General features: G+C 45.5%; 1 protein-coding gene across 1 annotated transcript; it reads right to left on the minus strand.

Annotated features, from left to right (window-relative positions):
* Positions 1-209: 209 nt before the first annotated feature.
* Positions 210-19318, minus strand: ACP6 (acid phosphatase 6, lysophosphatidic). Its single transcript, XM_042953695.1, has 10 exons — positions 19010-19318; positions 11274-11402; positions 11028-11158; positions 10617-10696; positions 7565-7652; positions 6568-6700; positions 5357-5457; positions 3098-3193; positions 1275-1440; positions 210-401 (listed from the first exon to the last, which is right to left on the minus strand). Exons 1-10 carry the CDS (start codon positions 19223-19225, stop codon positions 258-260), a joined length of 1284 nt encoding a protein of 427 aa, XP_042809629.1. The 5' UTR covers positions 19226-19318; the 3' UTR covers positions 210-257.
* Positions 19319-58699: the final 39381 nt, after the last annotated feature.

Consider the following 58699-nt stretch of genomic DNA (forward strand, 5'->3'; position numbering starts at 1 on the left):
TGACCCTAGCCTGTGTCACGGCAGATGCTTCTGGCCATGGAAATCAAGCCACAAAATAGGAAATACCCCTTTGGTCTCAACATTACACCTCTCTTCCTTTCAAGAAGTGACCTCAGTATATCATATCTGCAGGAAGGAAATACCCTTAGGTTAAAATACATTAACCCTTGTTTCCTGCCTTCCCCAAACACGACAACCAGAGGCAGTGTGTTAAGGCATTTTATTGAAAAACCAACGCATCCTTTTATATACATCGGTCACTCTCCATCTCCAAGTTCAATCACATGTGCTTGAGAGCAGAGTGTGTGGTATTTTTCTGGGCTCAAGGTGTAAGCTGACAGGGTGTTTAAGAACTTGTCCAGTGGACAGAGCTGGTCAGGGCATCCTTCTGGCACCTGCTCCTGGGGAAGAGACAAAACTCAGCGGGGCCACTGAGGACCCTGGCCTGCTGTTTTCAGCTGTGCCCAGAGGTCCGAGGAACTTGACCCAATGGTGTGTGCATGCACACACGTAACAGCCAGGAAGGCCCCACTAGCCGGTCAGCTTCTGGAATAGGCGCACCATGCCCTGCTTGAGACGGTCACTCAAGAACTGCTTCTTTTTTTTTAAATTTTTTCTTTAACGTTTATTTATTTTTGAGACAGAGAGAGACACAGCATGAACGGGGGAGGGGCAGAGAGAGAGGGAACCACAGAATCGGAAGCAGGCTCCAGGCTCTGAGCCATCAGCCCAGAGCCCGACGCGGGGCTCGAACTCGGGGACCGCGAGATCGTGACCTGAGCCGAAGTCAGACGCTTAACTGACTGAGCCACCCAGGCGCCCCAAGAACTGCTTCTTGAATTGACCAGGGAGACACGGTCACATCATACCCCTGAGCTGGGAGGCGAAAGTCTGCCCTGGGCGGGGGTGGGGTGCTCCAGCGCCTGACCTGGACAGCAGCTGAGGCACCGCAGTGCGGACAGCACACTGCCTCCCAAGGACACCAGCATTAATTTTCAACACAGCCTCCCAGTCAGGATGCCACATCCTGGCAGAGACACTCAGGAGGAGGGGGTCCTGTTCCTAGAAGGAGTCTGTAGCAGGCTCACGATAAGGCCCAAATCCCAGCCTGCCACCATATTTCCAGTTCTGCCCTGTCTCTGGGCCATGGCTGTGTCACTCTATTGGGTCCAGAGAGCTGATTGTACCAAGGAGACTCCACTGGGCCCAAGGAGGGAGCCTTGGCGGTAAAACCAGGTGAGCGGGGTTGGAGGAAGGGTGCCTCACCACCTTACCTCCCCACGGTAATAGAGCTTCACAAACCACTCCTTAGATTCCCGGTGCTGGTAGAGTTCCATGGTTAGATCAACAGCAAACGGGGGCCATTTGTGGTCAAAAATCCCCAGGATGATTAAGAGAGGCATGAGGGTCACATCGTGAGCCGCATAGAGGTACAGCTTTCTGCAAGGAGGAAACAGTTCTCTATAGGCCTTTCCCTCAGGATTCAGAAGACCAGGATGATGTCTGCCTCCTTTGACACTTATCAGTGAGCCTGATGGAAAACTGCTTTGAAGTAGATGCTGGGGGAACCCTGATGCCACTCTCATATTTTCATGAGGAGGGATCCCCACTGGGATAGCTGGCCTTTCCCTTCCTGCCCACCTGCTTGCCCACCCACCCACTCACTCCTCCCCTGGTGAAGTTTTGAAGTAGAAACCGAGCATGGGTCGCTTGGTCCTACCTCTCTTCTCCCCTTGGGACCTGCCTGCCTGTGGCAAATGTCCCTCCTGCTCTCAGCTGTGTGATGAGTGTAGTACAGCATGCTCCTCCTTGTTGGGGAGGCTTGCAGTTCGGGGGAATTAAGTTCATTTCAAAGGAATATTAATAAGCCTGTTTGGCCTTCAATATATTCTCCAAAGGGCTTTAATCAGTAAGAAAGGTGCCATTTTTATCTTTATCTGCCCATCCCCTGTATCTATCTCTTTAAAAAGATCAAGGATTTCATGTGTTGACTTTTTTTTTTTTTAGTTTATTTTGAGAGAGAGCGCACACACATGTGTGAGCAGGGGAGGGGCAGAGAAGGAGAGAGAATCCTAGACAGGCTCTGCTCTGTCAGCATGGAGCCCGTCGTGGGGCTCAAACTCAGGAACTGTGAGATCATGACCTGAGCCAAAACCAAGAGTCAGATGCTCAACAGACTGAGCCACCCAGGCGCCCCTATGTGTTGACTCTTAAACTAGAAGACTAACACTGGACCCTGTAGTATTCTACAGATACAAAGTCAAGGGGGGCAAGGTGGCCAGGGCCAGTGAGAAATGTACTGTCACTGCAGGTGCTGTGAAGGACAGGGAAGGGCACTGGTATGATCTGCTATTATAAATCTGGCCCAAAGTTCCTGAATGTTCCTATGTCACCTCACTGTCCCCTACTGTTCCCATGTTCGTGAGTTTCTAGCTATGTACAATCTCTCTAAAGAAGGCCACCTACAACAGCGCTTCAACAGCAGTGTGTGCATAAACCCCTGGGGATCTTGTTAAAATGCAGATCCTGATTCAATAGGTCAGTCCAAATCTAGAAGCTCCCCCAGTAGCGGTGAAGCTGTTCACCTGTAGATCACACTCTGCTCAGCAAATGCCCAGGACACGTCACATTCCCAATCTGTGCCCCCAGCCAGGTTCCAGGCACTACAAAGTGGCAACAGAGGTTTAGGCGCTACTTCCGACATTTAAAAACGCCTCGCGGATATCATACCCTTCTATACACTCGGTGAACGTGTTCGAACTAAACAGTCTATTCAGCAATTGTATCAGCATGATATCATAATTAGCTACTCTTTCACACGTGTTCCATTAGTAAAAAAAAGGAAAAATAAATTTAGGGTTCTTTCTCACTAACATAAAATTTTCAAACCATGGCAGGACTGCTGCAGCAGGAAGAATGGTAACAATGTTGTGAACGTCTTTGGGACTCCTGGCCTCTTACACAACTGCCTACTGTCACTGACAGCCTGGTTCTTGCCCCCCTAGAACCTGCCCCCCAGCCCCCCAGCCCCCGGCCCTTGCAGCCAGAGGCCTCTCCTGCCCTTGGCCGCACAAAAGCCAGTTGCTGTGGCAGGTACCTGGTCTTGCCTGGTGCAGTGGCAGGGTCCATGACTTTCCGCAGGTTGCTCTCCAGGATGTGGAGGAATGGGCCAACTGCCATCTGAAGGCTCTCCCTGCGGCAAGTAAACAACACTGAAGCAGCCGGCACACAGGGCTGCGGGTGGGTCTGCCACCAGGACCTCATGAGCCCAATCAGACGGCGGAGGAGAGAGTAACCTGCGGGATGGTGGGGGTGGGAGGGGGGCGTGTGGAGCCACCTCTGGCGTGAGGGTTCTCTGTGCACAGAGACTTCCAACAACAAAAGCGCCAGAATGTGGATCTGGTAAGAACACAACGGGAACAGGAGTGGTAACCAGGGTAAGTCAGGAAGAACCAGGCCCTCAGGGAAAAAAGAACAAGCTGGGAAGGGCAGGGCATAGTGATTTCCAGGAATTCCAGAAGGCCCTTAGAAAAGGGATAGGAAGGAACAGCATCCCAAGCTAGGCTTCCCAGATGCCAGTCCTCCTCCTTTGGAGTGTAGACCACAAGGACGTGTCAGATGTATCTGATACAACACAAAGTTCAGCGGTGGTGCCCGCAGGGTTGGCACGGTGGCCACGCCACGTTCCCCCTCGGGCTTGTGCCTTATGATCACAGGGTGGCTGCTGCGGCTCAAAGCCTGTCTCCCAGTGGTAAACGAAGCAGGAAGCTGAGCAGGAAGCTGTGCAGGAAACGGCACAAAGGCTTGGTCGTGGTGCCTCTCACTTTTTATCAAAGAGGACAAAACCTCTTCCAGAAATTCCCAGAGCCCAATCTGGACAAAAGGGAACGAGGTCATCATGATTGGCTCGGAGCAATCCTTTCATGGTGACTGGGTAAATACATGACCACCCTTACGATGTGTATAATGTGTAAATAAACGGGAATGTTGAAGTAATGGATGGGGAGTAGGCAACCAATACCGTATGCAACATCTACTTTCCAGAAGAAGGTACACAGGCCAAGCCAAGTTGGCTGGCACTGTGAGGCCATCCAATTTGTCCTTGAAGAAACATTAGCTTTATGAAACCAGGGCTAACTGAAACGCAAAGAAGAATCAAGGCTTATTTAAAATGCTTTACACTGGGAGAAAACAAACTATGGCCATTGGCCAAATCCGCTCCACCTGCCTGTTCTATAAATAAAGTTTAACTTGGAATATAGCCATACCCACTTGTTTGCGTATCATCTATGGCTGTGTTCATGCTACATGGGCAGAAATGAGTGGCTGCAACAGATAATGCATGGGCCATAAAGTCTAAAATATTTACTAAGTATGTGGGGGGGGGCAGGAGGGACAGTGAGTGATAAGTTAGGTCTGGTGGGGCCACTTCAGGAACAGATGAGGGAAGGCGGCAAGTCACAGTGAGTGGAGGCAAGCTGGCTGGCACAGCTGGAGTCTTCTGGAGGCCCCTAGCAAGTACACAAGCGGACATACTGAATCTGAGCGGGAGAAAAGCAGCCAGGGGTCCTTACCCTTATGCAACAGACCCTGCAAATTCCTGAAACATTAGCTGGATTTTGCTCACACTTATCTTCCCCAGGACTGATCCTCTCTTTCCCATCTCCTTCTCTACCAAGTTACCTATTCTGAGTGCAAGCTGGATATTCTTAACCAACCAGAAAAAGGTGTTTTGTTTTGTTTTGTTTTATTTTTTAATTTGGTTAAGAGAGAAGCTCTCCATTCTGGTAGGCAAGAAACAGGCCTTCTAAAACAGAGCCCTAAGTATAAGCAACACAGAAAACACAGGACTGATAATCAGAAGAGCCGGCCTAAGTCCTGGCAGCTAGCTGAGCCTAGGTTAGGCTCGCACCTACTTCACCTATTAAGCCAGGACTTGGACCCTGACAGGGAAATGACACCTACCTCATAGCGAGAACAGGAAAATGGCTTGTAAGTTGTAAACTGATGAACAAAGTCAACAATCATTATTCTTCCGTCAGCTCTCCCCACCCAAACCCTTTGAAACTTAAAGTAAACGGGGAAAAAGTCAGTGATTAAGAGAAACTCAGTCGAGAGGTGACTCCTGGTTCTGCCTAACAGTGAACAGAAGCACCAGCTCACCAGTCCCAGCTCCAGAAGTATAAGCACGCAGGGCCGAACCCACTCAACAGGCCAGCAGAACAGGGTGATTCCCACCTCAGCACATGTAGAGACATGCGCTGGCAGGTGTGAACAGGCCTGGCGAACCCTTTTCCCCACATACAGGGAGGCCTGACCGAGCGTGACTTAGTGACGGTGGCTGAAGGCTTCTCACCTGTCTTCCCTCTGCATAACGTACAAGGCCGTGTCCACAGCTCTCTGCTCAATCATCTGTGCAAATCTCCTCAGTGTGGGGCAGCTTGGGAGGCTGTGCACCTGGAAGGACCACAGGGACAGTTTCACAAAGAAATGCTTCTCGTTCGCTGAGCTTGGCAACTGACCAGCTTCCACAAAGCCTTCAGGGGCCTGTCTTCTCCAGGGGACGGCCTCAACAGCCCCCAAAGCTACACCCCCAAGGCCCTTCTAAAGCAATTCCTACAGATCTGGAGGCCTGGGGGGGGAGGGGGTTCGGGGGGGGAAGCTGTTTTTCCTCCCTTTCTGATGGTTTCCCATCTACTCCAAAATGAAAAACATTTGTATTTTTTTTTAAACTATAAAAATAAATAAATAAAACACAGAGCAAGGAATTCATAAATTTCCACATGGCTTTTATTTTCCCAAAATGGATTTCTAAAAAGTATGCCACGTAAACACTTTTATATAAACTCTCACCTTATAACCTGACATCTATATTACCCATAAGCACAGGGCATTTCTGCCTTCAGGGCACACTGTCGTCCGGACAAGAGAAGGAAGGGGGACCCAGGCTACACTGCACCGTTGGGTGTCTGCCTTTTGAATCTAGAGAAGGCTTTCTCATTGGCTGGTCTTCAGTATCCATTAGATAAAGAAAGAATCTATGGCTCGATACATTTGGGAAAAATAGATTTAAAGACTGATCAGCTTTCTTTACTTCTCAGATTCTTTAATATGCTGCTGTGTGTAGAGACTCTCCACAAGGTGATATAACAGAGATTCCAAAACAGTTAGACAGCAATCCCTCCGTACCCATCACCCACCCTGCCCCTGCTGGCCCGGGATGTACACATTCACATCACAGGTATTCTGGGGAATGTGCCTCGAGAAATGCTGATCTAGAATTAAATGACCATGTGCCTAACCAAGTGAGGAGTCCTCCCTACGTGGGCCCTACCCCTCCGCTCCCACATCCACCCCACCTGCACGTCCTCCCACAGCTGCCTCCATAAAAGGAGACCTCTGCCTCCACCTTCACCTCCACCCCACACCCCTCCACCCACACCCCTCCCCTCCACCCACACCCCTAGGCCACACCCCTCCACCCAGTTCTAACTCAGGAGCCAGTAGGTCCAGCTGCCTATCCCCAGCCCCCCAACCCCCAGGGCCAGAGAAGGACAGTCACCCAACCTGCTCAGCAGCCGCATTGTCAAAGAGGCTGAGGAAGTCTACTCCGTCATTACTGGCAATGCCCATCCCTTCCTTCACCTTTTGCAAATCCTCGGAGATTCCTGGCTGTAAACAGGCAGCCTGCCTCCGGCCTCTGCCAAAAAATAAAAAGGAAACCCTTATATTGTATAGTAATTAACAGTTTACAAAGTGTATCTCATTCATCATTTGGGATCTCATTTAATCTTCAATAATAAGACGTTGGGGTTAGCTGGTTTTAGTCCCATCTTACACATGAGTCAACTAAGGTTCTATGAATTCAAATGACTTATAAAATAAGTTAACAGGTACCAGAGCTAGAATAATAGCCTGGATTTCCAAATTCCACTCTAGCATTTTCTTCTATTATACCCAAAATGATACAACCATGGCCCTGCGGTCTGCTTGAATACAATATTCTCTGTCTTCTGTGGAACACATACTACATAGTCTTTGTGCAGCCCAGAAATATCTGAATGCTGAAAAGCTCCCTGAGCCCAAACCGAGCCATTCTACAGGGCAGCAAGCTGGTAAGAGTAGGGAAATCTGGGTCTTCTGCTTGCCCATGTGGATTTGCAGTTTTATGACCTGTTTCATCGCCTTCTACCTAACCTGACAGTTTCGTCAGCCTCCTCGGAGAGTCCACGATGGCCGAGAGGACAATAGTTTGTAAAGGCAAACCCAGCTCAGGCTGTTGGTACTGGCTCTCTGGCCCAGCAGGTGGCCTCCTGCAGGCTTGCTGTACCTTCCCTAGAGGCCTCCCACTGTGAGCAAGACCTTCATTTCCCGGACAGCGATGGCAGGCCTGAGTGCAAAGCAATCCTTCCCACCACTCACCCAACACAGTAAGCCTGGGCAGGCCCTCAGGTCAGGCAGAGTCCTGTGAGCAGAAGTGCCACGAGGCTGGCTGTCCACCCACCCCCCCCCACCTCTCCCTACCCCCCCCCCCCCGCATTGAGCAAGAAGCCAGGGCGGTTACCTGGTTCTCTCCTGCAGGCTCCAGCAGTTCTGGTAGTTGGGGTACAAGACTTCAGAGCTTGCTTCATCAGTGTGGATGACGATGGGTCCTGGAAGGAAGGTGAGAGCACAGCCAGGAAGAGGCTTCAGCTTGTCCCTCCCAGCATCCCCACCCCCTCCTTCTCTTGTCTGCTTTAGGAGACAGATCATCAAGGTCACTGTTTTAGGACAGTAACTGCCTTGAACATGCCCTGGCCTTGCCAACAGCAGCTCTTCTATGGGCTGAGAAATGGAGAAAGCAAGGAGCAGCCTTGTTCTGTCTGGCACAACCCCTCCTATTGGGCCACATATGACTAGAGCAGGTACAGACCTGGATCAGACTTGGGCATTCTTTTTTTTTTTTTTTAATTTTTTTTTTTCAACGTTTTTTATTTATTTTTGGGACAGAGAGAGACAGAGCATGAACGGGGGAGGGGCAGAGAGAGAGGGAGACACAGAATCAGAAACAGGCTCCAGGCTCCGAGCCATCAGCCCAGCGCCTGACGCGGGGCTCGAACTCACGGACCGCGAGATCGTGACCTGGCTGAAGTCGGACGCTTAACCGACTGCGCCACCCAGGCGCCCCAGACTTGGGCATTCTAACAAAGAATGAGCTGTCCCGGACTCCATCAGAACTAGGTGACTTTCTTGCCTCTTAAAGTCCAATCCTATAGACCAATATAGTGACTCAGCACATGACAATCTAAGGAAAGCCACCACAAGGCCACAAATCCTGTCAGACCCCACAGCCTTGCCTAAAAGGAAAGCCAGGTTTCCAGATGAACTGCCAAGAACCACACGTTAGACCACAAATAATGTTTCTTATTATACAGTTGACCCTTGAACAACCCGGAGGTTAAAGTCACCAATCCCCCCATGCAGTCAAAGATCCATGTATAATTTTTGATTCCCCTAAAACTTAACGACTGATAGCCTACTGTTGACTGGAAGCCTTACCAGTAACATAAATAGTTGACTAACCCATCTTTTATATGTTATATGTATTACATACTGTATTCTTACAACCAAGTAAGATAGAGAAAAGAAAATGTTATTAAGAATAAGAGAAAACATACTTTTATAGTTCTGTACTGTACTTACCAAAAAAAAAATTTATGTGTAAGTGGACCCATGTGTAAGTGGACCCATGCAGTTCAAACCCAGGTTCAAAGGTCAACTGTATACCTCGCAGGAGCTCGCTACTACTCAGAGCTCACAAGTACCTTTATCCCCTCCCATCAATACCCAGAGAAGGTGCTCTAACACCTTCCAAGGCTTTGCTCTGTGCCAGAGATGGCAAGGGCCTGTGGCAGTTTCCTTTGCTACACAACTCAAGACCGACCTTCTCTAAATGGCAAAGAGACAGCTGCTGTCAGCAGCTCTCCGGAATTCACTCCGATCAATACAGGGTGATTAGGTGAATCTAAGCCCCAAAGAGCTATTATTCCCAAACAAAAATTTGACAGTCAAAATTCCAGTAGCATATGGTAACTTTACAAGAATATCAAAATTCAGACACACTTTGTCAGGCAAATGATCAAAGGCCCTCCCCAGACAGATGTGTCCTCTGAGCTGCAGAGTGTAAAGATGAAGAGTATTGGATTCTGAAGCCAGACTGCCATACTTTGAATCCCTGTTCCACCATTTACCAGCTGTGTGTTCCTGGGAAAGTCATTTAGCCTCTCTGTGCCCGAATTCTCTTATCTGTAAATTGGGGATACTATTGCCTATGGCCCCGGATTATTATAAGAACTAAACAAGTTAGTAGATACAAAGCTACTAAAAAAGCTTTGGGACATGGTCAAATTGGAGTCCCAGGGCGTGCGGGTCCAGTGGCTCGTGGTGACACCACTTCCCTCCCTGTTGGGAATATGGGGCAGTCTCAGTCCGAGACCTGCCTGTAGGTCAGCCTGCCTTCAAGAAACAGCTTTCCTACTTTTGGTGTTTCAGAGGAAAGGGTATTTATTTGCCTCTTAGAAGCTGGGCAAGTGAAGAGCTCTCAGAAGGCCAGGCACTGTGGACTCTTCCAAAGCTCAGGGGCTCCTAAGGGGCAGCCCCTCTGTTTGCTCTATGTTACTCAGACACACCCTGCTTGTGCTCAGCAGGCAATTTCAGCCGGAATTAGCAGCTGTATCCAACCCCGACTAGGGTAAGGCTGGCCTCCTCTGGCCTGGAGGTTTCTATTCTTTTACATAGTTGTTGTTTGTTTGTTTGTTTGTTTTTTAATAAGCCTGATGGCAATTTTATGTCTATTTGAGATACTACAAAAGAAGCTAAGCAAGAACCTTTGCTTTATAGCACCATTTTAGTATTTCAATATTGGTGAGGTCGTGAGGATATGAAACTCAGACTGGCAATTACATGTAAATTTCAGTCAAGTATAAATGACAAAATGAAGGCCCCTCTGACAGTCAAAGGCCCTCAATACATAAGATCCATGAGGCAAAATAACACATGTGGTCCTTGGTGGTGAAAAGGCTGGGCACCACTAGCTGCAATCACTCACCGGTTGAACATGTTAAAACCCAAACTCAATAGACTTCCTCAGTGAGGAAAGGCTGAACAGAATACTGTTAATACCATCTGAGTCACGCTGTGGGTTAACACCAAGACCAAGCCAATGGCAGCAGGCTTGGGTCTCGGCTAAGTGTTCCTCCTGTCCTCCCTCCTTTTCAGCAGTGTCTTACCTAAGCAAAAAGCCCCAGTATTATTCACAAAAAGCCCCAGTATTATTCACAAGACCTGGCTGGGGATGCCTTAAGCGGCCTGGGTAGACGCTTAAGAGGAGAAGTCAGGGGCCAGAGGCACATCAGAGTGGCTGACACATCACCGTGGAGGCGGAGGTCAGGCCGGCAAGGCCAGCAGGAGGCCAGACAAGCAAGGGCCCATCAGAGTAGGCACGCCATGGAAACCACGTGTGCAGGAGAAGAGAAACCGAAGGAACAGGCACTAAGAAAGAGAGGTGGGAGGGCTTTGGAAGGAAGAAGAAAAAGCTCCTCAGGGACAGGGCAGACTTCTAGACTCCAAACTCAAACCTTCTTTCTGACTTTGGAAAAGCCCAGCCAGCAAACATCGGGTAGACTCCAGATTCCGATATATATTAGTGGAACGAACACTGGAAAAAAACAAAAAGGTAGAGACACTCAAAAAAGGAAGATTCTATACACTGTCTCATCCTACAGAGCAACTGGGAGGCTTTAAGATCACATGAGGGGGGCTATGGGACTGGGAGGAATCCTTTCTCTGCGGGATGGGTGCCCCAAGGGACCCAAAAGCCAATGAACGTGATCTCCACTGACCACATGTTCACAGGATGCTGTTATATAAGGGGAACTGCCCCAAACTACCTTGGGTGAGAATGGGCACCATCCTGGGGGGGTCAGTACAGGTTTCCTCAGGTGTAAGATCTTAAAATGGAAGCCACGTCCCTTTTACGAGTGACTCACAAGACCTCCAGTGGATTGAAGGTTGGTGAAAGAAAGGGGATGTCCTCCACATAGCTCTTCCTCAGCCTCTGTCCTAGGGCAAACATTTGCTGCATGCCCACATTAGTCAGCTGTCCAGCAAACATGCCTCCCTGGTGCGGGGCAGAAAGAGAAGCATGAAAATACCTCCCCGTCTGCTAAACTCAGCCCAGAGAAAACCATGGAAACTTTACAGGGGGCTTCCCAGGGCAGGGAGGCAATGCTCACCTTGAGTACGGTTTTACGGTACTGAGAGTCGAAAGGAGAATGTGGTTTCAGGCCACCAGCTAGATTGGTGACAGTGTAATCAAACTGAGTTTGGGGTGGGACCTCTAATAGCTGGAGATTCCACTCTGCCTGTTATGACCACAAAAAAACACAACACATTGTTTAGAAGGTTCTTGAAACTTACAGCATTAATATCCAGCAGCACCTGAAGACATACCTGGGATCACAGACACTAGACTCACAACCTTCCCATGGGAAGGAAAGAAAGAAGCTTTAACTCTAGCTCCAATTAAAGGAAGAAAAGACAGTAATTTATTATTCCGGGTACCCTCAGCCCAAGCCCTGTTACTGCTCCACTAGCACTGACTATTAAGACGCTGCTCTGGCACTAAGCCCAGACTGCAGTAAAGGGGAGAAGTCACCAGAAGGCCTGGCATGCAAATACTTGGTGAATGAATGAATGAACAAATGAATGAATGAAAATAATATGACCTCAGTGAGCAGACACTTGTAAGATTTTTCCAGGAATCAACCTCCAGGTTTCTATGCCTCCCCTGCCCTTAAGGACTTTAACTAATGTCCCTTTGCCTTCCTTTCATCCAGTTTCTCAAACAAGGGGCTGCCCCTTCCTCACTTCTTCACCATCTTCCTTTTCTCCTTGCAGTCTGGCTCCTGCTCCACTCTACTGTCACGGTTTCAAAACATCCCCAGTAGCCACAGGTCTCAGAGCTCCAACTGCCCATGAAACTCTTACACTCGCTGAGTCAGATGTGATGACTCCAATTTTAAAAACAAAAATCTTTTCTTCTTCCCATATGCCAGCTCCTCTCCCGAACACATTACGTCGCTCGTAATGATGCCACAGGTCTCCTAGGCCCCAAAACTCAAACCTCTGACTCTCCCCCACTACTCCACCAGCCGCACTAAACTCTATGGATCACTGGCTAGGAAAAAAGTCATTCCCAAAGGTCCTCCTTTTATCTGGTAAGAGTGTAAAACCTTACTACCTCAGGCAAAAGCGTGTGACTGACTCCCTTCCCTCCACCCCCACAATCCATACATAGATACAATTCCCTGCCCCCCATTAATCTTGCTAAGTCACTTTCATCATGTCAATAGTTGTTTCCTAATGTTTCAAGAGATAGGCACCTGGCATTCCAGGACTCCTACACCTCGGCCGAGCCCCTGTCCCCTGCTATAGTGTCACTGTGCCTCTCTCCTCCCGTCCCCAGATCAGACCACGCCCACTGCTTCCTCTGCATCTTCTTTCAACTTGCTTCCTGTGCTCGGAGGGACTCCTGCCCATTCAGCTTCTCTTCAAGGTCCAATGATAGCTCAAGTCTTACTTCCCTTCAGTGACTAGCTTTTAGTGCTTGTCTTCTTAAAAGTACGAGGACGGTGTTGTAGAAAACGTTGTGTGGCTAGAGAGTAAGTGTGGAGGGCTGGGAAGAAATGATGAAGAGAGAGCGGGAGACCTGCAGCACTTAAAATCACAAGATCATTTAACTCAATTTCCCACTATGCGATTTCCTATTCCTTTTAAAACTAACATTTGAAAACTTACTATGTCTTGTAGCACTGTATCGATCTTGGCCCCTCCCAGAAATAGCCCAGGGGAGCACCACTGGTGGGGGGACCCCAGGTTCCATTCACACAAAGGAAACCCTCCATCTTTCAAAGGACATTGTCTCAGTCCCACCTGCAGCCAGTCCTCCAGACCTGGGCCTCTTCCCCCCCTGGAGCTGCAGCAACTGACATCAGAAGACTAGGTGTTCAGAGCACAGACCTTCTTCTTACCGTCCTGTAACTATGGCTCCTTCTTCCAAAGTTTTGATCCTGTAACTTGCCTGCATAAAACCCTTCCGGGGCTCACAGCTGCATGATGGCCCCCGCCTCTCCTTCTCTCTCTTCACCATTTCTTCCCTGCCCTCCACACTTACTCTCTAGCCACACAACGTTGTTTTCTACAGCACCGTCCTCGAACTTCCTAGCTTTTCAACCTCATGTTCCTTCTACCTGGAATTTTCTTTTCCCTTTTCATCTGAAAAGATTTCTGCTTATTCCGCAAGATAGCTTAAACGTTCCCAGGAGCTGTGACAATGGCCCCATGATCTCAAAGTAGCCTCGGTGGCTCTTTTTGGTGGCCTTTACCAAACCGTATTAGAAGAGCTCCCTTACTAGTCTGTCCTGCTCAGCAGTCCTGCTCGGAGAAGAGAGACTGGATCGTCGGTTTACCCTTGCATTTTGGAAGCCCAGCAAAGGGCCCGTACACAGATGATCTGCCATACCTTGTGGAAGAAATCAAGACTGAGATAGCATGATCCTGCCTTTTCTAGGTTTTCGGGTTAGCAGAGACAGCAAGCTAGAATGGAAATGATGGCAGCACGAAAAACAGAAATTGTGTGCCATAAGAAACCAGATGAGGGCCACAGTGGTTCAAAGGAGAGACAGACCTCTTCTGGCTGGGCATTCAGGAAAAGTTTCATGAAGGGATGGCCTTTGAAGTGAAGACGATTTAGAAAAGCAAAGACCTGGACTTGAGAGTAAAAGGTGGGTAAGGAGAGACTGGTATTGAGAATTCCAAGAATAGGAAGAAGCTTGAGCGAAGCAGAGATGGCCAAGAATGCCATGCAGGAAAGAAGTGGTTTGATTTGCTTCAACCTGGGACCAGTTTTGAAACTTTTTTTTTTTTTAAATAACAGCCCAGTTTGTTGTTGTTAAGTTTATTTATTTATTTTGAGACAGAAAGAGAGAGAGTGAGGGAAGGGCAGAGAGAGAGAGAGAGAGAGAGAGAGAGAGAGATGGACAGAGAATCCCAAGCAGGCTCCACACTGTCTGTGCAGGGCCCGATGCAGAACTCAAACTCCCAAAATGCGAGATCATGACCTGAGTCGAAATCAAGAGTCAGATTGTCAGCCCACTGGGCCACCCAGGTGCCCCACAAAATTTTTAATTAGCAAATACCAAGTAGAGTTTAACTTTAGATTTCCACATACAAAGGCAAAAACTGGAGTTCCTCTAGTTGAAGCAGGAGTGGGAACACAGAGCCTTAGCCCCTCAGACCCTCCGAGGCCACAGGCTCCAGGGAATAGCTTGACAACCAGCAGCATAGATCATAACTAGAATGGGAAGTCTAGATGCGGAAGCCAACTCTCTGATGTCTGCAGAGGAGGGCCTAAGGCCCCATCTAAGGCAGTAGGAATAGAAGGGGTGGATGCAAGAGATTTGAGTCAAACCTGGCAAGTGAGTGGATAAAAGCTTTATGTGGGGGCTATGTTGGTAGGTAAATAAGGAAGGTTGAAGAAAGAAATTACGTTGGTTTTGAGCCTGGGTGCCTAAGGCGACAAGGGTAATAGAGGTCCTCCTCGACTAAAACTAAGGCCAACGCAGAAGAACAGACAAACTGCGTTCGGTTTTAGACATTTTAAGTTTGAGGTACCTTCTTTGCGTTCCCAGGGCTCCCAGCATAGGAATCTCTTTTCTCCTTTAGCACATCTTAAAATTCTTTTATAGCCGAGACTGAATTATCCATCCTGGTAAGGCCATTGTCTAGCACAGGCTCTGATACCAAGTCCACAGGGTCTATTCAGCCTCACTTAAGAAATCTCCTCTTATTAGCGACATTCACCAACAGAGGATCTTTGGTGTTTCCCAAGAGATGACTCCTGGCAGTTCAGTTCATGACAAATCTACAATGCACGTTTTCAAATTTTTAAGACTACACGATACACTAGTTCCGTACATGGTGTCTAACCGCGACCCCCCCCCCCCCATTCTTGTTCCTGCTCTTCAGCTTCCGAGTTCATGGCAAAGACTAACTTTAAAATCTCACTTATTTATGCCCCATTTTTAAGAACTAACTTAAAGGAGAGGATAACAAGACCTAAAACAGAGTAAGACAACCCATTCAAAGTAGGCAAGAAAGACAAAAGCAAACAAGTATGGGGACAAAAACTGGATAAGGAAATAAAGTTTCTCAAAAAGGTACACTCTAAAGACCCACAGATTTCACTGTAGGTGGGCCAAAGATTCAGTGCTAAGCTTTCTGGCTTTTATGAAGGGAGAAACTCGATCAGCTAGACAAGCTTAAAGATAAAAGCAAGCCAACTGTTCAGGAGAAACACACCACTTCTAATGCGAACAGACAAATTCCTCCCAAGGGTCCTCATAAAGAGGATAGAGTAATATAATGAACATCTTTTCACTAGTCACAGCAACGAGTTCTGTGGGATTGTTTCTCATAGTTTTCTCAACACAGAATGATGGCATCTCACCAAAGCACATTTCTGTGAAGACAGTACTATACCGGGATTGATATGCTACGTTCCAGAGGTAAAAGACAAAATCTACATAAAAGTAAACAAAACCCTTCCAGGTGTAGATTTTAGAATAAAGCGGTGGTTTGAAACCTTGGCTGCACACTGGCATCACAAAAAAACAAAACAAAACAAAACAAAACAGCCCCATCCTGAGCTCATCACATCTGGATCTCCTGGGATGGGGCCTCAACTTTGTTAATGCTATCCAGTCCAGATAATTCTAAAGCTCCACCAGAGAAAATGTTGCCATGTCTGGATGCTCTGGGCCAGTTAAATCAGACTCTCCAGAAGGGACACCCAGGCATCAAGATTTTTGAAAGCTCCCCATTGGAGTCCAAAGTCTTTCCAAGAACAAGCAGTCATGAACACTGCTCCAGAGGAATGAATGGGGCTATTGGCACATCCTTCATGCCACGCTTCCTGAATAGTGAGTGCTTCTCTTAGCTGAGCTCTGGGTAAGTATTGAGTAACAATTAGACTAACAGTAGCCTTCCAGTTGGCCTAAATTACCAAATAAATAGGAACCCAAATGCCTTAATCAATAGTGGAACTGAGATAAGCTAGACTTGACTTTATAAAAACTGGAGGAACCTGCCTGAGTTGGAGTCCATCTTGCCTAGAGGTGAACTAAGGGAAATCTGAAAGCAGGGCCACATTTATCTTGTGAATATGTACTTGAGTCGAATCTCATGATCAGAAAAAAATAGCCAACCAAGTTCCAGAGCTTATATTCCCAAGCACAGCTAAAGGAAGACAAATTAAGTCAACAGCCATTCAAGCCAAATGAAAACAACTCAATAACACACCTCGTTTTAAACAATGCTGCTCTCTGAAGATTTCTGAGATAACTGAATGAAGTGACTTGTCACTTGTATTCATCCATTAACCAGTCACAAGCCTGGAAACATCTACCAAAGGCAATTTTCGTTTTAGAATTGCTACCAGGTGGTCCCTTCTGACTACAGTTAGTAACAGAACCAGGAAGATTAGAAAATCCCAATAACAACCGTTATCAAACTGGACCTTGGAAAGAAAACCTGAGAGAAATCATCCAGAAACAAGTTACAGGGAGCCAAAGACACAGGCTCACAGCCTAAATGGAAAGGGGTTTGGTCCCACCCCTGGCATTTGTGCTAATCGAAGATGTTTAATGCATTGGCCTGATGTCTGGAGAATGCGAGCAGGCAGGAGGTGACGTGCCTTCCCTAACTGCAAAGGGAGGCCATGGACTCAGATGCTTCTTACTTTGTGGCTACACAGACAGAAGAGAATGAAGCTGGCATTCTACCTGAGCTACAAACTGCGCCTTCCAACAGAATGGCAGAAGGTAGCCATCACACCCCCGCTAGCTCAGGAAGAAGTCCTAAAAGAATCTAAATCTTTCTCAGGCCTTAAGGGAGTATATATCCTGTATATATTAGGTCCAAGCCTAGACACTCAGACTTTAATTCTCTGCTACCACTGATAGCTTTGTCTTTAACGTGAGGAGTCTTCTATCCCTGTTACTTTCCAGCCTTTCTGTAACAAGAATAAACGAAGAAGGGGGGAGTGCACATGAGATGGGCGATGTGCAAAAGTCACAAGGAAGATTTAGTAAAAATACAAAAAGGGAGAGTAAGGGATTGAAAAAGCATCAAAAAGAAAGGAAGGAACGTTGGGGGGGTGGGGCGGGGGAGGAGGGAAGATGAGAAAAAAGAAATTCCAATACCAGATGGAAAGTGGTACAGCCATTCAGAAAGGCTAACTAGAAATCTGGTAGCAGAATTAAGTGCCTGCCAAAATTTGTTTATTCATGTGGGAGGTGCTTTAAAGGTTTGAGTTCATGTGTGGCCAGCTTTAAAAACCAGATTTTCAGTTGGACACTGTGAGGACACAACCCTAAGGGTTTCTGGAAAGCAACGATGATCATGAAGAGAATGCCAAATAATGAGGTTTAGACATCTATTGAACTTGCTCCAACATCAGCCTGGAGGACCAATTAATGCAAACGCACTCCACAGGTAAGTGTGATGGCTGGGGGCCTGAGGATTTCAGGCTGCCTCTTTATCTTCGCTGGGAAGCCAGTTCTTCAATTACAGGCCTGCTTGCACCAAAGGCCAGAGACCTCAACTGCCTCTCTCCAAAAATCAAATCCAGGAAGGTTAATTATTAAAAAACAAAAAAACAAAAAACACCTATGGGCTCCTGGGTGGGTCAGACAATTGAGCTCAGGCTCTTGATATTGGCTCAGGTCATGGTCTCCCAATTTGTGAGTTGCAGCCTCCCGTGGGGCTGTGCGGCTGACAGTGTGGAGCCTGCTTGGGATTCTCTCTCCCTTTCTCCCTCTCCTGCTTTCTCTCTCTCTTTCAAAATAAAAAAACAAACATTTTTAAAAAATAAATAAATAAATAAATAGAAACTATTTGTGCTTTAGTCATAATTACCCTGGCCAAACCTGGTAGATTTTAAGACATTAGAAACACAGGAGTAGCCAATTAAAAATGTTTTCCTACCTCAAATCCCTTCCACAATGGTTTTAGAAACCCAAAATAGAAAATAAGACCCAAGATACAGCACTTATTTAAAAAAAAAAAAAAAAAAAAAAAAGCCTGCAAGGATCTCAAATGATCTCCAGCAAACTGAAAGCCGCTGTGATACCTGTTTCCAAAGATGTTGACCTCTGCTACCCGCTGTAATCCCAGTTATGGGGGTTCCTGCAACTCTTGACAACCTTCAAACAGTCACACAGAAATGCACTACACTTTCATTCTCAAGTTCACCCAAGTATCTGTTAGAAATGCAGCATCTCTGGCTCAGTCGGTTAAGCGTCCGACTTCAGCTCGGGTCACGATCTCGCGGTCCGTGAGTTCGAGCCCCGCGTCGGGTTCTGGGCTGATGGCTCGGAGCCTGGAGCCTGCTTTCGATTCTGTGTCTCCCTCTCTCTCTGCCCCCCCCCCCCCCCCCCCCCCCCCCCCCGTTCATGCTCTGTCTCTGTCTCAAAAATAAATAAATGTTAAAAATTTAAAAAAAAAAAGAAAGAAAGAAATGCAGCATCTCAGGCTCTACCCCACACACCTGCTGGATTCGAATCTTCATTTGAACAAGATCCCTAGGCGATTTCTAAGCCCTCCAAGCAGCGCAGTGCTACCAACTGTGCTACCAACTGTGCTACACCACTGCCATCAATCAGGGGTTACAACTAGAAGTCCCCGGGGTGCCCAACATCCGGAGGGTAAGAGGAGGATGGGCGGCTAGCAGTGCCAGGCCAGCCCCTCTGCTCAAGGTACTGCAGTTTTCCTCTGGTCTGGATCCAGCCGGAATCCCGCTCGATGAGGGTAAAACTCCCAAGGTGTGTGTTTCGGGGCCAGGCGCCCGGTCCGCCTGCGGTCGACCGCCCGGTCCTTGCCCCACCAGTCCCGGCCCCGGCCGACCTCTCACCTGCTCCCGCGGGAGCGGCTTGAGAGGACTCCGCGCCCCGTGTCGGAACACGACCTGCACCATTTTCAACTCCAGCAGACTCCGGTCGACGGGACGCTGGCCAGGCAGCCCCGGGGTCTCGGCCCGGGCCACCCGCCGCTGGTGGACGCAGTACGCCAGCGAAGTCAAGACGCCCACCGGGGCCCACACGCGCACGCTGAAGACACGGGTGATCATGGTGGACGCCCCTGGTCGGCCCTGCGGGGTGAGGCTGCACGGGGCGAATACAAACTTTCCGCCCGCGCCGCAGCTCAGCGGCCGCTCCCAGATTCCCGGGAACCCGCGGGGGCGCACATCCAGCCCCCAGCCAAGCTGCGGCGACCGCGGCGACTCGCGGCCCTGGTGGGGGGGACCCCAAGTGGGAGCGTGGCGGGAAAAGCGGAGGTGGGAGCAGCGAAGACTCCCCGGGAGTTTTAACTCGGGTAGGGGTTGGCCGCTCCCGCAGCAGACACCGCAGGGGCGGGGGGGGAGGTCGGCTCCTTATCTTTCGCCCTCTAGGAAACCTTAAACTTGTAATCCCAGTTTGGCCTCCGGAGCTCCGAAGGGACGGGAACCAGCCCTGAGATCCTCGGCGGCTGAGACTCCACGAACACAGGGGACCGGATTCCACTTTTCGGTCAGCAAGCTCGCACACTACCACTGCAACCACCCAGGGACCAGTGCCAAGTGGATCCGCGCAGAGGAGCACGGGAAAACGAGTCCCGCGGTGACGCCTCTTTGGAGGCTCTGGGTTGTCAGAACTACAACTCCCGCAAGGCTGCGCGCGGCGGGCCTCAGAGCTGGGAGGTAATTTCTTGCCCCAGACTTTGCATCTCGCTCCCCAGCAGCTGAGGGTCCAAGTCTCCGGGACTGGGTGGTCAATGTAGTTGGTAGGAATGAATCCGCGACTTTGCTTGGCCGATAAGGTAGGAAAAGAGAAGACTGGGGTAGAACTGGGTAATAGAGGGGAGTAATTTTGAGTCTAAGGCGTGTAGGACACTTCCTTCCTGGAAGCTGGGGTCTGTGAGGCTAAGAGCCCAGACACCAATTTACTGAGTGATCACCCCTTGCGAAGGATGGCACTAGGCGTTTTATATTTAATCTTCACTTACCAAGATTAAAGATTAAACGGCCCCTTCTGAATTCAAAGAGGCCCAAGTTGTCGCATACACGTAGAACTTTAAGCTCACTTATATCCATAATATTTCTTGTGGAAAAGTCCAGGGCCTGCCTGTGAGTGTCCCAGTGACTAAACACCTTAATTTACAAAGGACAGTGTGACCTGTAAGCACCTGTTGGTCTGGTTTCTCTTGCATATGGGACTGCCTCAAGCCTGGGTTCTAAATCTTGACAACAGAACATAATGGAACCAGCTGTGTCTGAAGGCAAAGGTCAAGTTGAGAGGAGAGACCTGTGTGAGAAGACTCTGAATATAGGCCATCTAACCAATTCCTAAATCCTTCTGATTTTTAGTCCTGGATCAAACTGGGCCAAATCTGAAGACAACATACTTACGAAGTATGACTTCTGACCTGGATCTAAGCTTGTTCAGCAAGCTGCAAGGTTATGAATACCCTACTATGGGGGAAGGGTGATTTTGGAACAGGCTCATTGTCACAGTTTTCCCCCTGGCCTCATCCCTGCCTGGTTGGACTCACTCTTCAAAGTCTTATTGTGCATCCTGATGTGAGTACAAACTGAAAGCTGTTTTTCTATAGGCCCCGGGAGTGCCAGACAACACTGCTTTGGAAACTATAATCCCCATAGTTAGAGAGATCTGTTCTCCACAGCGTGGCAAAACATGGTACAACTTTTGTGCAGAAGGACCCTGATATTTGAACAGCTTCGGCAGCTTCAGTACATCAGGGTAAGCTTTAAGATGATGTAACGTTGGCATCTGGGAACCAGTACCTTCGGCCACAATGGACAGGCTACCCTAGCCCACACCCTCCACTCTGGCAGCCTCAGCACAGGTTTGTCAAGCATCAGGAGCAGCACCTTTGACCTATATAAGCAAGAGCAGCGGGATAGACACATTGGCCGGGGCACACATGTGTGGTTGGGGTGACTGCGCTGGGGATATCTTAGCAGTGGATCTCCGCAGGAAGCCAGAGCAGGTTAGGTTGGAAAATGACAGATTCCGTGTGGTGGCTGAGAGCACTGTTTGTCAGCACATATACGACCACTCTTGGGGAGTCCTATAAATATTGAGTACGTGATGCATGGTGGTGCTGATACTGCTGGTAAGTGCCATTTGTTTGTTTGTTTATAATTTTTTTTTTTTTTTAAGTGAGCTGCAGTTTAAAGGATAGGCTAGACATTGTGAAGTCACGCCCTAGGGTCTGGGGATGGCCCCGGGGGGAAGGTGGAGGAGGTGGACGAACTGAACTGCTGTTGTTGTGACCCCAGTTTTACCATCAGGCAGGGATGGCTTGGGAAACCCACCAAATTGTGTGCAGACGGTGGCATTTAACATGATGCCCAAATTGGTTTTAATCATGAGATTAGATAAGAAACAACCACATTCACTTGTTTTATGTGCAGTGGTGAGCACAGAGCCTGGTTCATAGTAAGTACTCCAAAAATACTTGCCGAGTGAAATTATAGGATATATCACAGGGATGCTGTTGAGAACATTGTCCATTTCATCACATTTTGCTCCCTATATAAATCTCCTCCTGAGAAATTTCTTTTAGAGTAACGTGTTAGCCTTAGAACGAGGATTATAAACTATGAAGATTACTTTTCCTTCATTTTTACTGGGTTGACAGGAAGCTTGGAGCCTACTTTTAAATTCACTACAGCAAATATTTGGTCAGTATAACTGTGGCCTTTTCTTCCAGGGTATCACCCTGGATGGGAAGGGAGCAAGATTGGGGAAAGGCTGTTCCAAGTGTGAAACATTTAGGAGGGAGTTAACGGGAGAGAGAGGGAGGAAGGAGTCAAGGATCACTGGTAAATTCCTGACTTGGGCAGCTCCACGAGAATGCCTTTTTACCTGGAAGGGGGTTGAGTGGAAGTTGCCAAGGTAATTTTGAATATATCTGATGTGAGGTACCCGTGAGGCATCTAAGTAGAAATGCCTTCTAGATAATTGGTTGTGTGGGTCTGGAGCTCAGATGGGAATGTATACATGAGGTTCTTCTGCTCCTAGTTATTAGCTAAAACAATAGGCCTGGGTAAGATTCATGGGGCGAGTGGATAGAGTGGGGCAAGCAAAAAAAAGGGGGCTAGGACAGGACTCTAGGAGCCCGCTGTTTAAGGGAAGGGCAGAGGGAGAGAAGCCTGAGAAGGAGAGTGGGAAGGAGCAGCACAGAGATAGGAAGAAGAGAGTGAGATATCAAGGAAGCCAAGGTTCCAAGAAGGGAATGGACGACAGTGTCAAATGAACTGAAAGGTCCGATAACGTGCAGACTGTCCACTGGATTTAACGACAAAGTAATTTGGGGTCATTTTAGTGAGAGAAGTTTCAGGAAAATAGCAGGGTGGGAATTAAACAGAAGTGGGCAGCAACTGGGCAGTAAGTGTAGACATCTTGAAGAAGTTTAGCCGAGAAGAGGAGGTGAATGAGTACAGTAGCTGGAGGTGTTTGGTTCATGAAGTTAAGGGAGAATCGTCTTGAAGATGGGGGATGTTTTCACAGTTGACCCCTGAACAACACAGGTGTGAGCAGGGCGTGTACACTTACACATGGATGTTTTTTCAGTAATTACAGTACATACTGTAAGTGTGTTTTCTCTCCCTTACGATTTTTTTAATATTTATTTTGAGAGAGACAAAAGTGCATGCATGTGGGGGAGGGGCAGAGAGAGAGGGAGACAAAGGATCCCAAGTGGGCTCAGAGCTTACAGCAGAGAGCCCCATATGGGGCTCCAACTCACGAACTGTGAGATCATGACCTCAGCTGAAGTCGCATGCTTAACCAACTGAGTCACCCAGGCGCCCCTCTCTTGTATGTTTTTCTTAATAACATTTTCTTTTTACTAGTTTGCTTGATTGTAAGCCTACGGTACCTAATACACATAACGTACAAACTACGTGTTAACTGACTGCTTGTGTTACCAGTAACACTCCTGGTCGACAGTAGGCTGTTAGTAGTTAAGTGTTTGGGGAGCCAAAAGTTATAGGTGGACTTTTGACTTCGGGCGCCGGGAGGGAGAGGTCGGCACTTCTAACCCCATGTTGTCTGAGGGTCAATTGTATATATGTTTAAATGTTGATAAAAAGAAGGCTGTGGATACGGAGAGGTTAAAAATATAAGAGGCAGGGTAGTAGATCGAGTGGAGTGCTTAGGAGGGTAGGAAAAGGGGACAAATGAACTCAGATGTCATAATTAGCCTCAGAAGGAGAAAGTACGTATTTTCCATGTTGATAAGAGGAAAAGTAGAAAGGGTAGGTGCGTGTGAACGGAGTTACGTTTCTTTTTTTTTCTTTTTTTTTTTAATGTTTATTTATTTTTGAGAGAGAAAGAGAGACAGAGCCTGAGCAGGGGAGGGGCAAACAGAGAGAGAGAGACACAGAGCTCATAGCTCCAGGCTCCGCGCTGTCAGCACAGAGCCCAACACAGGGCTCGAACTCACGAACCGTGAGATCATGACCTGAGCCAAAGTCAGACGCTTAACTGACTGAACCACTCAGGCACCCCATGAATGGAGTTACATTTATAATATGGGAATTAGAAGGGTTTTTTTTTCCTTTAATGGTTTCTTTTTTCTGCAAAATCAGTATGTGTATGGGAGGGGAGCCAAGCTTGATGCTTTTGAAGATTTGAGGATCATGGGAAAGTGAAATATTCACAGTACACACAAGAGAGGGTAGTGCACCATTGCCTGGTGCATTGGAATCACCTGGAGGGTTTGTCAGAGTGCAGGTTCCAGGGCACCAGTGAGTCTTACAGATCAGGGTGGGGTCCAGGACTCTGCAATTTTAGTAATTTTAGTTTTAGACAAGTACCCCCTGGTGATTCTGATATAGGAGCTCTTCAGATCACACTTTCAGAACTACTGATAGTCTAGGACGGCGTTATTTTAGTACAGGGGATTTTTTATAAAAATGGGAGAAAATTGCCAGTAGAGAGGAAGCAAGACAAAAAGGAATCATTGATAGGACAAAGCCCATACGGAGGTGGGAGAAGGTATGATAAAGAAAGGAGGAAGGATCCACCTTGGACAGGAGAAGTCCCACCTCTCCAATTAAGATCAGCCATCCACAGGAGGGTTATGTCTTTCATTAAGGGTCACCTCTTCCAGCAAGATAGGGAAGAAGGAGGTAAAGACACACATTGAGGCAGGTAAGATTGATAGTTTCACCTCCAACAAATTATTTCCCCCAGTGATGGGTTTTCTCTTTTCCCAATAAGTTTGGAAAAGAGAAAACCCATCAATAGTAATAATAATAAAAATAATAATGTTACTTATGTATTATCATATTAATTATAAAGATATAACATAAGTACATAATTATAATTGGATTGCTGGGTAGTTTGAATTAGAGCCCCTGCCCGTGTAACATCTGGACCTATAATATGAGCCCCAGATAGATACTGCTAAACTTATGCTGGGGAAGGGGTGAGTAATTTGTGTGCTATATCGCGTGTGTGGTATCCCTCCAACATGTGAGATTAAAACGTTGGTTTTCCTTCAGAACTTCTCACCAGTATGTCTCTCTCTTCCTGTTATCACCTCAGTGATTGATGGCTTCCTCGATTATTTTCTTGAATATCATTTAGCACTTGTTGGGTCACAAGTGGCAGCAAACTTGATTCAAGCTGGGTTAACAGGAGGAAAGAAAAGAGAGGAATTGATTAGCCCACGTTATGGAAAACTTCAGAACTGCCTCAGGCTTAGCTGGCTAGGAGCACTGATAACATTGGTTTCTAATGAAAAGAAATGGGCAGAAGCCCTGAATGGATGTTTTCCCAAAGAGGACATACAGATGGTTTCTGGCTTCTTTTGCCGCCTCCAGCTTCATTTCTCTCTCTCTGTTGCTTTTAGCCTCAAACTGTGTAACTTCAAACTGTCTGGCGACTGCTAGGCTGCCCCTGGTTTGCACCGTGGCCGTCGCTCTTCCCCGTTCAGCTTAGCTGGAAACAATGAGGTTTTTTTCCCTTCATGCAAACAGAGATCCTGGGCCTCAGAATCACTTGCCAGATTCGGGACACATGCTTAATTTCTGAACAAATCATTTCTGACCATCCCTGGAGTTGATGGGGAAGTAAGTGAAACCCACCCAAAGCAAACGAGCAGAGGGGTGAAAGCAGCTCTTCAAAGGAGACTCAGAGAACTGCTCTCAGCAGCAAAGGGGCAATGGATGATGAGGGGACACGGCAGATGTCTTCCACACCCTTCTCCCGTCTTTCCTCCTGTTATTAATCAACGCCCTGTGTGCCTTGTCAGGGGCTCACGGCGAAGTTGCTCACCTTTCAGCAGAGGGACGTGGGCTTAATCCTCTCCTGCAGCTCTTAGAACTCCAATTAGGTATGTCTACCTCTGCCTCTGTACCTCCGTCATTTCCTTGTGTAAACACAAGGCTCCCCTTTGCCCACAGGATGATTCTTGGTATCAGCGTTCAGTGGCCCACCAGTCTGGTATTCCGTGCTGCTTTATACCTGGAATACTGGTATTTCTGTTGGTGTCATACTGTTAATTTAGGAGTTAAAAAAAAAAATCTCAATTATTTATGTCTTGACATACCACAGACATGCTTCATTAAGACTTGGACTATATAGGTGGGGCACCTGGGTGGCTCAGTTGGTTGAGCGTCCGACTTTGGCTCAGGTCATGATCTCACAGTTTGTGGGTTCGAGCCCCGCGTCAGGCTCGGTGCTGACCGCTTGCTCAGAGCCTGGAGCCTGCTTCAGATTCTGTGTCTCCATCTCTCTCTGCCCCTCCCCTGCTCACGCTTTGTCTCACTCTGTTTCTCAAAAACAAATAAATGTAAAAAAAATTTTTTTAAAGACTTTGACTATAGGTGAGCTTGTTGAGAAAGCTGTCTTCTATACTTCCATAAATTTCAAGCAAAAGAAGAAAATAGCAACCACCAAAGGAAAGCTTCTAATGCAGAAATGATTCTTATCTATTACAAAGACTTTCCAGCAAATGGAATATGAACAGACACTATTGGCATTAATATGGTACCTGCATTAACATCTCTACTTAGGTAAGATAAAATAGGAAGATGAAAACAAATGAGAAATACTTTTTTGGAAGATACACACACACACATGCATATATACATATATATATGTGTGTGTGTATGTATATATGGCTTGTAGCTTGTAACCAATAAAAAAATTGTTAGGGGTGCCTGGGTGGCTCAGTTGGTTGAGTGTCCGACTTTGGCTCAGATCATGATCTCAGGGTTTGAGGGTTCAAGCCCCACATCAGGCTCTGTGCTGACAGCCTGGAGCCTGCTTCAGATTCTGTGTCTCCCTCTCTCTGCCCCTCCCATGCTCATGCTCTGTCTCTCTGTCTCTCTCTCTCTCTCTCTCAAAAATAAATAAACATTAAAAAATTTTTAATAAAAAAATTGTTGTTTCTGCAGAGAAACAAAACATCGTCTCCCTCCAAATTTCCTCAAAGTTATCTCCCAAGAGATAGGATTGTTTGAAGATCATAGGCTAGAGAAAAATATTTGAGAACAGCTTACAATTATCTCCTTATTATTCCCTTAACCAGTGTAGATTCAGAAAGAAATTTTCAGCAACTGGAAAGTTTTTCATAACTCAATGATGACATCATTGAAAGACCAAGATCACTTTTTAAAAAAGATCATAATTTTATTTCATTTTGTTGTTGTCAATTTCAATTCATTTTTAAATCTCAATTAAACTTTATGTAGTGCTTAAGCAACATTTTATCTTTATATTAGAGTATATTTAATATATATTCAGTATATTTACATTTTACTTACGATTATCAATTTTTGTATTTGTAATGTATTAAATACTTTGTTTTACTGATCTCAAGTACTTAAAATACATTATATGAAATAAATACCAAATACACTGACATTTTACTTTAGTGTTTAAATGACTCTTTAGCTTGGCACTGGAGGCCCTTCCAGTCAGCTCCCTGTCCATATTTACAGCCTCCCTCATGCTGTCCCTACTCCTGGGATAGATGTATTTATCTATGTCTCCTTTGCCAAATAAAACTTGGATCTGGCTACCTCCATAATTTTGCTGGAGGCTCCTTTTCCTGTTTCTCTGCCTGTAATACTTCCACTGAACAACCACAACTGGTAGAATGGAATCTTAAGGCAAATTCATTTTTGACCCCCCACTGTCTCTTTACATCTCACCAAGGGGCTGTCTCTTCCTTGCCCTTAGAGGAGACAAAGGCAGAGGTAATAAAAGCACTCAGTCACTTTTTAAGTCACAAAATAAAGTGGCAATCAGGAATTAAAATGGCAATCCAAGAGAAGAATTAGAACTTGAACCTTGAAGTTTCTCCCCTCCTCATACTTGGGCTGACCGAAGGCTAGAAGTTTGACATTTGAAGGTGAGGAAGAGAAGCATTCTTGGCTTCTCTTTCCTCCTCGAATGTTCCTTCTTCTCTTCTTCCATTGTATCAACCTATTTCTGACCCCTTCAGGGTCTGGAGTTTGGGGAGGGACATTAGTAAAGAGGAATTAGGAAGGGAAATTAGCACAACCCTTGTTGATAATTACTGTGGAAATGATCGAACAGGTGCTGTCTGGACCTTGCAGCTGGTTAAAGTTGATTGCTCTTTTAGGGACTTTTTCGTGGGTTCCCCAGAGACCTTCCCTTTCCCCACACTTCACCCTGAGGTATGGCACAGCAGTCCCCCATCCAGCTTGCTTCTGCTAAGGCCCCCACCCCTGCGGGAGGTCATTTTGAGCAGACTGACTCCCTTTCCCTCGGGGACCTCCTCTGGTCCCTTGGAAGGAAGCACTGTTTGCCCAGGTGGCCTCTGGGAGTGTGGCTGCTTCCCCACACCTCAGCCCTCTAGATTTACATGTCTCAAGTGCATGCCAGGTGGCAGTCCTGGGTGCCTCAAACTGCCAGAGACACACATTAAGCTCTGCAGGTGGTTCTCTCAAAGTCCTGCGCTGTGATTTGAGGTAAGGAGCATATCTCCCTCTCTCTCCTCCTTCACCCTTGGGGAGGACGGTAGAATTCTTCACACTCAGTAGTTCTCTCTCCAAAGAAATGCTTTGTTCAAAATGCTTCCTCTCTCCAGTTCAACGTCCCTTTATGCCATCAATGTAGGTGACAATTTAAGAGTTACCTGCCTCTCTTCCCCCACTTTTTACCACCTACTTTGAAAGTGTTTGCAGTTTGGTCCAACACACAGCTCTGGAAGGTGCCTCCGTGGAAGCTTTCATTTTCTTATCTTGTTACAACCCTAAAGTTCACTTTCATGCCTCTACGTCAACAAAATCTTCTTCATCACCCCCAAGGTAGTCATTTTTTACTTCACTGAACTGCTAGCTATGGATTGTCATGCCATTCATGTGGCACTTATTTTCTACCTTGTGTCGAGGTATACTTCGGAGACATTGTGAGCTCAGTTCCAGGCCTCCCTGCAAAATAGTGAGCCAAATGAATTTTTTGGTTTCCTAGTGCGTACAAAAGTGACGTTGCCACTGTGCTGTGGTATATTAAGCGTGCGGTAGTGTTATATCTTAAAAATGCATATACCTTAATTAAAAAACACTTTATCACTAAAAAATGCTAACCACCAACTGTGTTTTCGGCAAATCATAATCCTTTTTGCTGGTAGAGGGTCCTGCCTCAACGTGGTCAGTTGGCTGCTGACCAATCAGGGGTGCAGGATGGTGGTTGCCAAAGGTTGGGTCATTGCACAATTTCTTATGCTAAGACAGCAGTGAAGTTTCTATGTCAATTGGCTCTTCCTTTCACAAACAATTTCCCTGTAGCATGTGCTGTTTAAGAGCATTTTAGGGGAGGCTGGGTGGCTCAGTTGATTAAGTGTCCGACTCTTGACCTCAGCTCAGGTCATGATCTCATGGTTTGTGAGATCGAGCCCCACCTCAGGCTCTGCGCTGACAGCGTGGAGCCTGCTTGGGATTTTCTCTCTCCCTCTCCCCCCACACCCCACCGTGCACACGCGCGCTCTCTCTCTCTCTCTCTCTCTCTCTCTCAAAATAAATACCTAAACATTAAAAATAAAGTTTAATAGCATTTTACCCATAGTAGGACTTCTCTCAGAATGGAACCAATCCTCTCAAATCCTGCCGCCGCTTTACTGAGTGTATGTAATATTAGGTAATGTCCTGAATCCTTTGTTGTCATTTCAACAAGCTTCACAGCATCTTCACCAGGAGTAGATTCCATCTCAGGAAACCGCTGTCTTTGTTCATCCATCAGGAGCCGTGCCTCCTCTATTCAAGTTTGATCATGAGATGGCAGCCATTCAGTCCCATCTTCAGGCTCCACTTCTAATTCTCTTGCTATTTCTACCACATCTGCGGTTACTGTCTCCACTGAAGTCTGGAACCACTCAAAGTCGTCCATGAGAGGTGGATTCAACTTCTTCCAAACTCCTGTTAATGTTGACATTTTGACCTCTTACCATGAGTCATGTATGTTCTTAATGGTATTAGGATGGCAAATCCTTTCCAGGTTTTCCTTTTACTTTGCCCAGCTCCATCAGAGGAATCACTATCTATGGCAGCTACAGCCTTATGAAATGTATTTCTTAAATAGACTCAAAAGTTGAAATGACCCCTTGACCCATGAGCTGTGGAATGGATGTTGTTAGCAGACATGAAAGCAACATGAATCTTGTTGTACGTCTCCATTGAAGCTCTTGGGCACCCAGGTGCATTGTCAATGAGCAATAATATTTTCAGAGGAATCTTTTTTTTCTGAGCAGCAGGTCTCAACAGTGGGCTTAAAATATTCAGTAAATCATGTTGTAAACAGATGTGCGGTCATCCAGGCTTTGTTTTTCCATTTCCGTTTAGAGCATAAGCAGAGTAGATTTACCATAGTTCTTAAGGGCCCTAAGATTTTCATAATGGTAACTGAGCATCGGCTTCAACTTTGAGTTACCAGCTGTATTAACCTCTAACAAGAGAGTCAGCCTGTCCTTTGAGGCTTTGAAGTCAGGCAGTGCCTTCTCCTGCTGTAGTCATCAAAGTCCTAAATGACATCTTCTTCTAATATAAGGCTGTTTGTCTACATTGAAAACCTGTTGTTTAGTGTAGCCACCTTTGTTAATTGTCTTAGCTGGATCTTCTGGATACCTTCCTGCAGCTTCTGCATCAGCACCTGCTGCTTCCTCCTGCCCTTTTATGTTACAGAACCTTATGAACCAACCTCTCCTAGCTTCAAACTCTTCTTCTTCAACTTTCTCACCTTGCTCAGCCTTCATAGAATTGAAGAGAATGAGGGCCTTGCTCTGGCCCAGGCTCTGGCTTTCAACACGCCTTCTTCATGAAGCTTAATCATTCTAGCTTTTGATTTAAAGTGAGAGACGTGATTTTTCCTTTCCCTTGTATACTTACAGACCATTAAGTAGGGTTATTAATTGGCCTAATAGTATTGTGCCTCAGGGAATAATGAGGCCTGAGAAGAGGGACAAAGACATGAGAATGCTCGGTGGCTGGAGCATTCAGAACACACACAACATTTATAGATTAAGTTTGCCAGTGGTGCCCCAAAACAATTACAGTAGTAACATCAAAGATCGCCGACCAACAAATATAACAATAATGAAAAAGTGTAAAATGCTGCAAAGATTACCAAAATGTAACGCAGAGAAACAAAGCAAATGCTGTTGGGAAAATGACACCGACAGACTTGTTTGATGCAGGATTGCCACAAACCTTTAATTTGTAAAAGAAAAAAAACAACACAGTATCTGTGAAGCGCAATAAATTGAGGTATGCCTGTATTTAAGTATGCTTATTTCCACCAAAAATTTGTAGTTCCTCAAAGGTAGAGACCATGCATCTTTCATTTTTATATCACTGAAGTCTTACACATAATGTGTGGATAATATTTATCATATCCAACAAATGGATTGCTCAATATTGCTGCGTATTATAAAGTCTTGGAAAGTAGGTAATATCTTCAGTTCAACCCGTGTTTATTGACTGTGTGCTGAGTTTCAAGCAGTGTGCCCGGTAGAAGTTACAGGCATAGACAAGATGCAGTCCTGTCTAGGTGGAGCTCAGGGGCTGGGATATTACAAAAAACGACATGACTCAATAAAGATGTGATCTAAAGCCTGTGCACAAGAGGGAGTGGTTAACCCTAACCAGAAGGCTCAGGGAGGTCTTCATGAAGTTGGAACTATCTGAACAAATTTTAAAATTGAGCTATAATTTACATATCATAAAATTCACCCTTTTAAAGTATAAAATTCAGTGGTTTTTAGTATGTTCGCAAAGCTATACAACCATCCCTACAGTCTAATTCCTGAACATATTCATTACCCCCAAAGGGAACTTCAGACTCATTATCAGTCACTCTCCATTCCTCCGTTCCCCCAGCCCCTGGCAACCACTAATCTACTTCCTCTGTGGATTAACCAATTATAGACATTTCATATCAATGGGATCGTATAATATGTAGCTTTTTGTGTCTGGCTTTTTCACCTAGCGTGATATCCTCAAGGTTAATCCACATTGTAGCACATATCAGAATTCCCTTCCTTTTTAAGGCCGAATAATATTCCATGGTATGTACGTACCACTTCATCCAACATTTGGGTTATTTCCATGTTTTGGCTATTGTTAATGATGCTGCTACAAATATGGGTGCACCAATGTCCATTCAAGTCCCTTTCAGTTCTTTTGGGTAGGTCCCCAGACGTGGAACTGCTGACTCTTATGATAACTCTATGTTTAACTTTTTTGAGGAACTGCCATATTTTCCACAGCAGCTACATCATTTTACATTCCCACCAGCAATGAGTAAGTGATCCAATTCCTTCATGTCCTTGCGAATGCTTATTTTCTGTGTTTCATTTTGTTTTTGTTTATTTATAATAACCATCCTAATGAGCATGAAGTGGTATTTCATTGTGGTTTTGGTTTGCATTTCCCCCAATGACTAGTGATGCTGAGCATCTTTTCGGTTGCTTATTAGCCATTTGTGTATACTCTGGGGAGAAATCTCTAATCAAAAAGCTCATTTTTTAAAAATGTTTATTTATTTTTGAGAGAGCGCAAGCAGGGGAGAGGGCAGAGAGAGGGGGACAGAGAATCCCAAGTGGGCTCTGCGCTGACAGGCTGACAGCAGAGAGCCTGGTGAGGGGCTCGAACTCACGAACCGTGAGATCACAACCCAAGCCAAAGTTGGACGCTCAACTGACTGAGTCACCCAGGTGCCCCAAAAAGTTCATTTTTGAGTTTTGTTTGGCTTTTTTTTTGTTTGTTTTGGGGTTGCAGGAGTTCTTTATATATATGTCGGTACCTTATTAGATATATGATTTGCAAATATTTTCTCCTATTCTGTGGGTTATCTTTTCGCTCCATTGATAATGTCCTTTGATACAAAAAAGTCTTGAATTTGGGTGAAATCCAATTTATTTTTTTTCTTTTGTTGCCTATGCTTCTGTTGTTACATGTGGGCACCACTTTTGAAACACAACTGTGTTTGGCAGAATAGTACATTGTACTTAGTCATTAGAACCTGTTTGCATTAAGTGTGTCAGTCATTTTCTAGGCTTAGCCAGTTGTAGAAAAGAGAGACGGAGCTACCTGAAGGAGAGGCTGGGGTAAGATGTTACCATGAGCACAGGGATTTTTGCCAATATTAGAGCAATAGCTGTCTGACAGGAACAAGGAAAAGAGTTGCTAGCAGGGGAGAGAATTGCATTGAGAAGAGGAAGCGCTTAAGTTCCCTGTTTCACAATTTGAACCAATCTTAGATGAAATGGCCTTACTGAAGAGGGGAAAGCAAATGTCATGAAAAAGCTGTGCAGTGCTTTTAAAAAACATCCCTCACAGTCCTCTTGGTTCCGTCCTATGAATTAGGGAAGCGTGCCATATGTGAGAACATGGTAAAGGTGCTATGTAAGATTGTTTTGTTATTGTTTGTGTAGTAACTAAGCATGTGATACGGGAGCCTAAGAACCGGGATTGAGGAGGGAAGGCATGGTTATGGAAGGCACCTAGATCTCCCTTCCAGGAAAGACTTACTGCCCAACTGCAAGGAGTGTAATCAAGAGGAGCCTCTAGCTGTTAAATCCGTCTGATTCTGCCTCAGCTACAGAGGCCACTCTTCACCTGAGGTCGTGCCCTTCTGCGTGCAGCCTGCATTTGGTGACTGAGAAAGGTCAGGCCATTTTGACCCAATGTGGGACACTCATGTGGGCAGTGCTTGCTCTAAAGTGCTCTAGTGGTGTGGTAAAGTCTCTTCAGGTCTTTACTGCCTCCTCTGATTCATTCTCCTTCCACTCCCTTCCTTGCCCAAGTGTCGATCCTTGACCAACATCTTCTACCTGAAATCCAGCTCGGCATCTGCTTCTGAAGAACCCAACCTGTGACCAGTGACCCTAATGATGATCTAATCTGGACTCTTTTTTTTTTTTTAAATAATGAAAGTTATTTTTTCCAAATTCAAAATTATCCTCACTTCTTTTTTTTTTTGAAATTTTCAGATTAAAAAAAATTTTTTTAATATGAAATTTATTGTCAAATTGGTTTCCATACAACACCCAGTGCTCATCCCAACAGGTGCCCTGCTCAATGCCCATCACCCACTTTTCCCTCCCTCACACCCTCCCCCCATCAACCCTCAGTTTATTCTCAGTTTTTAAGAGTCTCTTATGGTTTGCCTCCCTCCCTCTCTAACTTTTTTTTCTTTTTTTTTGCCTTCCCCTCCCCCATGGTCTTCTGTTAAGTTTCTCAGGATCCACATAAGAGTGAAAACATATGGTATCTGTCTTTCTCTGTATGACTTATTTCATTTAGCATAACTCTCTCCAGTTCCATTCACGTTGCTACAAAAGGCCATATTTCATTCTTTCTCATTGCCAAATAGTATTCCATTGTGTCTATAAACCACACTTTCTTTATCCATTCATCAGTTGATGGACATTTAGGCTCTTTCCATAATTTGGCTATTGTTGAAAGTGCTGCTATAAACATTGGGGTACAAGTGCCCCTGTGCATCAGTACTCCTGTATTCCTTGGGTAAATTCCTAGCAGTGCTATTGCTGGGTCATAGGGTAGATCTATTTTTAATTTCTTGAGGAACCTCCACACTGTTTTCCAGAGTGGTGGCACCAGTTTGCATTCCTACCAAGAGTGCAAGAGGGTTCCCGTTTCTCCACATCCTCTCCAGCATCTGTAGTCTCCTGATTTGTTCATTTTGGCCACTCTGACTGGCATGAGGTGATATCTGAGTGTGGTTTTGGTTTGTATTTCCCTGATGAGGAGTGACATTGAGCATCTTTTCATGTGCCTGTTGGCCATCTGGATGTCTTCTTTACAGAAGTGTCTATTCATGCTTTCTGCCCATTTCTTCACTGGATTATTTGTTTTTCGGGTGTGGAGTTTGGTGAGTTCTTTATAGATTTTGGATACTAGCCCTTTGTCTGATCTGTCATATGCAAATATCTTTTCCCATTCCATTGGTTGTCTTTTAGTTTTGTTGGTTGTTTCCTTTGCAATGCAGAAGCTTTTTATCTTCATGAGGTCCCAATAGTTCATTTTTGCTTTTAATTCCCTTGCCTTTGGAGATGTGTCAAATAAGAAATTGCTGTGGCTGAGGTCAGAGAGGTTTTTTTCCTGCTTCCTCCTCTAGGGTTTTGATGGTTTCCTGTCTCACATTCAGGTCCTTTATCCATTTTGAGTTTATTTTTGTGAAGTGTGTAAGAAAGTGTTCTAGTCCTCACTTCTTGTAGAATGAAGTAAATATTTCAGCAGAAAGAAAAAAAAAATCACTCGTAATGTTGTCCACCATCTTTGGAAACCATTTCTCACAGCGTTGGGTAACTATTCTAACATTTGGGTGGGTCATTATTTACTTATGCCTTGAATGATTATTGTTGTTTATTCTTTTTTTTTTTTTTAAGTTTTTTACCAGCATAAATAATGCTACCATGCATGTTCTCGTGCATGAAAGTTTTTATGTGTTCTAAATTATTTTCTTAGGCTCCAGTCCCAGAATTACTGGGTTAAAGGTGTGCCATTTTAAAGGCTCTTATCGGATAGTTTTCCAAAGATTTGAACCAGCTTTTACTATTATCAACAGAGTACAACAGGGCGTTGGGGTGCCCCTTTCAGTGCCTTTTCCCTATCATTTCATAGATGAGATAATTACTGGTTAAATAGTCATTTGTGACAGTGAAGAGTCTCCTGAATCTTCGATTAGATTAGTTCTCTTTTGCCCAAATGTGTATAAAACCCAAAAGTGCAAAGCAGCTCTTCTCATCAGCTTACCAGTGTACTTTATTCTTAGACGTGGAATGCTAACTCTCGGGATGCTTTTGTGGGGAAAAAGGAATAGGTGTGATGGTAAATGTGCAGAGATTCCCCCCTGGGGAGCGATTAGAGACAAATCACAGAAGCTGTGGCCTTGAAAAGAACTGTCCAGGCAGAGACTACACCAGTCGACAGGCACCTTGGACCCAGTGGGTCCCCTCGTTTCTGTCACGGTGCTGTGCGTGTGTGGTAGCAGTGGGCCCAAAACACAAGAAAACCTGGGGACACCCAGACAGTACTGTTATTTCACTTTACAAACAGTGATATTCTACAGCTGTAGAATATTCTATACCTGTAGGTATTCTACACCTATTCCATAACCTTCTCTTTTTTTACTTAATATATCATAAAGTTTCCATGTCATTAAATACATGTCTATACATGGTTTGAATAGTTTGCATTAGGCTAAATAAAATATATAGATTCTGAAACAGGTCTTAGTATTTTCATTCTATTTTTATTTTTTTAATTTTTTTTTTAACATTTATTTATTTTTGAGACAGAGAGAGACAGAGCATGAACGGGGGAGGGTCAGAGAGAGGGAGACACAGAATCTGAAACAGGCTCCAGGCTCCGAGCTGTCAGCACAGAGCCCGACGTGGGGCTCGAACTCAAGGACCGTGAAATCATGACCTGAGCCGAAGTCGGCCGCTTAACCGACTGAGCCACCCAGGCGCCACAGTATTTTCATTTTAAAGATGAAGGCATCTTTCTGATGGGCAGAAAGCTTTACAAACTTGTACAGTTCCCACAATTAGTAAGTGGAGTAAATCCCATTGAACTGAAGTCACATCTGAGTCCAGAACCCAAGATTTTTCATTATACCATGTGACCCACCAGGCATAAACAGTTAAGCCCAACACCAACCCCGTTCTTTTGACTATCTGGCAGGAGCTATGCAGAGTGGGGGGTGTGTATCAGCAGGCAGAGTGGTAGAAATGCAGCTCCCAACCACCATCCCCCTGAAATTTTTCTGTTCCTTTGCAATTAACAAGCTTACGGCAATTTAAATTCAGTTCAGTCACGTAACCATTAGGCACTGGGAACACAGAGATTAACAGGGATGCCGGTTTAAACAGCTGTGTCTGCCTCAACACGTTTCAAACACGAGGGCAAAGGGGAAACATGTTCATGCCTGTGTGCCTACCACATGCTCACGTGCCACCCCGAGATCACTGCTGGTCCCTCACTTGTGTATGTACGGTCTCTGCCAGAGAAATGGAGCCTAATTAGAGTGGCACACATTTGCTCATATGTCAGATTCCTCTTGATACCAAAGGAAGCCTTTCTCTCTGGTTTTTAGTGATGAAGATACCAATTGCGATTTCCTCCCCATCGTATGCTACCACTAATGCTGATGTCCAATTTGGACAGGACACGAGCATTTGCCTCTTAGAAAGGGTGCCTCTGATTCCCACTAGAGGGCACTTGATGCTAATTCTGGGCCAGGTGCCATCCCTGGGGGCATTGGAAGTCTTCCTTCTGTGATCACCGGCTGTCAGATTCACAAAAACCCCTGGTGCTCGCTTTGTTTGTTCTAGAGAATGGTTGGGGAGTGTTTCCTTGGCCAGCTAGGAGAGGAGGAGAGAGTGGTGGGAGCATTCCATGCCTGCCTGGCTCTCCTTAACGCCCCCTCCCCTGCCTTCCCTCCAGAACCTGTCCTTCAGGGCAGCAGGCTCTACAGAGAGTGGAGGCAGAAGGGTGTCACCTGCCTTCAAGAGCAATAACCGTGCACAGTGCCACTCGGAGCCTGCAACGTTTGGAGGAGTGGATTAACCACGGAGGGGTTGCGAGAACTCCCAGTTCAGAACACAAAAGAAGAAAGAACAGAACATTGCGATGCAAAGATTTATGAGGGAGAAAGATTCACTAAGAAAAGGAAATTGGAAACCAAGGAAGCAGAATATTCAAAAGACAGCCATGTGCCATGCATAATAATGAAGTTTCCCTGACTCCCTTTGGCTCAGGTCGGTCTCTTTAATAATTTATATAGCAACTCTCCTTCGTCTGCCAACAGGTGGGTCTGGGGGCTTTGCAAATGTTTCCTTACTGCTCCTTTCACCGTGTCCGAGAGGAAGGTCAGGGTGTCCAGAAGGCTTTCCTTTGGGCACCCAGATGGAGAAACAGCCTCTGTGTGCCTGCCATTTGCATAAGGTAACGGAGTGAGACTATGGCAGCTAGGGGACTAGCGGGCAGACTTCCTCATTGGTGCCATATGGACCATGCCGAGGTCCCATAGGCACCTCAAGAGGATGGGTTGGGGCTGAGGAGTGCAGGCAAATGTCCATAGGTGAGTGGACTTTGCGATGGAGGCAGGCACTCAGACTGAACTGGATCCCTTTGCACAGTGGTGCCACTGAGACCTGATCTCTGGCTCTGTCTCGTTCGGTTGATTTATGATGTGGGGGATGCTCACCGCATGCTCTCTTGGCTACTATCCCCGTAGTGTGGGCTCGTGCGTCTCCGCCCTGGGCTTGCAGCTAGCCCCCCTTCGCCCTCTCCCTTGGGGTTGGGACTGGGCACAATCACTGCCGGAAACCTGCTCCCCAGACCCCGTTTCTACCGTGCCCTCCCCAGACAGAAACCCTTTTGGGGTGGAACTCACAAGCAAGTCATATCAGTCCTGCAGAGATGCTCTGTTTGACTGTGTGATGTTTTAAAAAATATTTTGAATTTGTTTCCAATGTTGAACAGGGACGATTTTAGATAAAAATCTGAATTTCTAGGGGCGCCTGGGTGGCTCAGTCGGTTAAGCATCCGACTTCGGCGCAGGTCATGATCTCATAGTTCGTGAGTTCGAGCCCCACGTCGGGCTCTGTGCTAACAGCTCAGAGCCTGGAGCCTGCTTCACATTCTGTGTCTCCCTCTCTCTCTGCCCCTTCCGTGCTCATGCTGTGTCTCTCTCTGTCTCCAAAATAAATAAACATTAAAAAAAAAATCTGAATTTCTAGCTTATGGGGGGAAATTAAAGTATTTGTCAACATTAGTTCTGCACTTCCACATTACAGTGGATTGAGCAGAGTAGTGTCACTGCCTTCAGACAGGGCTTGTGTTTCCAGTTCACTTCTGTCCCTACACCTCCCCTGCCTACATATCTCCCCAGCTTTACTGCTAAGGGTGACTTGTCTGGGTCCCCTAGACCGAGCTTATGATTCTTGTTCTATGGCAGACCTTGACCCAGAACAGAGGGTCCCAGAGCAGCATTACCAAAGGGGTTCCAGCTTCATGGTCCTCATGCCCAGTGATGATAATTCCAAGTCTGGCTTTCAAAGAAAACACACATGCGCACGCACACGTGCACACACACGTACACACGTATGCACACGCGTACACACATGCACACACACACACACACACACACACACACACAAGTGATACTGTTTCTTAGCCAGGCAGTGTCACTAAGGATAGAAAGGAGGGGTCAGTTATAAAAAGAGATTATTGAACTGTGTTGTAAAAGCAATACAGTTTAGTAATTTGATTATGGGAAGTGAGGGAGGGAAAGAAGACAAGGATGTCTCCAAAATTTCTGGCTGAATAACTAGGAAGATAGTGGTGACATTTACTGAGAAGTGGAGGCCTGGAGGAGGGGCAGGTTTGGGGAGCACCAGATAGATGCAGAAAACAATTGGATCTCTGACTCCCAGGCTCAGTGGTGATGCCTAGACTGAAGATTGAGTTTGCAGAGTCACCAGCTCTGAGGTGGATGATGAAGCCATGAGAGTGAAGAGATGGCCCAGGGAGGGGATGCGGTCTGAGAAGAGAATAAGGCCAAAGTTAAAGTATTAGGAAGCACCAGGCAGGGGAAGAGTCAGCTGGAGACTGGGAAGAGACTTCTCCTCACAGTGGCATGGCAACTATCAGAAGCTGGAGTCTCAGAAGCCCAGAGAGAAGAGAACTTCTAGAAAGGAGTGGTTAGAGAGGCCATATAAAATGGGGTGTGAAGGGAAGAATCTATTTGGGAGTTTGGAAAGAGGTCATTGTTTTGTTTTCAGGGAACAATAGTTGTAGGGATGGAGACAGGAGCCTTATTGCTGTGAGTTGACACATCAATGGGAGAAGAGTGGAAATGTGGTTGCCAACTATTCTTTTGAGGAGGAGGAGGAGGAGGAGGAGGAGGAGGAGGAGGAGGAGGAGGAGGAGAAGGAGAAGAAGAAGAAGAAGAAGAAGAAGAAGAAGAAGAAGAAGAAGAAGAAGTTGATAATGAAGGAAGGAAGGAAGGAAGGAAGGGGATAAAAAGTAGTTCAGAGAAATTGCAGAATTGGAAAGGGTGCTTGCTTTTTCTTCAGGTGGAAGAGGTATGGGCATTTTGACATGTTGCAGACTGCAGTGGGGAAAGAGGGGCTGACTTTATGGGGTGTGGAGCACGCATGGAGCAGAGCCTAGCACAGTGCAGGTGGGGTGCAAAGCACAGGGCCAGCGTCAAGATCAGGGAAAGGGACCGTTCACCTGCTGGGTCTAGAGAAAAAAAAAGGAGAAGGAGGTTGTGGGTAAAGAAGTAGGAAGTTGGAACTCATGTTTGATTGTTTCAAATGTCTTTCAAGTTGGAAGTGAGGCAGGTGGCTGGAGGAGAGGACTGGGGTGTGGAATCTGTGGTGTGGAGAATGCTCTCCTTTGGGGGCTCTATCTGAGCCCCAGAAGTAGATATAAGAAATTCCTCATATCCGCTCTTCCTATATTCTTTAGAGGTTTTTTTTACTTCTTTAAAAAATTATATTGCCCATTTTAAGTATACAACTTAATAATTCTTAGTGCATTTATAGAGCTGTACAGCCAGAATCACAATGCAACTTTATCAACATTTCCATCACCCCTTAACAATCCCTCATGCCCATTTTCAGCCAATCCCCATTCTGTCCTTTAGCCCCAGGCAATCACTAATCTACTTTGAGTCTCTTTGAATTCGTCTGTTTTGGAAATTTCATAGAAATGGAATCATACAACCTGTGGTCTTCTTTTACTTAGCATAATGTTTTCAAGAGTTCATCCATGTCAATTAAGAGACTGTTAAAAACTGAGAACAAACTGAGGGTTGATGGGGGGTGGGAGGGAGGGTAGGGTGGGTGATGGGTATTGAGGAGGGCACCTTTTGGGATGAGCACTGGGTGTTGTATGGAAACCAATTTGACAGTAAATTTCATATATTAAATAAATAAATAAATAAATAAATAAATAAATAAACATTTAAAAAAAAAAAGAGTTCATCCATGTCAAGCATGTTTCGGGGCGCCTGGGTGGTTCAGTTGGTTGGGCGACCAACTTCGGCTCAGGTCATGATCTCGCAGTTTGTGAGTTCGAGCCCCGCGTCAGGCTCTGTGCTGACAGCTCAGAGCCTGGAGCCTACTTTGGATTCTGTGTCTCCCCCCCTCTCTCTACCCCTCCCCTGCTCATGCTCTGTCTCTCTCTCTCAATAATAAATAAACATAAAAAATTAAAAAAAAAAAAAAAGCATGTTTCAGTACTTTATTCCTTTTGATGGCCAAATAATGGCCTACTGTGTGTATATATCCCATTTATTTATTTATGCACAATTCATTTGAGTTGTTTCAAGATTTTGGCTGTTCTGAATCATGCTGCTGTGAGCATTCATGTCCGTGTCTGTATGCAGATAGGTTTCCTTTTCTCTTGTGTAAATACCTAGGAGTGGACTCACTGGGTGTTACGGTAAGGATTTTTTTCCCCCTTTTTAAGAAACTGCCACATTGTTTTTCAAGGCAGCTGAACCATTTTACAGTCCCACCAGCAATGTATGAGGGTTCCAGTTTCTCTACATCCTTGTCAACACTTGCTATTGTCTGGTATTTTTTATTATAAACATTCAAGTGATATGAAGTCGTATCTCATTGTGGTTTTAATTTACTTTTTCCTAATGGTAATGATGCTGAGCATCTGTTCATGTACTTATTCGCCATTCATATATCCTCTTTGGTGAAATATCTATTCAAATCCTTCGCCCATTAAAAAATGAGTTTTTTCTTATCATTGAGTTGTAAGAGGGCTTCTTTACTTAGACAATTCCGCATTATTCCAGTCCCCTGTTATAGTTAGTATTTCTTCATATGAAATTTCCCCTCTTGAAATTACTGTGTGATATCTCTCTGTATTGCATTCCGATTTATACACGTGGCTACTAACATCTGTTCTCTGATAGGCAAGTAGGAAATACTCAGAAAAGAAATATGAGGGGTGTCTGAGTGGCTCATTCGGTTGAACATCTGACTTGGGTTCAGGTCATGATCTCACAGTTCGTGAGTTTGAGCCCCGCATTGAGCTCTGTGCTAACAGCTCAGAGCCTGGAGCCTGCTTCGGATTCTGTGTCTCCCTCTCTCTCTGACCCTCCGCTGCTCACACTCTGTCTCTCTGTCTCTCTGTCTATCTCCCTCAAAAATAAATAAACATTCTAAAGATGAAAGAAAGAAAAGAAATACAAAAAAGAGAAAGCCTCGGAGCTAGACAAATGTGCATCCGGATTCTAGTTTTGCCACTTACTTCAACGTGACCTTAGACAAGGCATTTAAACTTTACAAATTTTCATGTTATCATCTGTAAAACAGGAAAATGATGCCCTCCTCCCCCACACAGGATTTTCTTAAAGATAAGAGTTACATAAATAGCTTATCACAGAGATTGACACTTAGCAACGACTCAATAAATGAGGGCGAGCCACAAGGGGAGCAAGTGGTCAAGAGCTGAAAATAAATCTTAGCGTGTTCTGCCACTGAGAGTATTATTCAGTCAAACCACATTTGATGAAAAGGTCCTTGTTGTTATTTGGTGAAAAACGTCCTTGACCAGGGGCGCCTGGGTGGCTCAGGTGGTTGAGCGTCCAACTTCAGCTCAGGTCATGATCTCACGGTTCGTGGGTTCGAGCCCCACGTCATGCCCTGTGCCAACAGCTCGGAGCCTGGAGCCTGCTTCGGATTCTGCGCCTCCCTCTCTCTCTGTTTCTCCCCCAGTCACACTCTGTCTGTCTCTCTCTCTCTCTCTCAAAAATAAATAAAGATTAAAAAAAATTTTTTTTAAATGTCCTTAACTGGCACCTGAGTGCTACTGTTGTTGAAGAGATGTCGAAGAGAGAGGCCAAGTGATGGCTCAGAAAGGTCCTCCTGTCGCTCCTGTCGCGTCGCGCTGTGAGAGCTTATCACGAATGTGGGCTGCAGTCCTCAGCTGCATGGGGCCCATTTCATCAGGACCTTCACAGTGTCCAGGCTTTGGCAGCCTGACTCATGGCAACTCAACTCACATTGTTATTTTAGTCTTTAGGATAACGACAGCGACTCGCTCTTTCGGGGATTGATCCATTACTCAAGTCACTAACCATCATGAAGGTTAGAAAGCAGTTACTTATTTTCATGTCCAACTGACTATATACGGAGACACGGGCTTAAGCTAAAATGCCCGAGTTTGCACTGGAAAAGCGTAAATGACGACACATCACGAGCACCACTGCACTGTTTATGATGATAATTATTTAGTTTACAGGTAGATTTGGACATTTCCATATATTCATGTCTTGTGTATAAAATGCTTTGCTGCCTTGAACAGTGTTAGAAGCAGAATCAGGAATAGACACTATGAAGGAGTCATAAAGGGGTGATAGACTGCCAGATGAAGGATGGATCCTAAGGCTGTTAGAGCCCGACACTGCCACCTGGGGGCTCGGGGCAGTTTCTGCACTCCTGGGTGGGGAGGCCGGAGTGTGCTTGCGAACACACCTTCCTCTTGTTCTGAGAGGGTCTTCTTAGTGATCAGTGTGGTCGAGGAGATATAAGTGGGAAAGCCTGCCTCACACGTGTTAAGTATGCTATTTAGATCTGTTTCCCGGAGTGTGATCTGTTACCTGCAGCATGAGGACACTTCCTTCTACACTTGCATTCAAGCTGTGCACTCTGCAAGCTGCGTATGTGTGGAAGGCGCGGGTGGGCTTTGCTCCAGCACCTACCCTCTAAGGCCTAGAGCCCAGATTGCTGGCATGTGTGACACACAGGCCTGGTTGCTTCTTTGTTGCACACCAGAGAACAAACGAGAGGACGAGGTGGGCGGCGTACCCTTTGGTTTTACTTAGCACCAGGCGGGCCATTTGTGTCACAGACAGGGGGCATGATGCACCTCGTATGAGGATGAAGACACAGAGGCAAAGAAATGAGGTGGGCTTTGCACTGAAGAAGGGGAGAACTTTGGGTCTGTGGGAAGTGGAGCCCAGTTTCTGGACGTGGAAATGTAATGACATCTGTTAGCTACTCTCTGTTGTATGTTCCTTGGCCCAAGGGCATTTATTACACATTCAGACCAGTGTTAGCCATGTTTGGGGAGTTGAAGAGTATGATTATGCTCACACGGAAGGCACAGTGTGTGGCATGGGCTGCTGTTCCACGTGCAAGGAGACAAGAGGTGAAAGCAGGGTCTTAGTGCCTTGATGTTCCAGAGCAAGGACTGCGCCTGAGGTGACATGTGACAAACAGGATTTATGAACAAGTAAGCTTTTCTTAGTGACCACTAGAGGTGCTTGAGAAGGTGAGACGGCTAGAGACCGGACTTCCTGCAGCCATAGAGGACAGGGGCTCAAGCTAATGTTATTTGGGGATGAAAGGTCAGAGAATTTGAGCACCTCCGGGTCATATAAATACCGTAGGGCTAACAAAATCACTGACACTATCACAAGCAGAAGCATAATCCAAGGACAATATTAGCGATCTGGCATTGCCAAACCATTATTAATAATAAGCAATACAAGACTGACATTTATTTCCCCCCCTCTTCTCTTGCCACACGTGGAAATCTGGGTGGGGTCAAACAGTCCTTGCTTGTGGTTCCTACAGGACCTTGTGCTCTCTGGAGCCTCTCCTAAATGCCCTTCTTGCTTCATGGCTCCCACAATTGACCAGCTCTGATGCTCTGATTCAGTTTCTATTCTTGACTTTTATTTTGCTCTGCATTATTCATCACCCTGTGATTTTTAAGAATTAGCAGTCCGTTCTGCCTTAGCCTTTCATGGTGTCCTCAGACTTAGTGGTCTCTGATTGTCCTCCTTACGTCCTCCTTTCCTCCTTCTCTTCCCTGCTCTAGAAAAGGATTTAAGGTGCCCATAGAGATGTAATTGACCAAGATAATATATTAAGTAAATTTAAAATATTAAATTAATTTTAAATTAAAAGAAAAAGAAAAACGAGAGCAAGTAATAAGGGGGATGCAAATGTATATCCCTTAGAGTCCTAACTCTTGGTTACTAGCGGGTCCTCCTTCGGTCCGTGCTTGCTGGAGATGATTCAGAAAGAGGAGAGCGAATTAACTGCCCCAGTCCCAGGGATCATGAGGTACAAACACGCCATACCAACATACTCCTGATACTAAAACCAGAAAGAAAAAATTTCCGAAAGAATGTCCTAAACAAGATCGTGTATTATGCAATCACAAAGGCCCTCACCCACAACAGCAATTCTTAAGGTAGGCACTGGGGTGGAACTCATTAGGGGTGACCACACCAAAGCTCCGTTCAATAAAAGTGGTTTTCCAGGCGGCCAGTTCAATAAGATCTGCTGGTCTAGATTTTAATAGTTGTTGGATGGTGGTGAGTATGAGACTCTTTTCCCTCAGGAGTAATGGATCTTCTCTCCTGTGTTTCCCAGTAAGCTCAGGACTTTGTCCCATAATGGTGGTCCATCGTGCTGTGGATAGGATGACTTTTGACTTTGTTCCCTGAGCCCTGCCAGCACAGCCTTCCACTGCTTATGACCTGGCTTCTAGGCTCAACCTGGGGTCGCTCTCCCCTCTCTTTCCTGTCAATCTTTAAAATTCCAGCATATTCATCTATTCCTATCGAAGGCAACCCCTCCTTCCACACCATCTGTGCAGCCTTGGGTGGGTTCCTCATCCTTCCCAAGACTTACTTTCTCTAACTAAAATGGGCTGTATCTGTGACATGGTTTTGATGTGAAGAGTCAATGAAATAGATAAATCCTCTAGCACAGTGCCTGGCAAATATAAGGCAAAAGAAAAATCTTGGTTCTCCTCTCCTTTAATATGAGACTGCATTTAAAAAATTTATAGCTTGTTAAATCTAGCATGTTACTTATTTCATGTATAATTGTTTTCTTCTAAGGAGAGTATGCCTTTCAATTATTTAAGCCCCACTTCCCCCCAAATTACAGATCATAGTGCTTTGAGCATAGTAGGAACTCAATGCATATGGATTGAATAATTCCAACTGGAATGCTTTGAAAGGGAGGAGTAGAGCAGGAAAGGGGACAAATCCATCTGAGGGTCCATATGGTGGTCAGTTAAAGCTGTGGCAGTACCTTGTTCCCAAGGTACCCTCCTATCATTTCCCAAAGCTATTTGTCCTGTCAGTGTGATTAAGAGACAGTAAGACAGTGAGAGAGACAGAGACCAAGACTGAGAGAAATGTGGGTAGGGGGTAAAAGGCAGGAGGGAGCTACAACAGTCTTTTTTTCTCCCCATTCAATGTCACTAAATAACCCAAATATTTTAATAGCCCTATTTTCTCAATTCTCTTGCAATTTAATTGAGGACTTTGGTAATGCACAGTTGTTAGCACATTAAGGATTTTTATTTTTCTTAAGAAAAGCTTTGTGGTTGAATGAAAGTCACATACAGAAGGAATATATGTATTTTTTAAATCTCTATTGTAGAACAATTCTCAAACATGAGTCAAACACTCTCCCCACCCCTTTTTCTTCACCAGCCTCCCCCAGTGCCATGTAGGGAGACTTGAAAATAACTCACGGTATTTCCGGGGAAATCGGCAGGCTATTTAACTTATCCTAGATGGGTCTGAATATAGAAATATCCTCCCCTCAGTATATAGCACAAAGCAGGTGTAGGCGGGTCCAGGGTGGAGGAGTTGAGTGGGCCTGCCCATTTAGGGAGCTCAAGCATATCAGAGCATGTCAGAACGTTGGGGGCGGCTGGCCGTGGGTTCTGTTTGAGTGTGGGCTTAATGAGCCTCAAGGGAGAGGACCAGGGCCAGCTGGAGCTAATGGTTGCTCCTTTTAATAATTGCAGCCAGTAAAAGGGATACCTTTTAACGTCACCAACTGGAACGTTTTACCTGGAGAAAAAGGACAGACCGAGTGTACTGAGTCAGTCCAAGGAGGCTGTATGGGGTGATGGGGAGGGATGGTTTTGAGCATAACTGCATGACACTTTGGGGTGCGATATCCCTGATAATAAAACTTTAGGTGGGTCTCTGTCTCCGCCTGGTTCTGAGCATTTTGGACAATCGCATACTAACTTTCAAAAGTCAGGTAATGTCCATCCAATCCCAGATATCTCTCTATATTAAGAACTACAAAAGTCTTTTTGCTTTGGGACTTCATGAAGTTGGAAGAATTAAGAATGACTAAGCTCACATTCTGGAATTAGAATTTCCTGCATTTTACCATATGACTAACGCACACACATAAATGCATACACAAGCTGCAAAGCATATAAAGTAGACGGGCTAGGACGCTGGTAAAAATCCTCAGGTCTGACTGAGAGAATGACCTGTGTTCATGTCCAACTCATGACTCTCTTATTCTGGTTCGGTAGATTCTCTTCTATGCACCATGCTAGTTTTTCTAAATGACAGGCCACCCCGAGACGTGTATTTCTGCTCCTGGGGCCTTTCTTCCCTGTCTTTATTATACACTGGTTCACTTTATGCATGGCTTTTATCGGCATATTGCCAAGAAAATTGCTGACTTCCTCCTACGAGCAAAGAGAAACAATCAGACTAGAGCTACCCCCAGCACAGCGGCCCGCCCACCCGAATCTGTTGGGGCTATGCTGCCTTTCTGACTTCGGTGTAGATGAGCCCTCTGTCTTGTCTACAAGTCCCAGCTCCCCCACTTGGACCTCTGATCCCAGCTCCTCTCACTGACTCCAGCGCAGCTCTCCCCGCCCTCGCCTCCCTGCCCTCTATGGTCAGCATGCACACGTGCTGTTATTCTCCCATCTAGACAATAAATCTTCTCTTGACCCCACTTCCTTCCACAGCTGCATCCCATTTCCCCGTTCCCCTTTACAGCAAAACTCCTTGAAAGAGGTGCTGCCTCTAATTCCTTTCTCCCATTATCTCGTAAACCCACTTCAAGCAGGCGTCTGTCTCCATTAGGTCGCTGAGGCTACCGTCCACAGGGTCAACAATGACTTCTACGGAGCTAAAGCCAGCAGTCCTTTCTCGTGATCGGCCACTGCCCCTCCCCCCGTCACCTCTCCAACCCCACCACCGACTTGGCTCCCTCTGTCCCCACTCCCCACAGTCCTTACTGTTCCACAAATCCTCCAGCACACTCTCTCCTCAGGCCTTGGTATGGTTGTTTTGTCAGCCTGGGATGCTTTTCCTCCAGCGATCTGCATGCCTATCTCCCAGATTTCTCTTAAAGCTCTGCTCAAGTGTCACCTTTTCAGTGAGGCCCACCCCGACCATCCTCCTTAACCTTGCAGTCCCCACCCCAGCTTGCTGTCCCTCCCGGTTCTCCTTTATATTAGTTAACTATTGCCGCATAACAAATTGTCCCCAAACTTAGCAGCTTAAAACAACAGCAGATATTTCTTATCTCTCATAGTTTCTGTGGGTCAGGAATTTGGGAGTGCTGGGTGGATTCTGGTTTGGACTCTCCTGTGAGGTTGAGGTCACACCTCACTGCAGCAGTCATCTGAAGGTTTGACTGGGGCTGGAGGATTCATTTCTTTCTTTCTTTCTTTCTTTCTTTCTTTCTTTCTTTCTTTCTCTCATGTTTATTTATTTTTGAGAGAGACAGACAGAGCATGAGCATGGGAAGGGTAGAGAGAGAGGGAGACACAGAATCCGAAGCAGGCTCCAGGCTCCGAGCTGTCAGCACAGAGCCCAATACGGGACTCGAACCCACAAACTGTGAGGTCATGACCTGAGCTAAAGTTGGACGCTTAACCAACTGAGCCACCCAGGCGCCCCTGGAGGATTCAGTTAGAAGATGGTTTATTTACCTGGCTGTGGGCAGGAGACCTCAGTTTTTCCTCACATGGACATCTCCCAGGGTATTTGAGTATGCCTTATGCCATGGCAGCTGAGTTCCCCCAGAACAAGCGATCCAAGAGACAGCCCACAGAGACCACAACATCAATTTAACCTAGCCTTGGAAGTGACACACTATCCCTCCCACAGTCTCCTGTTGGTCACATAGGCCAGATCTATACAGAGAGGTGGGATCACGGGCACCATCTTGAAGGCTGACCACCACACCTTCACTCTATTTCTTTCCATAGTGCTCACCACCCTCTGAGACACCATATTGTTTACCTATTTCAGATGTTTACTTTTGGTCTCCCCACACTAGGATGTAAGGTCCCTGCGGGTGGTGGTTTTGATCTGTTTCACTGAGTGTTAGATCTCTGGTGTCTACACTGTGTCTGGCATAGAGTAAGCACTCAGATATTTGTCAAATGAGCAACTGAATATAAAACCCTGTAAAACTCTGTCTGCCTACCTGATTGTTATTCTGGAGAAGCTTCTCTGTCTTAAATTGCAAAAAGCTGCAGCTCCAGCAGACTCTTTACACTTCCCTGAGCATTCAGTGACCCATCTTTGTTTTCTGACCCAATCCATTTAGTGCCTTTGCCAGAGTGAATAACTTCCTGATTGAGATCTGAGCTAAAAACAAAATCTTCTCCACTGGAGCACCCCGCCCCCCGCAACAACACCATCGCTATACACACTTGCACAGTAAGAGTTTTTCTTTGACCATTTCATGCCTACTTACGTACATAAAAGTAATGAAGTCTCACAATATCTTCTGACTTGGGACTAAGTAGCTAAGGGAATGACGGTAAGTAGAAGGAGCAGGTCAAAGGACAGAGCTCTGGAGTGAAGGTTGCGCAAGAGAACCAAGGGCATATGGTGGCTCCGTTCTGTGGTCTAAGAAAGGAATTATTAGCATGCGGGGGGCGATCCTGCCACCACCAGTATTCAGGAATTACTGAGAGGAGAAGCATCTGTCTCCTCCCTGCTGGTTCTTGGCAATGCCAGCAACTGAGGTGGTAGGGGGCATGCTGGTACCTGAGGAGGAGGAATCCCAGCTGAGGGCAGTGGTGAAGGAGCAGGCAGCAGGGCGAGCTGGTGAGGAGAGAGCCCTGGCTTCTCCTCCGTCCACAGCTCATGGCTCCATCTGTGCTCTTGGGGCTCATCCTGACTTTCCCTCACGAGTTCTTGCTTCCTCCATTTCTCCACATACGTCCCTTGCTTCTTTCTCTACCACAGACTGACCCCCTCAATCTGAAAATGTGATCAGGTCTCCCCTTTCCTAAAAATCTCTCCTCTCTCCTGGGACCACTTTTTCTCAGGGCTTAGCTATCTCCCAGGTACAATGAACACACACACACACAAAACCACTTGGTCCAATTTCCAACCACCATTTGTCTTTCCTTAGCAAACTTATTAAATGAGCTCTTCACATTCCTGGCCTTCCTTATCAATTTATCCAGTTATTAATTTATTCATGTAAGCAATTTATTGAGGACTTACTATATATAATATACTGTGAATAGAGCGATGGAGTATGGTTTCGATGCTCAAGGCGCTCTCTGCCTAACAGGACACAGATAGGAAACAAATTATAATGTTATATAAGGAGGTAACACAGGAGAGTCATTAGGAGAGAAGCAGGAGTCAGAGATGGTTTCCCAGAAATGTGGAGTCTGAACTAGATTTTGAAAGACAACAGGTGAATCTAGGGCTGGGCAGTCGAGGGAAACAGAGAGAATCTTGGAAGCTGAATAAGAGATACTGGCCAACTTAAAGGCACCGAGATGATGTAAAATGAAGAAACCATATTTGAGTTGGCAGCATGAAGATCACTGGAGGTCTTTGCAGATGCAGTTGGAGTGGGGAATATTCTAGCAGGGAGAAATATTCACATAATAATCAGCAGCCTCTTCGGGTTGGTATGCGATTAAATGAGTTAATACAGGTAGAGTGTCAATGCCTGGCACACACTTGATTAGTAGGTGGTGGAGCCAGAATGCATATTCTCATCCTTGGGTGCCAGTCCCATGCTCGTTCAGCTGCATCAGGAATGCCTACTCAAAGGTTTCCATGTGCAGAGATCTCTTGGGGACTTCTTGGGGGAGAGAAAAGAGAGGTGGAGCAGGGCAACCCAAGGCAGCTCAGAGGTCTCCGTGCTCATTCAGGAGAAGCAGGCTCTGAGCTCCCTGTGTTCTGACAGGGCCAAACCTCCTCACCAGTTCTCCCCACATGGCTTCCCGTTCTGACTTCTTCAAAGAGGAGGATGCCTTCTAGGGTGCGGCTGAGGGCAGACCTTATCTCCTGACAGTGCCTGGACACCCCTGCTCCCCTCTCTGCCACACATTGCAGTCGGGGGCTTTGCTATCAGGGGAGGGGACTGAGGCTGCTGGGGATGGCTGTGCTGTGGCCACTGCAGTTTTGTTGACTGCCCTACAATGAGGAGGGAGTGTTCTCCAGGAAGAGAGCTGTGGGAAGCTTCGAGCCCAGGAGGCATGAACCACATGGACTAAAGGGATTAGCAGATCCCCTCCGGTTCCTGACTTGGGGACAATCTCAGATGAGGACAAAAGTAGCATATTTATGCTACAGTTTGGGTGTGCCTGGGTGGCTCAGTCAGTTGAGCGTCTGACTTCGGCTCAGGTCATGATCTCGCGGTTCGTGAATTCAAGCCCTGCGTCGGGTTCTGTACTGACAGCTCAGAGCCTGGGGCCTGCTTCGGATTCTGTGTCTCCCTCTCTCATTGCTCCTCCCCACTCATGCTCTGTCTCTCTCCCTCGCTCTCTCAAAAATAAACATTAAAAAAAATTTCAAGTTTAAAAATGTCATTCATGAAGAAGCAAGAAGTCACCCATAATACCACCCAGAGATAACCACTGTTAACATGTGGGGGATCCAGGCTTTTCTCTTCACTGACTTTTTCCACTTAATATGGAAACTTAATTTCATTTTAATAAATATACTTCCAAATACATCACTTTATTTTTTTCATGAAGATATAAGTGGCGTTTTTTTTAAGTTTTTATTTTACTTCCAGTGAGTTAACATACAGTGTGATATTAGTTGCAGGAGTACAATATAATGATTCAACAACTCCAATATATCACTTTAAATGGTTGTGCAGTATTCCTGTGAATCAACTGAAGGGGTATTTTGAGTGGAACAAGAAGGCATGGTTTATGCGGTCCTATATACTGCCTCATCCATTGCCCACCAGGTAGCCTTTCCAGAGACCACATTCCCACACCCTCAGTATGTCTCCAACAGGGCTTTTTCCTCCAAACTATTGCCTCCTTCCAAATTCCATTCTTCTAGCTACCCCCACTCAAAACCCAAGAGTCACTGTTTCTTCCTTTCCTTAACATCTGCTTATCACACATCTTGTCAATTCTTTGCAATACTGTTTCACCACCCCCCCTTTCATTCCTGTTTTCAGTACCTGAGGCCAGAACTTTATTAACTTATGCCTAATTACAAAATTCTCCAACTTACTGCAGTTGCTTCTTAATGTATGTCTCTGCCTTCTGTCTTCTCTCTCTCTCTCTCTCTCTCTCTCTTTTATTTCTCTGATTCATTCTGCAGAATGCTGCCAGACTTCAAATACTACTCAGAAACCTCCAATCACTTCAAATGTCCTTAAAAACAAGTCTTGCATTTGTGTAGTGCATCTCATATCATTTCTACTTCTGCAAAAACAGTATGTCTGGTAACATAGGAACATATTCTCATTAAAAAAGATCTACTTATATCTATGATCTAGAAATATCTGTCCACCTCATACCTAGCCCAATACTTGACAAATGGTAGCCACTCAAAGTGATGAATGGATGGATACATGCATGAATGAAGTGCATTCTGTTTCCCACTGACTTTCATCACAAAACTGGAGCTTTGTCTTCTCTGTGTTAAAATTTAGAAGTTAATTAATGGATAGACTTGAAGATCTTGGTGAGGAAGAACCAGCATGGTGCATAGGCATGAGGCATTGTACTGAGCAGGTTGGTGGTAGGAACTTTCCATCACTCTTTTAAAAGATTCTAGAGTAACACATCTAGAGTAGCATATCCAAAATCTGGCTAGTGCTCTCCAGTTTCCCTAGCTTCCTTCCTTAGATGACCGGAATGTCTGCCAAAAGCAACTTGGAAGAAAAGGTAAAATATTTGGTTTTGGATCTAATGAAAGGAAATCTCCTGTTTGGTAAGGGTCACACGGGTGACCAGAAAACTGGTGAGTCCTATCAGTACAGCGTGTGCTGGACTTTGGAATGAGAGTGCCTGGAACACACTACCATCCCTCTCTGAGCCTGATTCCTTATCTGTAAAATAGAGCTGATACCTACCATGTAGGGTTGTAGAGAGGAGTAAGTGCAGTAGGGATGTGTTTGTGCTTAGCACATAGTAAAACAGTGAAATAAATATTACTATTGAATTAGTCAGGGTTCTTCAGAGGGTATATGAGACTCATTATAAGGAATTGGTCCACATGGCCATGGAGGCTGGCAAGTCCAAAACCAACAGAGCCGATGTCTCAGTTCAAGTCCCAAAGCCAGCAGACCGTTGTAGAACCAGGAAGAGCCAATGTCCCAGTTTAAAGGCCATTAGGCAGGGGAATTCTCCCCTACTCAGGAAAGGGTCAGCCTTTTTTTCTATTCAAAACATCAACTGATTGGATGAAGTTCACTTACATGACAGAGAGCAATCTGCTTTACTCAGTCTACCCCTGTAAATGTTAATCTCATCCAAAAACACTCTCACAAAAACACCCAGAGTCATGTTCGACCAATTATCTGGGTACCCAGTGGCCCAGTCAAGTTGAAAGATAAAATTACCCATCACAACTATTATCAGTGATAATAAATTGTGGGCACAGAGGGATATGAGAGTAGATCACAGGATATTGATCCGTTGGGGTGGTAGGTATAGGGCAGGGCCTTGGAGGAAAGGATTGATGAAGGCTCCCTGAAAGTTATGGAGTCTTAACAGATTGTGCATCATCCAAGGGAAGATGTCCATTCCACGTAGTGATCTGGGGCTCAGGGGAACTTCCGGGAGATAAGGATTTGAGGGTCACGTTCGGAGCTATGAGAATGGATGAGATTAATCAGAAGTGTATAAATTAAAAAAGCGGGGATGGAGCCATGAAAAAGACAGCATTTTACAGGCAGCCATCAGAGAAGAGTAGCTAAAGGCAAACCGTACTGAATTGGAATATTCCCCCAAATCTAAGACTTGAGGCAAATGAACACCTTCTTCTTGATCTGTTCTGTCAATTCAGAGATCTGAAAAATGAGTTTGCAGACAGTTGGTGCTACTTGCACTGAAACTATAAGCACACATGGGGTGAGGACTTTGTGATATTTGGCTCTGGCTATAATTATACCTTACTTACCTGTTGTAGGCTCCCTGCCTCTGGCCCAGATTTCTAGGAACCACCATTAGGTACCCAAGGCAGGGGACAACCCAGGAGATAGCCACCTACATGGAATGATTTGGGAAGGTCTTTCTATCCCAATCCCACCCCTCCTACTACCTACAGCAGTTCCTCCATTACATTCCTTCCTTCTTGAAGGGAAGGACCATTTCCTAACCAACAATAAAAGTTTAAGAGAGCTGGCTCTACTTCTTTTTTTTTTTTTTTTTTAATTTTATTGAGAGCTGGCTCTACTTTTAACTGGCTGTATGATTGAAAGCCAGGCACTTCCTCTCCAAGACCCAGATTCCTTCTTTGTAGAATGAGGAGATTGAACTCCGATGGGCTTTTAAGTCCTGTCTTGCTTTAATCTTCCATCAATCAGACTGTAAAGAATTGAATTGTCTGAGTTAATGAATTTGTATTTTTCCATTTGGGTTAGGAAATCCCACCAAGAAAGGCAACGTGTTATAAGATATTGATATTTCTGATGGCTAAGTGTAGGATTTTGTCAAACTGGAGGCCCTGTAGGATTTTGGTGGGGGTGCGCAGGGGGGAGGTTAAGGGCAGAGAAAGAGAAAGGAACACTCCGAGCAGGGGACACTGATGGTGAGAAAAAGCCTATTGGGTAAATCGGGTTTGGGGTGGAGATGATAGGATAAAATCTACACGAGCTAGGAGAGCTCCTGGAATCTCAGAAATCTAAAGGGTTTGAGAACAAGGATGGGGTTTGGTTCTGTTTAACAAGCATTTGTTGAGAATGTACAACATGCCAGGCCTTGGCTAAGCAGAGTGGATGCAACAATGAGTAAAAACCAAATGCCTGAGCTTCAGGAATTCAGTCAGAAACTAAAAGGGGAAAAGGAGCATTTCAATAGAGTTTGGTAATTATACTGCAGGTGGTTAAAAGTGTAGACTCTTTTGAGACACAGAATCTGAAACAGGCTCCAGGTTCTGAGCTGTCAGCTCAGAGCCTGATGTGGGGCTCGAACTCAGGAACGGCGAGATAGTGACCTGAACCGAAGTCAGACCTTAACCGACTGAGCCACCCAGGCACCCCATACTTGAATGTCTTTTTAAAATTTATTTAATTTATAGAATTTACAGCAAAAAAAAATAAAAAGAATTTATAGCATAATTTTAAAAAAAGTATAGACTCTTTTAATCTAAGTCAGATTGCTTAGATCTGAATCCCAGCTCTGCCACTTACTAGTTGTGAGACCTTGAGCAAATTTCTTAACCACTCTCTGTTTCTATTTTCCCATCAATGAGATAGGGATAATAACAGTACCTACTTATAGGGTTATGGCAAGGGTAGAGTGAGTTGCCTGGAATAAACACTATATAAAAGTGTTATTACTTGAGCAGTTGTGGAGGTGGGCATTAAGTACTATGGGAAAAGAGCCAGGGAAGAGTCAAGAGGCGGGGTGTCCCCTATACAATTGGTGGTCGTTCTGCACCTTTGCATTTATTTCTCTTGGGCTTTCCTGAGTCTCTACCAAACCACATGCCTGCTCACCGCACCCCACAGTGCCAGTAACTTGCCATCGTGAGCCAGCAGAGTAACAGTCTCCCATTCTCAATGCCTCTTTCATGAGGAAGCCCTTGCCTCCAGGAAACAGAAACCATCTTTATTCTTGTGCAGCATACTTCCATCAGCCACAGCTGTCAGTCATCCCCAACATCCCCCTGAGTTCCTGTCCTGGGGTCATTTGCCTGGGACACCTGTGCTTCTCATCACAGTCTGAGCAGTGGGTGTCGCTGGTCTCCAGCTTCTCCTGCTCTGGGGATCTGCTTCATTCTCCTTCGCTCTGGATGTGGTGGGCTCCTGCCATTCTGTGCGTCCAATGATGTTAGGAATACCAGGAAGCAAAGACAGGTGAAGGGAAGGCAGCTGTGAATGTTCTAGTGTGGGAGCTTTAAAAGCACTGATCCAGGAAATAGAGGTCAAGTTCTCCCTGCCTCTGCCGCCAGCGAGCCACGTGACCCAGGCAAGTCTGTCTACCTCAGTCGGCTTCCTTCCCTGGGTTGTAGAGCGGGCGTGTTGGGTGAAGTCAGTAGTTTGCCAACTTTTCACCACCATCCCTTTTATTGTTTCTCTCTGCGTGGACTTCATGTTTTGAAAGATTGATCTTCCTCCAAAAATCCTCTGCATTTTCAAGAATTTATTTTACCATCTGTAATTAGTCAGAAACTTTAATAAGCAAGGGAGAGTTTAATAACCCTGAATTCACAAAAGCCCAACGAAAAGCAAATATAAATAGACCAGACTTCTTTAGACGTTCTGTCATATTATTCCTGGTAAGTGCATGATTTCCAGCAGACTTTTTGAAATATTGGAAATAGCTTTGGCTCTCCCGTTGTCACTTTAGTATATTCCTGAGCATATACATGGTCTCTGAGCTTGAACAGCTTGGCTAGGTGATCTCTAAAGTCCCTTCTACTCCAAAAATGCTTTAAATTTATGACATGTTTATGCTGCTGGTGAGCTGAAATGAGCTGGAGGCTAGAGATCCAACCAAAAGAGGCATGTGGGGGCCAGCTGTGCTTCTGTGTGCAGTACAGTCAATCTTCATCCATTTTGATACGATGATTCAAAATTGATGTTATTTTCACATGGGTTGAATCGAAGTCTATCTTTGCTAAGCTTATGAAACAGGTTTGCTAACCACAATAGCATATGCCGAGTCTCCCAGTAGCCTGTCAGGGTAATCACAGGGCAGGCACAGAGTCTTCAGGCACTTAATTTCCCCAACCCCACGCATGCACCCCACAAAAATGATATCCTCATAATCAATCATTTTGACTGTTTGAAACATCTTAAGTTCACTGGAAGTATAGCATTGCATAAAACCATATATTAATTGAGCAAATAGCTTTCTAGGCAAGAACCGTGCTAGGTACTGGGAGGGCTACAGACGTATACAAGATGTAGCTTAATTGCATTTCTACAAAAACATTTTTTTTAGCAGGAAAACCTTTTCAATAGTGTGCATTACAGAGGCTCTGTTCCATTTCATTTCTGGGGAAACATAGACGAGAGATGAGCAGAAAAGAGAGAATGAAAGAGAAGACCAGGGCAGCTAGAGGCTGCTGCCAAAAAAGCAGACCCCACGAAGGAGTCAGGACATCTGGCTTCTGATTCTTGAGACTGGGGTCGGCTTTGACAACATTAGTTAATAGAGGTGTAAAAAAAAAATGCTGAATGCAGACCAGAAATGCTTCGATAAGTCTATTCAACAACTACTTATTGCCTATCTACAATATGCCAAGCACCATGTGGTGATAAAATGCCAAGTAAGTCCCGGTCCTTGTTTCAAGAATCCTGATGCCAAAGGAGAAGCCGTATAGGAAAATAGACATCTGTGGATGAAAAGTGCCACAGGAGTACCAAGCAGCACAGAGAAGAGAATGATTTTTTTTCTATCATGGTTACTGAGGTTACTTTACAGAAGAAGTGACCTCGAGGCCAGCCTTGAGGTAAGTTTCAGCCTGATTACCAAGGGCGTTCTAGGCACAGAGAGCCACACGGACAAAGCCACAAACGTTCATAGACAGAGGTGGCTGGACTTGAAGGGAGGGCCAGCGAGGGTAAAAAAATGGAAGATGGCATTCGATTAGTCCAGATCAGTGTTCCCAGATGGAGACAAATCTAATATTGTTGTGAGGCATCACTTCACTTAAGATATTTAAGGGTATTTCCTGCAAGACTCAGTGGGGTGTGATTCTCAGTTGACTATCCAAGGCTATGAGTAGATGGACATGCAGCAATCACGAAAACTATTTTGTTTATTTATTTACTTACTTATTTATTTGGGTTTGGGGTGGGTTTTTTTAAGGCTAGTTTTGTCATTTTATTTTTAAAATTGTAATTCCGGTAGAGTCAACATAGTGTTCTGTTAGTTTCAGATATACAATAGTGATTCAGCAGTTCCAAATATTACTCAGTGCTCGTCGTGACAAGTGCACCTCTTAATCCCCATCACCTATTTCCTTCATCCCCCCTCCCCCCCACCTCCCCTGGTAACCATCAGTTTGTTCTCTATAGAGAACAAAGTTAAGAGTTAAGAGTCTGTGTCTTGGTTTCTCTCTCTTTCTCTCTCTCTCTTTTTCTCTTTCCCTTTGCTCATCTGTTTTATTTCTTAAATTCCACATATGAGTGACATCATATGGTATTTATCTTTCTCTGACTGACTTATTTTGCTTAGGTTTATACTCTCCAGCTCTGTCCGTGTCATGGCAAATGGCAAGATTTCATTCTTTTTTATGGCAGAACATTATTCCATTGCATATAGATACCACCTCTTCTTTATGCATTCATCTATCAATAGACACTTGGGTTGCTTCCATAATTTGGCTATTTGTAAATAACGCTGCTGCTAAAAACATAGGGTGGGGGGCAGGTCTCCCTTTGAATTAGTGTTTTCGTATTCTTTGGGCAAATACCCAGTAGTGTGAGGACTGGATTGTAGGGTGGTTCTATTTTTAACAACTCTGTACTGTTTTCCACAGAGGCTGCCCCAGTTTGCATTCTCACCAACAGTGTACGAGGGTTCCTTTTTCTCCACGTCCTAACCAACACTTGTTGCTTCTTGTGTTGTTGATTTTAGCCATTCTGACAGGTGTGAGGTGGTATCTCATTGTGATTTTTATTTGTATTTCCTTGATGATGAGTGATTTTAAGCAAGTTTTCATGTGTCTGCTGGCCATCTGGATGTCTCCTTTGGAAAAAAAATGTTCATGTTGTCTGCCCATTTTTAATTGGATTATTTGTTTTTTAGGTGTTAAGTTGTATCAATTCTTTATAGATTGGCCACCCAACTCAGTTGCTGGCT

The sequence above is a fragment of the Panthera leo genome, chromosome C1 (genome assembly GCF_018350215.1).
Source record: "Panthera leo isolate Ple1 chromosome C1, P.leo_Ple1_pat1.1, whole genome shotgun sequence".
In the NCBI taxonomy this organism is placed as follows: domain Eukaryota; kingdom Metazoa; phylum Chordata; class Mammalia; order Carnivora; family Felidae; genus Panthera; species Panthera leo.

Coding starts and splice junctions, on each gene's coding strand:
- ACP6 (XM_042953695.1), bottom strand. CDS start 19,225: ATGATCACCCGTGTCTTCAGCGTGCGCGTGTGGGCCCCGGTGGGCGTC. Junction 5,458..6,567: donor ACAATGCGGCTGCTGAGCAG/GTTGGGTGACTG, acceptor TGGTCCTTCCAG/GTGCACAGCCTCCCAAGCTG. Junction 402..1,274: donor AGCTCTATTACCGTGGGGAG/GTAAGGTGGTGA, acceptor TCTCTTCCCCAG/GAGCAGGTGCCAGAAGGATG.